Source organism: Aptenodytes patagonicus, unplaced genomic scaffold (assembly GCF_965638725.1).
Source record: "Aptenodytes patagonicus unplaced genomic scaffold, bAptPat1.pri.cur scaffold_244, whole genome shotgun sequence".
In the NCBI taxonomy this organism is placed as follows: domain Eukaryota; kingdom Metazoa; phylum Chordata; class Aves; order Sphenisciformes; family Spheniscidae; genus Aptenodytes; species Aptenodytes patagonicus.
Genome location: NW_027472172.1, coordinates 277 through 70314, shown reverse-complemented (window position 1 = coordinate 70314; position 70038 = coordinate 277). Strand labels below are relative to the sequence as shown.

Genomic DNA, 70038 nt, shown 5'->3' with positions numbered 1-70038 from the left:
AGGCAACAAGAGGCCACAAGAGGAGGAGGACAAGGAGAGAGTAGGCAACAGGAAGGAATTGAGGATACAGGAGGAGGAGGAGAGAGGAGGCAAGAGGACGGAATCGATGATACCGGAGGATGTGGAGGAAGAGGAGGAGAAAGCAACAGGAGGCCACTGGAATTCAGGAGGAGGAGGAGGAGGAGGAGGAGCAGTCGACAGAAGGAAACAGGAGGTAAGACAAGGAGTACAAGATGGAGAAGAAGAAGGAGGCAACAGAAGGAGGAGAAGGAGACATTAGGGAACAGGAGGAAGAGGCAAGACGAGGCAGCAGGAGACAATAGGAGGCAACAAGAGGCAAGAGGAGCAGAAGGACAGAGAAGGCAAGAGAAGGTGGAGGCCAAATGAGGCAAGAGGAGGAGAAGGCAACAGGAGGACCAGGAGGAAACAGGAGGTAACAGGAGGAGGAGGAAGAGGAGGAGAAGAAGGTGGAAACAGGAGAAAAGAGGATGCAAGCGGAGGAAGAGGAAGGAAGAAGAGGACCAGGAGGTAAATGGAGGCAACAGGAGGAGGAGGGGGAGGCAACAGGTGGCAGCAGGAGCAGGAGGAGAAGAACGCAACAGGAGGCAGCAGGACGAGGAGGAAGAGGCAAATGGAGGCAACAAGAGGCTCAAGGAGGAAAAAATGGAGGAGGCAAGAGGAAGCCGCAGGAGGCAGCAGGAGGGGGAAAAAGCGGAGGCAAGAGGAGGACACAGTAGGGCACAAGAGGTAACGGAGGAGGAGGCAACAGGACGTCACAGGAAGCAACAGAGGGGCAAAGGAAGAGAGGGAGGAGGAAACAGTAGGCAACAGGAGGCAGTATGAGAAGGAGGAGGCAACCAGAGGTGACAGGAGGCAATAGGAAGCAAGTTGAGGATGAGAAGGAGAAGGAGGAGGGAAGAGCAGGCAACGGGAGGAGCGGATGGTACCAGGAGGCAAGAGGAGGAGGCAAAACCAGGAAGCAAGAGGAAGGAACAGGAGGAGAAGACAACAGGAGGTATCAGGCGGAGGAGGAGGCAATAGGAGGAAACAGGAGCAGGAGGCAACAGGAGGCGGTAGGAGCAGGGGAAGGAGAGTCCTCCTCCTCCTTTCCTAATCCTCCTCTTCCTCCTTTTCATGCTCTGTTCTTCTGCTGTTTCTGCCTTCCTCCACCTTGCCATTCTGTCATCTCCTGCTCCCCCTCCTCCTCCTCCTCCTCCTCATGCTGTGGTCTCCTGCTGCCTCCTCACTATCATCAGCATCATGGTGTAGTCTTCTTCTCCCTCCTGCATTCCTCCTCCTCCTTGTCCTTGTCCTCCTTGTCATGCTTTCTTCTGCTGCTCCTTCTTACTCCTCTTCTCCTCCTCCTCCTCCTCCTCACGCTGTTCTCTCCTGCTACTGCCTTTTCCTTCTCCTCTTTTTCCTTGTCATGCTGCTTTCTCCTGCTGCCTCCTCCTCCCCTCCTCTTCCTCTTTCACCACCTCCTCATCAGGCTTTAATATTGCTGCCTCCTCCTTCTCCTCCTCATCATGCTGTTGTTGCCTGCTGCCTCCTCCTCCTTCTTACACTGCTCTCTCCTCCTGCTTCTTCCTCCTCCTCCTCCTCCTCCTCCTTCTCCTCCTCCTTTCTTTTTCTCCTGCTGCCTCCTCCTCCTCGTCATGCTGTTGTCTCCTTCTGCCTTCTCGTACTCCTTCCCCTTCCCTTCCTCCTCCTCATCCTCATGCTCCTTCTCATCCTCGACATTCTCCTCATCATCATCATCATCTGTTTTCTCTTGATACCTCCTCGTCATCCTTTTCATGCTGTTCTCTTCTTCTGCCTCTTCTTCCTCCTCATCTTCCTCCTCCTCCTCGTCATAATGTTTACTCCGTCTGTCTTCCCCTGCTCCCCCTCCTCATCCTCCTCATCCTCTTCATGCTCTTCTCTTCTTCGGCTTCTTCTGCATCCTCATTTTCCTCCTCCCCCTAGTCATAATGTTGTCTCTGGCTGTCTTCCCCTCCTCCTCCTCCTCGGCATTCAGGTGTCCCCTGCTGTATCCTCCTCCTCCTCTTTTTTCTTGTCACAGAGTTTTCTTCTGCTTCCTCCTCCTTCTTGTCCTCCTCCTTCTGGTCCTCCTCCTCTTCCTACTCCTCCGCTTCCTCTTCCTCCTCCTCCTCCTCATCCTATTTTCTCCTGCTGCCTCCTTCACCTCCTGCCTTTAATCCTACTCCTCGTCATGCACTTTTCTGTTGCTGATGCCTCCTCCTCCTGCTGCTCCGCCTGCTCCTCAATATCATCATGCCGTGGTCTCCTGCTGCCTCCTTCTCTTCCTCTTTATCATGCAGTTTTCTCTTTCGGCATCTTTCTCCTCATCCTCATCCATGTCACGCTCTTGTCTCCCTCGGCCTCCTCCTCCTCCTCCTTCTCATCATGCTTTTGTTGACTGCTGTTGCGTCCTCCTCCACTTTCTACTCCTCCTCCTCCTCCTTGTCATGCTGTTGTCTCCTGCTGCCTCATCCTCCTCCTCTTCTTCCTCATCACGCAGTTTTCTTCCGCTACCTCCTCATTATCCTCCTCCTCCTCCGCTTCTTCTTCCTCCTCCTTCTCAACCTGTTTTACCCTGATGCCTCCTCCTCCTCCTGCTCCTCCTGCTCCTCCTCATCATCATACTGATGGTCTCTGGCTGCATCCTCCGCCTCCTCTTCATCATGCAGTTTTCTCTTTCCAACTTCTCCTCATCCTACACCTCGTCATGCTGTTGTCTCTTGCTGCCTCGTCCTCATCCTACTTACCCTACTCTTTCCTCCTGCTGCCTTGTCCTCTTCATCATCCTCCTTCTCCACTTCCGCCTCCTCCTCCTTCTCCTTCTGCTCCTCCTGTTGTTGTCTCCTGCTGCCTCCTCATCCTCCTCATCATCATCATGCTTTTCTTACCTACTGCCTCCTTTTCACCATGCTGTGGTCTCCAGTTGCTTTCCCATGCTGCCTCCTCTTCCTACTTCTCCTCCTCCTCCTCTTCCTCCTCCTCATCTTGCTCTTGTGTCTTGCTGCCTCCTTCTCCTTGTCCTATGTGGTCTTCTGATGTGGTCTCTCCTCTGCCTCCACCTCCTGGTCATGCTGTCGCATCTTGGTTCCTCCTCCTCTTCCTCCTCCTCCTTCTATTTGGTTATGTTATCTGCTGCTGCTCCCTCCTCCTCCTCCTAATCCTCCTCCTAATCCTCCTCCTTCTCCTCCTTGTCATGCTCGAGAGGGCTTTAAACTAGGTTCGAAGGGGGAAGGGGATAAAACCAGGCTCACTGGAGTTGAGCCTAGGGGTAGCATGCCGATGCTGGGGGCGAAATCGATAGCCCAGCTCAAGTGCATCTACACCAATGCACGCAGCATGGGCGGCAAACAGGAGGAGCTGGAAGCCATTGTGCAGCAGGATAGCTATGACTTAGTTGCCATCACAGAAACACGGTGGGGTGACTCCCACGATTGGAGTGCTGCAATGGATGGCTATAAACTCCATTTTAGGAGTGGTGGGTGATGTGGTGGTCGGAGGCCGTCTTGGGCTTAGCGACCATGAAATGATAGAATTCGTGGTGAAGTAAGGAGGCGGGCCAGCAAAACTGCAACCATGGACTTCCAGAGGGCGGACTTTGGCCTGTTCAGGACACTGGTTGAGAGAGTCCCTTGGGAGACAGTCCTGAAGGGCAAAGGGGTCCAGGAAGGCTGGACATTCTTCAAGAAGGAAGTCTTAAAGGCAGAGGAGCAGGCTGTCCCCATACGCCATAAGAACGGGTGGGGAAGACGACCGGCCTGGCTGAACGGGGAGCTCTTGCTGGGACTCAGGAAAAAACTCACAAGACATGTACGGGACAACCAAGGGATCAGGCCCAGCCAGCACGGGTTCATGAGAGGCAGGTCCTGCTTGACCAACCTGATCTCCTTCTATGACCAGGTGACCCACCTAGTGGATGAGGGAAAGGCTGTGGATGTGGTCTACCTGGACTTCAGTAAGGCCTCTGACACCGTCTCCCACAGCATTCTCCTCGAGAAGCTGGCGGCTCATGGCTTAGACAGGTGTACTCTGCGCTGGGTAAAAAACTGTCTGGACAGCCGGGCCCAGAGAGTTGTGGTGAATGGAGTTCAATCCAGTTGGCAGCCGGTCACGAGCGGTGTTCCCCAGGGCTCAGTTTTGGGGCCGGTCTTGTTCAATATCTTTATCAAGGATCTGGATGAGGGGATCGAGTGCACCCTCAGTCAGTTTGCAGACGACACCAAGTTCGACGGGAGTGTTGCTCTGCTTGAGGGTAGGAAGGCTCTGCAGAGGGACCTGGACAGGCTGGATCGATGGGCCCAGGGCAACTGTATGAGCTTCCGCAAGGCCAAGTGCTGGGTCCCGCACTTCGGCCACAACAACCCCATGCAGCGCTACAGGCTTGGGGAAGAGTGGCTGGAAAGCTGCCTGCCGGAAAAGGACCTGGGGGTGCTGGTTGACAGCCGGCTGAACATGAGCCGGCAGTGTGCCCAGGTGGCCAAGAAGGCCAATGGCATCCTGGCCTGTATCAGAAAGAGTGTGGCCAGCAGGAGCAGGGAAGTGATCTTGCCCCTGTACTCGGAACTGGTGAGGCCGCACCTCGAATACTGTGTTCAGTTTTGGGCCCCTCACTACAAGAAGGACATTGAGGTGCTGGAGCGTGTCCAGAGAAGGGCAACGAAGCTGGTGAAGGGTCTGGAGAACAAGTCTTATGAGGAACGGCTGAGGGAACTGGGACTGTTTAGTCTGGAGAAGAGGAGGCTTGGGGGAGACCTTATCGCACTCTACAACTACCTGAAAGGAGGTTGTAGCGAGGTGGGTGTCGGTCTCTTCTCTCAAGTAACTAGCGATAGGACGAGAGGAAATGGCCTCAGGTTGCACCAGGGGAGGTTTAGATTGGATGTGAGGAAAAATTTCTTTACTGAAAGAGTGGTTAAACATTGGAACAGGCTGCCCAGGGAAGTGGTTGAGTCACCATCCCTGGAAGTATTTAAAAGACGCGTAGATGTGGCGCGTAGGGACATGGTTTAGGGGGCATGGTGGTGTTGGGTTGACAGTTGGACTCGATGATCTTAGAGGTCTTTTCCAACCTTAGTGATTCTATGATTCTTTGATTCTAAGGTCAGGTTGGACGGGGCTCTGAGCAACCTGATCTAGTTGAAGATGTCCCTGCTCACTTCAGGGGGGTTGGACCAGATGACCTTCAAAGGTCCCTTCCAACCCAAACTATTCTATGATTCTACGAGTCTATCGTTTGAAAAAATCATTTGCTGCTTCTCTCCTTCTAAAATGTTAAGCTGTGAAGAATTCATAGCACAGACCTGTGGAATTAATTTCTCCGAGGTCTCCCACAAATACCTAGGTGCCAGTTTGATTCAGGTACTAAAGTGACAATTGACATGGGAGGGATTTAACTTTTCATACATGAAAACACCTTTAGGAAATGCAGCAAAATAGACAGCTTACTCATAAGCTCTGCAGCATTGTTCATATGTACTTGCTCTGCTTTTTTTTTTTTTTGTCTACTACTCTTGCTTGTTTGATACGTGTTTTCCTTTGCACGGTTCTGAATAAACTGTCCCTTTCAACTTAAATTGTTTGACCGTATGTTTTCAAGTGAAACATTTATTTTACCCATTTTCAGATGGTTTTTAATCTAGCTTATTATCTAGACTTAAATATTCAAGACAAATAAAAATGGCACTCAGAATATATTGAGGTCGAATTGGAAATAAGTAGCCCATAAGCCTTTTCTGTGTTAACTGTAGAAGTTGACATGCTACATTGCTAGAGAGCTGTATTCACAAACTACCAAAGTGGAATTGTATTTCCCTAATGCATCATGAAAATTATAGCTACCATTGTGAAAATTGTTAATGTTAGGATGTGTATGTATTGGGAAGAAAAAATGTTGACATTCGTACGGCTTCTTAACAGCCCACCTATAAATACTAGCGTGGTAAAAGTGGACACAGCAGTTCAAGGAAAGCGGTGTCCTTCCCTGGCTGCTAACAATTTTGAAGTGTCCTTTTCGATCATTGCCAGCCATTTAAACAGTGAAATACATATTAGCATTCTCACTAGATGGTTGTAATATTGTGGATACTGTGACATATTCAGGTATGAAAAAGATACTCTAGAGTTGGCGTTTTATTAGTTGCATGGTTAAATAATTTTTATGGCTCAGCAAAACCTGTTTGAAGTCTAAAAAAATTCTAATGTTGTCTTTAGGTGTGACGTAAGAAGAATGTAGATCAGTATATCTCTACTTGTGAGTCCTGTTTGAAACTCACATCAACAAAAGAATTCCTTTTTTTTGTGGGTGTTTCCGTCAAACTCTCCATAGAGAACTGATGGAACTGGGCTGTGAAGACGCAAGTTTGGTCTTGACCAGTTCTTTCCGGCTGGGACACATCTTCTCAAGCTAGCACACTCATTCGTCAGGTCTTTGGAGGACTTCTAAGATCCAGAGGTACTTTTTACAAATATTACCGTCCTTAGAATGATCTGTGGCTCTTTGTCTGTTTGTGGTAAACAGCTTCTGGTATGCGGCAGTATGTCCAGCGTGCCTAAAGTAGTATGTCTTGGTCATTGAAATGGGCAGAGTTAGTCTCCTTCCCAACCTGAGAAGCACGTCTCTTTGCCTTCCAGTAACGTGCTTGAGCTGCAACGCCGTTTCCAACACCTACGAGGCATTCCTTGATATTCCTTTGGATATCAAGGTACAATGTTTTGAAATTGTGGTGCAAAATGGTTCAAGGCCCCTGCAGGGGGCCCAGTTTATCTCCAGTAAACTCCGTTGACTTCAGACTGTGGGCTGTTGCCACGCAAGAGCTTGGTGGTGGATGGGAAGGGAACTGGCCTTGTGTGCTCCTTCTGTGGAAGCCCTGTAAACGGTCTCCCTGTGCTGTGTGCTGGGCATCAGCTAGGCAAAAAGGATGGTATCTACAGCCATGATGACACTGTCATACCACCCTGCTTTGGACTACCTCAATACGCGTCTGATTGCTGTGCGGATGGCTTTGATTGCTTTTCCTATTTTTGACCATGCGTACCACAAGCAACTCTGGTCCTACCGCCCAGGGGTTGCCGTTTATTGGGATAGCGCTGGGACCACACGCGTAGCTATTCTTGGGAGTCTGAGTTTCCAGGAGCTTAGTGCTCCCCTTTCTTTCTCATCCCGGCAGCCTCATCGGTCACTGGAGCTCTGGAAGACTTTGTCAAACCTGAGCAGCTGGATGGCGACAATGGCTATAAATGTAGCAAGTAAGATCATTCCCAATGACATCTTCACAGCAGATACCGGGTTACGGTATTGCATGTCTGGGAGCACTAGTTCTGTTTGGACTTAATTGAGAAACCCCGTCATGAGACAGCTTGGGTTTTTTTCTTTTTTGTTCCTTCCCCGTACAACTAATCCACCCGAATCATCCAGAACTTGGAAAATAAAGCATTTGTTTCTAAGACGGGTAATGTTTTTTCCCTTCTCCCTGTATATTTGGAAAGCTTTGATGAGAATGTTACTCCTGGCCTTGTCTGCCCTGGAGATGGTCAACCTTCCTAGCTATGAAGTTGCCCACTGAACTACCCCTATGGCCAGAAGGGAAAAGACATGTCCCATATGTAGTGGTGAGCCGAAGCAAGGAGGAGCTCTGGACACTGATTTGGCAACAGCCGCTTCCTCAAGAAAGCAGTCAACAGTTTCGTTTCCAAGGCTTTTTGGATGCTTGCGTCGTGTCGAGGAGACCGCAGTCCTCGGAACAGTAGCAGCCCCTGCTGGCTCTCTCAACAGTGTCATCCCTAGTTCTTCTGTCGCAAAGACTGCAGACTGCTGCTCTCCAAAGTGAGCCACCCTAGACCGAAGCTACCTTCAGTGAGAGCGTATGGACTTAAGGGGTCTGAAATGCAAACATGCGCCTATGATAGTTGGACAAAACAAGCCTTAACTCAACCATACATGGGTGGGGGTAGAGTAGGGAGAAGATAGGTGTCGTGGCTTAATCTCAGTTGGCAACTAAGCACCACGCAGCCGCTCGCTCACTCCCCCCACCACCCCGGTGGGATGGGGGAGAGAATTGGAAGAGCACAAGTGAGAAAAACTCGTGGGTTGAGATAAAAACAGTTTAATAACTGAAATAAAATGATAATAATAATAATGATGTGATAATAATAATACTACACAAAGCAAGTGATGCACAGTACAATTGCTCACCACCCGCCGACCGATGCCCAGCCAGTCCCCAAGCAGCGGCCCCCCCAGCCAGCTTTCCCCAGTTTATGTACTGAGCATGACGTCACATGGTATGGAATGTCCCTCTGGCCAGTTTGGCTGTGCCCCCTCCCAGCTTCTTATGCACCTGCAGCCTTCTCAGTCGGTAGAGCATGGGAAACTAAAAAGTCCTTGGCTAGTGCAAGCTTTACCTAGCAACAGCTAAAACGTGGGTGTGTCATCAACTTTGTTCTCATCCTAAATCCAAAACACTGTACCAGCTACGAGGAAGGAAATTAACTCTATCCCTGCCGAAACCAGGACAATATGTTGCAACAGTTGGGGCTGTGCTTGTTTTCAAGGTGTGAACAGCTGCATCCAAGAGGCTTACAATACATCATTCCTCCAATGTCCTGACAGTGTGCTTGAAGAGATTTCGTGCTTTCTCTGGCAGAAAGATTAGCAAGGTGTGTATACAAGTGCGCTGCAACCTTGTCTGCTTGGAAGGAGACCTTTCCTGAAGACGAATCCTTTTTTTGGAAGTTGCTAATGTCTGCACACGATGGCTATCGAGTGCAGCTGTCTAAGAACAATCAATGCAACAGCTATGCCTTGCTCTTTCCCTCGTGGTAAGAGGAAAGTTCCAATGCGAAGATAAGCACCTACGGTGCGCGTGAAGAACTGGTTTGGCCAAGAACAGTTTTCTGCCGCTTAAATGATGAAATGGCAACACCTGGTTCGGATGAACCAAGAAGATCTATTTCTATACCTCTAGCCTGTGCTTGGTGACAAGGTTTTCTCAGGCTGCTTCCTGAAGACTCTCGGGATAATTTTGGAGTCGTCTCGGTCTCTCTTTAGGTTGTGCAGTATCCGGAATATTTGGACCTTGGTGCATATGTGTCTCAGGCGGCTGGAGAACCACTCCTCTATTCCTTGTATGCCGTCCTGGTACATGAAGGTTCCGGCTGTCAGACAGGACACTATCACTGCTTCATAAAGGTAAAAGTCAACTTTGTGATTTGCGTTGGTGTATTGTGTCCTGCAGGGGTGTCCTGCCTGTGTTTTTGTTTTAAAAACCCTGCAGTTCATCTGAAGATAGCGCTGCCTTTCTTTGCAGGCCAGCGATGGACGGCGGGACAAGATGAATGAGGCCTCTGTGGTTCTTTGTGACATCGAGACGGTCCTCTGCCAGCATGCATATTTACTGTTCTATGCCAGGTAAGAACAAGTGTGAAAGGGTGTTCAGAATACACTCCCTCTCCTGTTACTGATCTCGTTGGTGCTGTTCTCCTCCGGTGGGTTTTGCTTTCTCTCCCAGGAGAGAATGGCTGTTGGTCCAGTTGAGTTCTGTCTGTTCTGCAGTTCGCCAGGTCCTTTCTTCTCCTTCCTTGTCTGGCACTAAACTGTTGCGCTTGTATAAATTGCTAGCTGTCTGCTCTCTGAGACTGGCTAGCTGCGAGAGGAGGCGGAATGGAGCTCCGAGAGGGTGTAAAGATGAGTTACTGCTCTAAAAGGGACAGGCATGGCTGGAAGACCATGATCGCATTTCCAGCTTCTAGTGCCAGTTCAGTCTTCTGCGTGTCTTATCAAGTGCTGCCAGAAGGTGGCAGGATGAGACTGGAGCCACGAGGAGGCTGCAAGAACAACCCTTGACTAGGATCACTGTTGTTTCTCCAGGCACCGTGATTTGACCCCTGGAGCAGGCGCTGAATGCCAAGGGACAAAGAGCACTTGCGTGGCAAAGCTGGGCCACGTGCTGAAGAGTCCATTTGCTGGAGGCATCGTGGGACTGAGAAATCAAGGAGGTGGAGAAAATATGCAGAGGGTCCAAGGGAAGAGAAAAACACGGGACTCTGCAGGAACTCCCCCGCAGCACTGTGGCAGGAAGAAAGCGCGCTCTGACACTGAGGAGGGGGAGAAGCTGAACAGAAGCCAACCAGACTGTCTGCCTCCCAGGCGGAGGCACACGCGCCGCACGGAAACGCAGAAGCGCACTCACCATCGGCTGGCGTGTGGCAGTGGGAACCTGCACAGCTCTTCCCACAGGGAGAGAAACAGCCCTGGTGATGGCAGAAGCTCCGGAAGAGAAGATGTGCACGGCTTGAGCGGCCACAGGGCGGACTCGCATCCTGGTTCGGTAGGCGAGCAGCAGCCAGGGAAATACTCGCTTGAACAACGTGCGCTCCCACCAGTGCCAGTTCACCCAGAGGCTGCAGGCTCTTGCCAGGCAAATGAAAAAGAAACATGCAGAAAGAGGAAACAGTCCTGCGCAGAGGGGGGCGACAGTGCACCCAAAAGGTGGCGGCGAAAGACAGAAGCATTCTGGTGATCCACAATTGAAAAAGAAATGCAAGAAAGTGAAGAAGAAAAAGAAATCCAAAGAAAACTCTGGAGAGGAGGACTGAAAATCACCAGGAAATGTTGCCTCACTCTTTGCCAGGTGTTTCAGGTGCGTGGCTTACGGACAGAAGCGTTCGGTACTTGTGACTGAGCTTGCCATCACAACCTGCAACTGACCATCAAAGGCTGCAGACAAACGTTCTCAAAAGCATGCTAACCACCAAACTTGACATTTATGATCGAAACAACAAAATTGCCGTCATAACCAAACCCAGTCCTAAGTGGCGCTTGTGATTTCTGTAGAAAGTTTGACCGTGCAACAAAGAACAGAAGGGTTTGGGGCTTTTTTGAAATTGTTTAACTTGCGACTTCCTTTATGAAAGCACCCTTGTGATCCTGAACGGTGGAAGCTTTCTACACCTGCTGAGCATATTAAATTAGCATGTAGAGATCTCAGAGAAAATAATGCCCGGGAACAGAGCATCTCCAGAGGCTCAGGTCACTTGTGTGTGGTTCATGGTGTCTTCTCCCAGGCGCGACATTTGGTACAAGAGAGACAACAGAAACAAGGCATTACAAACATTGCCACTGACGGTCCCCATCAACAGGGTCATCGTGTTAAGAAAACGGCTTTCCACTCTTCCTTCTTCCTTGTTTCGGTGAAGAACCTCGTTTCCTGGCAAACTTGGGCAGTGGAGTTTGAGTAAAGAAGACAACACTTCACCTTGAAGATGCTTTTGCTGTGTCCCGCAAGAGCTGCAGTTCATGCACCTTCTGGCCCATTTCTGAGCCTGTCGCAAGGCATCCTAGATAGGAAATCGGTTTCTGAGGTAAAACTGAGGCAGAAACATGTAGGCATTTCTTCCTCACAGAAAGTATAAACACCCAGCTCCCAAGCCTACCGTGAGACTCGCTGCAAAATGAGCGAAGGTGCTTCTCCATCGGCATCCTCTTTCATCTCCAAATGCCGGTGCTTGGGACTCCCCTGCCCTCTAGAAATCGTATCCAGTGAGAGAGAGGCATTGAGAACGGGGACGCGAGCAGGAACGGGGTCCAGGTGAGTAGCCAAGCGCAGGGATCTTTCTTGGCAGCAGTCATGCTCTGGTGACCTGTGTAAAAGCCAGTTCCTCGCCGGCCTAGGAGAGAGGCAAGGACACTTCAGCACAGAATTACCAAGGGAATTTATTCTTTTTATTTAGCTATGCGTACAGCACCTGCATAACACAGTTCTCTATGCCTGCCCTATCATCTTCTCAAGCACATATGACATCAAAAAACACCTTCACAAATCACATAGCAACTCCTGCCCTATCAGCTACTCAGCCACCAGTAACGTCACAAGCACCTGAGAAAGCAATGGGCTAGTTCCTGCCACGAAAGACAATCACAGACACCTAGGCAGGCCATGCGTCTTTTCCTACCTATCTGCTGCTCAGTCACAAGTGATATCACTAGCATCTTGTCCTGGTTTCGGCAGGGATAGAGTTAATTTCCTTCCTCGTAGCTGGTACAGTGTTTTGGATTTAGGATGAGAACAAAGTTGATGACACACCCACGTTTTAGTTGTTGCTAGGTAAAGCTTACACTAGCCAAGGACTTTTCAGCTTCCCATGCTCTACCGACTGAGAAGGCTGCAGGTGCACAAGAAGCTGGGAGGGGGCACAGCCAAACTGGCCAACGAAACATTCCATACCATGTGACGTCATGCTCAGTACATAAACTGGGGAAACCTGGCCGGGGGGGGCCGCTGCTCGGGGACTGGCTGGGCATCGGTCGGCGGGTGGTGAGCAATTGTACTGTGCATCACTTGCTTTGTGTAGTAGTATTATCTTATTATTATTATCATTTTATTTCAGTTATTAAACTGTTTTTATCTCAACCCACGAGTTTTTCTCACTTGTGCTCTTCCAATTCTCTCCCCCATCCCACCAGGGTGGGGGTGGGGCGGGGAAGTGAGCGAGCGGCTGTGTGGTGCTCAGTTCCCGACTGAGGTTAAACCACGACACATCTGCACAAGTGATTTAAAAACTCCTGCCCTATCAGTTACTCAGCAGCAGGTGACACCACAAGCACCTGCAGCAGAAGCCAGGTCCCCGCTCCTTCCCCATCAGCTGCTCAGCCACCAGTGCCTTCACAAGACCCTGCACAGTATGAGCATCCTCAGTTTCAACAGGCCATCTTTTCCACCTCCATCTCTGTCTTGCCTCCTGTCTCTCCGGGCTCTTCTCTCGGCCAGGCACTTTTCTCAGTCACTCCGTAACCTCCCGATGCCTTTTACGATCATCGTGTTTCTGTGGCAGATGGTACCTTGAAAGCACTGTCCCAGCCATGTGACCTGCACCTATTTCTCTTCTCCCTCTGCTTTGTGCTCTGGGCGTTTGATGCTTTTTTTGACCTCATAGGCCCTTTTGCCCTGGCTCCCTCCTGCTGTTAAACCCTGTTCCTGCAAGAGAAGTGGCAATCAGTCGGTGTCCCCTCTGTGGCATCTTATCTGCATCTCTCTGACCTGGACAGCTGGCGGGAACTGTCACCATCAGCCCCAGCTGTACCTGAAGTTTTCTCCTCGCACAGGCTCAGCTCTGGCTGTGCTTCGTGTGGAACGTGGTTCCTGAAGGAAAACAGCAAAACTCAACGTAACTCCTGGGCAATGTCCTGCTGGGAGAGCTGAGTTGAAGGCAGGTTGGCAGCAAGCCCCAAGGCTGGTCCAGGGGTGCTCCCTGTCCCCCGGCTCAGCCACAGGTCCCACATCTGGCTCTCTTGTTACCAAAAGGGATTTGCCTGCATTTTTCTTCCCTTCTAGTTCATGCACAGGTATCGGGAAAAAAGGCAGCAAAAGTATGCACTAGCTAAAACCCGTTCCTATTGCCAGTACTAAAGGTGCTCTCGGCTGGGAGCATGAGAAGGACGCCATGTTACAACTCTTGATTCCTGATATGCAATCCTAAGACTAGTCACATACTCATTTTTACAATTTACAGAACCTATTGGCTTTAGCCACAACAGTGCCTGTTACCGTGCGCTTTTGAGTATTTGTACATGCGAACCCCCGCTGGGCAAGTCCGCTTAATGCATATTTATTAGCTGAGTTTGCAAGACTTTGTTGCAACTTGGCTGCTTTCAGCCAGTTTGGTCTGGTTCCTGCTAGCAGCAAACCCGCTTACACAGCTGAGATCACTGTCGGTCAAGTTCAATTGTGCATGTCTTGGGAGCCATCTTTACATTGTAGCTTTTTCTTAGGTAACATTCCCTCCTTTTGTTTTGTGCATACCTGCACACCTTCAATTGGAGCAGAATAGTATTCGTAACCACTAATTTGAGCAAGACAGGCTGGGCATGCTTGAGTAAACCAGCACACCGTAATCCCTAAAATAAGCAAAACTCCTAATATCGTTAATACTAAACTGATAAATTGTTTCAATATTGGGGTAGTAGAAGGAAATACATTTGACATCCAGTTCCACCGTTCTATTTCTTCTGGGTCCTGTCTTACATTTTGTGCCAAAGTTTGAAAGTTTTACGGTTGGGCTTCTACAGGTTTACTGTTATCTGTGAGATCGAAACAACAAAGTCCTTCACAATCTTCACACCCGTGGTTGGCCCTCAGTAACAAGTAGTCTATGGCTGCTCTGTTTTGTAAGATTGCTTCCCTGTTCGACTGCTGCTCCTCCTCTACTAATGCAATCAAAGCGGAGGGGGCATTCCAAGTTTTTGCTGGCGTACAGACCACCTTTGTCAGCTGGAGGTTGGCTCCTAGTGCTAGTGCAGGGACTCCCACCAATGAGATGCTTAAGGCTACTGCTTCCGCTTTCCTTAACAGGCTTGTATTTGAGTCACAATCCAACGGTAGAGCCTGAGGTAGGCTCCTTCTGCTTCTTTTTGCCTAATATTTGGACGAGGTATTTCTTGTTAGTAGGGACACTTTGAGTCTTCCAAGCGTGCACGGTCCGCCGGTTGCATTTTTGGGTACGTAAATACAGGCCTGGTGTCCACGTCACAGAAATCATCCTTTTGGCAGATAGATCTACCAGCAGAATAATAGGAAGCCTTTGTTGTTGTGTTACAGATTAAATCATTGGGGTTCAAGTTTACTGATGGTGCAGTAGCGTTAACCAGATCCATGCAAAATTCTGCTGGAGTAACACTGAGAAGTTGGCATCACATAGCACGTTGAGCTCTCCATGCGGCCAGCATTGAGACTTTTCCTATGCTGGGAAGCTGACTATAGGTTAGGTTCACCTCAAAGCTGGACAAGTTTGAGTCGTTATGTATTAGCGACCGGGGCTGCGCTCACGCCTACAAAACGTAGTTGCAACTTTTGTGATACCCGACCCATTCTATAGACAAAAGTCGTCTGATTTATTTAAGGCAGTCTTTGCTAGTAACAGCCACCAGTTTGAACTCGGAGTTACGTGTTGTAGTGGAATTCCTCCGATTGTGTTCAACAGCAGCAAAAGGAGGATCATGGCTGGGAGTTCGGTGCGGCTTTCACCTGAGAGTGGTGGATCCCTGCGTCTTTACCTGCAACTTTAAGAGCAGAATAAGTACATAGCAATACTTGCACAGGGCTCTCCCACTTGGGTTGTGATGCATCTTTAGTTTTATAGACCTTTATCATGCCAGAATCTCCGGCTCGATACAGATGCAAACAGTTTCCTAAAGGTAAAGTCTGCGTAATTACAGCTTCCTAGCATTTCGCCCTAAAACTGTCTTGTAGATATAAGACATATTGGGTAACCGCTTCATCCCCTGCCAGAAGGCCTGTGCGTGCTGGAGCAAAGGTTCCTAGAATTCTATCCAGTCTTCCAAAGAGAGCCTCAAAAGGAGTGAATTTATGACCGGGGTTTGGGCATCGCCCTCATTCCCATAGTGCTAATGGTAAAGCTTCTGTCAATTTTAATTGAGTGTCTCTACAAAGTTTTGCCAGCTTACTCTTTAGAGTTCATTCCCTCTGCCTGTCCCGAGGATTGGGGGTGGTAAGGTGTATGCAGTCTTTGTCAAATTCCTAAAGCTTTATACACGTTTTTGAATGTTTCAGCTGCAAAATGTGATCCTTTATTGGAGTCTGTTTCTTCAGGCATGCCAAAACGTGGTATGATATCTTTCAGGAAAGCTTTCACCACCATTTGAACAGTTGCTTTTCAGGCAGGGAATGCCTCTACCCAATGGGATAATTGATCTATTATAACCAGGAGGTGGTTTTGCCCATCTTTTGGAGGCATATCTGCAAAGTCAATTGGTAGCGTCTGGAACGGCATCCAGGCCCAAGGGTACCCTCCTTTTGCTTTTGCCTCTCTTTTGGAGTCTGTGTTACATTCTGCACATCTCAAACATCCTTTTGTGACGTGTAATAGCACCTGGGTCAATCCAGGTGCCACCCATGAGTGAGAGACCTGATTTTCTAGATAAGATGCTCCTCCGTGTGTCCAATGCTGGAGTTCTCTGACCAAAGGTATCAACATAATCCCAGAGAGAAAAGGTTTTCCTTCTAATGTCCAGATTCCATTTACTCGTTTTGCTCCTAAATGTTTCCACTTTTCAATTTCTTCTGCGGGTAAGGTTTCATGTTCTCTTTTTAAGTCTTCTTCAGTTATGGTCAATAGCATTTCTCCTTGTATTCTTGGTTGGACCTGTAAGGGTTGCAAGGTGTGCCTTAGCTGCACCATCGGCAAGATTGTTTCCTTCAGTCAGATCAGAAGTAGCTCGCTCGTGGGCTTTATGGTACAATACTGCTACTTGGTTTGGTTTTTCTAGAGCACGTAGAAGGTCCACACTTTGTTCTCGATGTGCTATTTTGTGTTGCGCTGATGTTAGAAACTCTCTTTCCAGATCAGTCCTGCTGCAAACACTACTCCCAGAGCATATTTGGAGTCCACGCAGATGTTAGCGGTTTGATTTTCTGCTAAAACACACGCTTGAGCTAATGCTATTAATTATGCAGCTTGTGTCCCAGAAGAGCTCTTGCTTCCAGGACCACAAATTGCGTGGTGACAGTGTATCCTGTAACTTCTTGTCCCTTTTGTAGTAGGATGATCCATCGCAGAATAACACCAAATCTGGGTTGTCGAGGGGCTGTTCCTTTACATTTGGCAACACTGTTGGTTTCAATTCCAGAGTCTCTAGGCAGTCGTGAAGAGATCCCTGTTCCGGCTGTAATGTTTCTGGCAGTAGGGTTGCTGGGTTCAATATGTCACATGGTTCTAAGCTAATATTTGTTTCCGTTAGTAGTATCAATTCGTAACAGTTCCAACATTGATGGGTAAATAAGGAATGACCCTTCTCAGTTAACACAGCTTTCACTGCATGGAGCACCATTAGCGTTAGGAGGTGCCCCAGCACCATATTTCTTGCTTTCTCAATCATCACAGCTGCTGCTGCAACAGCCCTAGCGCATGAAATCATGCCTTGAATTACGAGGTCTAGTTCTGCTGAGTAATACGCTACGGCTTGCAGACGTTTCTGGGCCAACTGGCTATTCCTTTCTGTTCATGTAATTATAATAAAAAAGGCTTGTCCTAGTCTGGCAGGGCTAATGAGGGAGCTTCCACGACTACTTGTTTTAGATCTTTAAATGCCTTTTGGGTTTCCGGAGTCAGGAAGCCCTCTGGATTTCAGTGCTGTCCTCTGTATCCAAGGGATAGTTGTTTTTGCTATTTATGTTTGTTTGTTTGGAAGCCTAGGTTTTAACAGGGTAGCCTTGCTTGTAAGCCTGTGGTGGAATATGGATTAGACATACTCGTTCCATAAGTCGGACGTAGCCACAGTCCAAACCACAGCAGCAGAGGCAAACAAGCCCGACTGTTGGATATGCACTAAAAGCCCATCCTCTACCAGAAATCAACTCTCCTGGTTAGCTGTCCCATTGAGTTCTCAGTGGTACAAGGACGGGCATCGACGTTGCGAATTTTCACTGAAGAAAGGAAGGATACCACCCTCCCGCCAAGAAGGGTTTGTCACTACGCTGAAAGGAGACCCCTGGGTATGCTTGGAGAGCAAAGCTTACTCACTCTGTAGGGGCTGGGAACTGGAAAGGCCAAAAGAGCCTTAAAATTAAGAGAATGCATGGACATGGACAATGCAGATCTTAGGACCATACAGATGAAAAGGGGAGTCTTATGCCTGGAATGTTCCATAGATCTGTCCCTAGGCCTAAAGGCAATTGGTATTCCTCCACAGATTCTTCCAAAGCCTTACTATACACCATGTCCATGGAGAGTGGAAGGGAGAGTCTCCAGAAGCCCTTACATAAAACCTACTGTAATAAGCCATCACACTGTGGAGTTTTTCCTGGATGGAGTTTATCAGGCCCTGCAGACTCTGAGACAATGTGGATATTTGCAGATGGATTAACTTGGTATTCTGCAGGAAGCCATAATCAAACTAAAGATAATGATACCATTTTCATTGCCACTCCAGGACTACAGGATCCTGATTGCTCTGAGTCATCTGCTCCGGGTCCGAACCTTACTGGTTTACCCAAACAACCAAATCCGGTACATGCTAACTCTTTTACAGGAAATAATTCACATGACTCAGATTTCTTTGAAGATTATACTACCCTATTTGCACAACTACCAGGGCAAGAGTGGAGAGGCAGAGAAAGGGCATTCGAGGATTTAGAATCACAGAATCATAGAATAGTTTGGGTTGGAAGGGACCTTTGAAGGTCAGCTAGTCCAACCCCCCTGAAGTAAGCAGGGACATCTTCAACTAGATCAGGTTGCTCAGAGCCCCGTCCAACCTGACCTTGAATGTTTCCAGGCATGGGGCATCTACCACCTCTCTGGGCAACCTGTGCCAGTCTTTCACTGCCCTCACTGTAAAAAGATTTCTCCCTTATATCTAGTCTGAATCTACCCTCCTTTAGTTGAAAACCATTACCCCTTGTCCTATTGCAACAGGCCCTGATAAAAAGTTTGTCCCCATCTTTCTTATAAGCCCCCTTTAAGTATTGAAAGGCCGCAATAAGGTCTCCCTGGAGCCTTCTCTTCTCCAGGCTGAACAACCCCAACTCTCTCAGCCCTTCCTCACAGGAGAGGAGTTCCATCCCTCTGATCATTTGTGTGGCTCTCCTCTGCGCCCGTTCCAACAGGTCCGTGTCTTTCCTGCGCTGAGGGCTCCAGAGCTAGATGCAGTACTCCAGGTAGGGTCTCACCAGAGCAGAGTAGAGGGGCAGAATCACCTCCCTCGACCTGCTGGCCACACTTCTTTTGATGCAGCCCAGGAGACGGCTGGCTTTCTGGGCTGCAAGCACCCATTGCCGGCTCACGTCCAGCTTTTCATCCACCAGTACCCCCCAAGTCCTTCTCTACAGGGCTGCTCTCAATCCCTTCATCCCCCAGCCTGTATTGATATCGGGGGTTGCCCCGACCCACGTGCAGGACCTTGCACTTGGCCGCCTTCAACCTCATGAGGTTCACACGGGCCCACTTCAAGAGCTTGTCCAGGTCCCTCTGGATGGCATCCCGTCCCTCGGGAGTCTCAACCACACCACTCAACTGGGTGTTATCTGCAAACTTGCTGAGGGTGCACTCGATCCCACTGTCTATGTCGTTGATGAAGATATTAAACAGTACTGGTCCCAATACGGACCCCTGAGGGACACCACTCGTCACCAATCTCAATCTGGACATCGAGCCGTTGACCACTACTCTCTGGATGCGACCATCCAACCAATTCCTCATCCACCAAACAGTCTCCAGTTTAGAGAGGAGGAAGTTGTGGGGGACCAGGTCAAAAGCCTTACAGAAGTCCAGACAGACGTCATCCGTAGCTCTTCCCTTGTCCACTGATGTAGTCGCTCCCTCACAGAAGGCCACCAGGTTGGTGAGGCAGGACTTGCCCTTGGTGAAGCCATGCTGGCCATCTCAAATCACCTCCCTGTCCTCCAAGTGCCTTAGCATAGCTTCTAGGAGGATCTGTTCCATGATCTTCCCAGGCACAGAGGTGAGGCTGACAGGTCGCTAGTTCCCAGGGTCCTCCTTTCTACCCTTTTGAAAAACGCGTGCAATGCTTCCCTTTTTCCAGTCACCAGGGACTTCACCTGACTGCCATGACTTTTCAAATATCACGGAGAGTGGCCTGGCAACTTCATCAGCCAACTCCCTCAGGACTCTCAGATGCATCTTGTCAGGTCCCATAGACTTAGGCATATTCAGGTTCCTCAGGTGGCCACGAACCTGATCTTCTCTTAACAGTGGGAGAGACTTTGCTCCCCCCATCCCCGTCTTGCAGTCCATCAACTCGAGAGGTGCGGGAAGAGAGGTTGCCAGTGAAGACCGAGGCAAAATGGTGCTGAGTACCTCAGCCTTCTCCTCATTTGTTGTTACCGGGGGGGGTATGCTTTCTTTGACCTTCCTTTTCTGGCTGACATACCTGCAGAAGCCCTTCTTAATATTCTTTGCGTCCCTTGCCAAGTTCAGCTCCAGCTGCGCCTTGGCCTCCCCGACCCCATCCCTACACAACCAGGCAACATCCCTATACTCTTCCCAGGATACCTGTCCCTGCTTCCACTGCCTGTGCATTTCCTTCTCGACCTTTCATTTGACCAGCAACTCTCGATTCATCCATGCTGGTCTCTTGCCTTCCTTTCCTGATATTTACCCTCAATCTGAGCTGAAAAGTGTATTTTAAGTGCACTAATAACATCCACACAGTTTAGAGCCAGTATCGCTTCTGCCTCTGTAGCTCCTAGCTACTGATAGCTACGGGAAAAAGTGTTACAGCCCTCTGATAGAACGCGGCACTAAGTTCCACCTGGCTCTAAGAGCTTTCATCCCACGGTTAGGGGTTGCAAAACTAGAACGAGCTATTGCAAATGTGTCAGGAGAATTAGAAAAAGCCATTAATGAAAGCGCAGATAGTATTACAGCCCTACAGGAAGAAATCAAATTATTATCAGAAATGGTAATATGGAATCAATTAGCCCTACACCACCTTTTAGAAGCACAGGACAGAGTATGTGCATTACTGAATAACAGCTGTTATGGGGTTTCTATGTAAATCAAGACCACAAAAATGAAGCCAACAGAAACAAGAAAAAGACTCATTTGGAAATATTACATGAAGTAAGGCAGGGATCTCCCCTAAATCTGTTTGGGTGCTTAACCTCTTGGCTCCCAGACCTAGGTAGAGGACTGTGAACTAAAAGGATTTGGGTGGTTGTATTCACTACCTTGTTTCTCTTTGTAACTATATATATGTGTCTTTACAGTGTTGTATTACCTTAGGTGCTCGACTTAGGACTAAACTAATGAATAGTACAGAGTGACCCTGATGGTCAAAAGAAAAGGAGGGACTGTTAGGGAAATCTCATTCCCTAACTATTGTACCAATTAGTCCTTAGAGTATGAAATGGTATGAACTTGCTTAAGAGAGAGATATATAGTTTACACTGTATACTGCATAGCCATGGTTCAGTCAGCATGACTAAAGGGCCCCAACTCATTGCAGGCAGGAGAAGGACAGCCCCCACCCTGGAGAAGAAAGGATACCCCTGGACTACCCAGACCACGCCAGCATCCCAGCCCCTCCAACTCCTCTGTGAAACCCTCCCATGATCTGGCACCAGAGATAAGGAACCAGCAGCAAGCCTGACTCCAGGGACGTCTGGATCCAGAAAGAAGCAGATGGATGATGACGCCATAGAATTAGAGTTGCTTTGCAGAACAGCAGTATATGTGTGGGTTAAGTAGCAATTGGTCAAAACATGTTGTACCTGAACGCTTGAAAGGCATAAGAACCATGTGTAAAACCACATTCGGGGTGCCCCAGCTTGACTGGGACACCTCATGCCCATGAATAGAGAACGACTCTTGCAATTCTATACTTTGCATCCTAGCCCCTCTCCTCGGACAGCATGGGCCAGTTGCAAAATTTTCATGACAACACCCCTCTCCCCACTCTGAAAGTCATTCTCAAAGGCCGAGAATTGCCCCTAGGGGTGGCCCAGAAGCCTACCATTCAGCGGTGGACACTTTTACCTCCATCATCGCGCTGTCCTCCCAGGAAATGATCGTTCAGGAAGGACTTCCACTGAAACCATAACTCCAACAGGGCTGCCGCAAGAATATGAGAGCGATGCGCCATCCTCTCCTATGCAAGATGCTCCCCCTTTCGACCCCAGTAGTACTTCCCGAGTATGGTTTACAGATGGAAGTGCCCACTTGAAAAATGGTGTTTGGTTCGGAAAATCCACAGCCATTTCTGCAGACGGAAAAGCAGAGTTAACTGAGGAAATAAAAGGTTCCGACCAGTGACCTGAGTCCCGGGCCATCACCTGAACCTTTGAAGCTGGAACCAGAACAGTTTATACCAACTCCGGTGCCGTATGGGCTGGAGTCACCCAGTGCCTTGGGAATTGGCAAGAGCTGCTGCACTCCCTTCAGAGAAGCTGCAGGCAGGCATTCATCTCCGCTTGTGTTTTGCCTGGGAGAACCAGGATAACAGCAGTGGCCTCCAGCCTAGTCCGGTATTTGGGCCCTGCATTGCTGCCATCCCAGCACTTAAGAAAAGCAATTAACAATTGCACCTGTGACCGGTACCACCTGCTCCTGACCCCTGGTAATATGGTTAGCATAACGAATGCCATTTATAAGGCAAACGGACAGGATCTGTGACCGAGCTGGTCACGTATCAGTCCCCTTTCCCCTCCTCATCAGGCCCTGAAGGTCCTGGGCACCAGGCAGACTTCTTCTACCCCTCCCTATCAGCCTCAAGGTTCCTGGGCGCCAGGCTGGCTTCTTCCCTTCTTACGGGCCTTGAAGGTCCCAGGCACTCGGCCAACCAGGTTGTGATGACCCTGTCACAGAACACGGAAGCACAGCAGCACGCAGAGCACTGTCTATAAAATGAAACAGTATGTTTTCCCTCTTCTCCTCTGAGGCCTAATTTGTGGAGGCAACGACAAATGACACCTTCCCCTCCTGCGGGGCAGACGTTTTCCGCCTAGATATAACACATAAAATTGGATGGGAATGGCGTGAACCTCACGGAGTCACCTGGGTTCTACACCTGCCCTATAGCCCCACAAATAACAGCACTTAAATAACGATGCTTTAATAATGGGCAGGTACTCACCAGGTGCCCAGTGGAATGAGCACATTTTCCTGCTCTCTCCAACCCACAAACCCTTTAAAACTCCCACTCTCAGCCTGTCGTTTTTCTCACACTGACACGAGAAAAGGGCATACGGAAACCCATTTCTAAATGGGGAATCAAATCCCTTTATCTACCACTGAGTCCCAGGCACCCAACCAACCAGGCTGTGATGACCCCCTCACAGAGAATTAACAGGAGGACAAACAGGAGGAGGAGAAAAAGAAGACAAACAGGATGAACTGGTGGATGGCAGGAGGAGGAGGAAGGGGATGAAGAGGACGAGGAACATAGAAAGAGAACGAGAGGAAGGAGGAAGAAGAGAAAGAAAAGGAGGAAGAGGAGGAGAAAGAAGAGATGGAGGAGGAAGACAAGGAACAGTCAGAAGAGCAACAGGTGGCACAGCACTAGAAGCAGGAGGGGAAGAAGGAAGAGAAGAAGGATGAGCAGGAGGAGGAACAGAAGACAGAGGAACGAGATACAGAACAGGAGGAGGAGGAGGACGAACATGAGAAAGAAGAGAAAAAAAGAGGAGGAAGAGGAGTAGGATGAGAAGTCTTATGAGGAGCGGCTGAGGGAACTGGGACTGTTTACTCTGGAGAAAAGGAGGCTCAGGGGAGACCTCATCGCTCTCTACAACTACCTGAAAGGAGGTTGTAGCGAGGTGGGTGTCGGTCCCTTCTCCCAAGTAACTAGCAATAGGACAAGAGGAAATGGCCTCAAGTTGCGCCAGGGGAGGTTTAGATTGGATGTAAGGAAAAATTTTGTTAGTGAAAGAGTGGTTAAACATTGGAACAGGCTGCCCAGGGAAGTGGTTGAGTCCGCATCCCTGGAGGTATTTAAAAGATGAGTAGATGAGGCACTTAGGGACATGGTTTAGTGGGTGGTGGTGTTGGGTCGACGGTTGGACTCGATGATCTTAGAGGTCTTTTCCAACCTCAATGATTCTATGATTCTATGATTCTATGAGAAGGAGGAGGAGGAGCTAGAGGGGCAGGAGGAGGAGAAGGAGGAAGGAAAAGGAGAATGAAGAGGACTGGGAATATGAGGAGGAGGAAGACGAAGAGAAGGAAGAGGAGGATGCCATACAGGATGAAGAGGAACAGAACAAAGAGGAGGCGGTGGAGGAGGCAGGGGAGAAAGAGGAGAAGAAGGAGGAAAGAAACAAGAAGAGGATGAGCAAGAGGATGAACAGGAGAATAAGGACGATTAACAGGAGAAGGAGGATTAGGATGAAGTTGTAGGGGAGGATGGGAGGAAGGGGGAGGAAGAAGAGGAGGATGAGGACAACTACAGCAACGACAAACAGGAGGACAGACAGAAGGGGGAGAAGAAGGGGAGAAGAATGACAGTGAAGAGGAGTAGGAACAGGAGGTGGAGGAAGGCGATCAGGCGGAGGAAGAGGGGGAGGAGAGGAGGAAGCATTGCGAGCTAAATGTTCCAAGGCACACATACAGCAATGTACAATGAGAAATCACAAATAAACATACTTGGGAACGAGTCCCCACAGTCACCTTTTTCTCCTTTTCCCCTTCCAGGTGACACTGGTCAAGCCCCAGGCACCTGCAGCCGCTCGCTGTACACAACTCCCCTGACGCTGGCTATCTGACACACGTTTAATAAAACAACGCAGCCCCAGAGATTTTGTCTGTTCACCTTGAGCTGGGGGAAGGTGTGTACGTGGGTGAGGACAATCTGCTTTATCCCTTTAATTTTTATGCCTCAGCAAAACCACTGCAAGTTTCGGACGAGAGGACAGCACTGAAAATCAAAGGGTAAGCGACCAAGAAGGCTCCAACCACACATTTTCACCTGGTTGCCTTAAAGAAAAACAGAGTTTGGATCCTGATTGCTCACTTCAGCCTGGATTAGTCCCGTCTCTCATCTGAAAGCTACTGCGTGCCTGGCTGAGGACAGACACAGTCCACTCAGAGAGCAAGGAGAGCTCAACCCTGCACTTTCCTTGGTCATGTTTCCTTGGACAACTTATTTGCTGGGTTGCTTGAAAACCTGTAACTGCAAGAATCAGGAAGAAAACCTCCCTGATGAACTTCCCGGCTGCGGTAAAACCATCCGCTCTCGGTACCCCCATTTCCCAAGAGCCGGCAGCACAGCTTGGGTGGGAGGAAGGCACGAATCAGACCTCGGGGCTGAGAGACGAGCACAAGCATCTGCCAAGGGAGCTGCATCCAGCCAGGAGCACTCCCCACTGGCTTCTCTGACAACAAAGCCCTGGTGCGTGCTCCCACCAGGAGGAAGAAACAACTTCCACTTCCACTTCTGCAAACCCCCATTTATGAAAGACTGTCAACAGAGATGGGGCTGTCCGTGAGCATGAGAACCACATGAAGGCCAGAAGACAGCAAAGGCACCTGGTCTGACTCCACCAGAGCATGCCTGCTCCAAAGCGTGGCAGCCTCCTTTCAGAGAGGAGGCAACTCTACCTCCCCCTGCCCTGCTAGCGTGAAACATCGGTCTCCAGATGTCAGGGCTCGGGCTGGCGACACTTGGGGTAGCAGCAGGAACACTTTGGCGTATATGCAAAGTGTTCCCAGAGCTTTCTGCTGGCATTTGCACAGCTCACAGCCCAGGACAGAAGTGTCTGTGAACACCACGTGCTTTTCAGTTTGCCTTCCCAGACCAAGCCAAGCTGTGATACAAGAGCTTTGGTCCTCCCTGTCTCCCAAGGAAAGCTAGAAATGGCATTATCACCATCGAGCTCCTGTGGGATATAAAGAAAACCTGTCAGGCAGCAGCTGCATCCTGTTGCGTAGGCCTTGAACTAGCCCTGGGAAAAAGCTGACCAGCAGATTGTGCTACATAAGAAAAAGCTGCTCTGTAAAGATGCCTTCAAAGACTTGCGCAAGCGAACTTGACCGACAGTGACCTCGCCTATACAAGTGAGTCTATTGTTCGAAGAAACCAGACGGTTTCTAATGAATTTTCTAACCAGCTAATGAATATGCATTAAGTGTGCTTCCACGGGGGGGGGGGCAGCAGGGAGGGTGGGGGTTGTGTGTACAAATACTCAAAAGTGAATGGTAACAGGCGATGTCATGGCCAAAGCCAATAGGTTTTTTAGACTGTAAAAATGAATATGTGAGTTGCCTTAAGATTGCATATAAGGAATCAAGAACTGTAACGCGGGGGTCCTTCTCGGGCTCCCAGCCGAGAGGCACCTTTATGGCCAGCAATAAAAAGGGGGTTTAGTTAGTGTGTACATCTGCTGCCTTCTTTCCCGTACCCACGCATGAACTAGAAGTGCAAGCAAACCCATTTCGGTAGAAGTTCAGGTCAACATTTAAACAGCCAAAATTCTGAATAGTTACGCTGACCCTTACTTAGATATTTATTTTATCTTCCTTTGATACGTAACTAATCACATTCCCTCCTACCCACAGTCTTTCCTCCCAGCCACACAGCTCTCCTACATAAGAAACATAAGCTACATAAGCCACAAAAGAAAAAAAAAAACCTGCTTTGGTGAACACCAAAACACCCTTTCTCAAACTCTTCATTGCCCCATCTGAGAGTCAAGGGACAGGATCTCCTAAAGGCTCTTTCACAGGCACTGCCCTGACAACCCCCCACTGCTGCTCTACTAGTGCACAAAGAGGTTAGGAAGAGGTTCATTTTTAAGTCTACATAGACAGTTTCTGAAACTAGACGAGTCGTTTTTAACGAGGATAAGCCCTTTGCCTTGCATCTGGCAACCAACAGGGATGTGGACCCAGCAGCACAGACCCCTGCCATACACAAAGCACCACCCTACGCACAGGGAAAGCACGACAAGTCAGACGTGGTACCCAGTAACAACAAAAAACGGCTCTTCACATCAGTGCTCTGGATGATCAGGTTAGTTCTTTTAGTCAGACACAGAAATCGGAAGTGATTTCTTCTTCTTTTGCTGAAGTAGTCCCAATACCGACCCCTGAGGAACACCACTCGTCACTGGTCTCTACTTGGGCATCGAGCCGTTGACCACAACTCTTTGAGTGTGACCATCCAGCCAATTCCTTATCCACCGAGTGGGCCACCCATCAAATCCATGTCTCTCCAATTTAGAGAGAAGGATGTCGTGCGGGTCAAAGGCTTTGCACAAGTCCAGGTAGATGACGTCAGTTGCTCTTCCCTTATGCACCAACACTGTAACCCCGTCGCAGAAGGCCACCAAATTTGTCAGGCAGGATTTGCCCTTAGTGAAGCCATGTTGGCTGTCACCAATCACCTCCTTATTTTCCATGTGCCTTAGTATAGTTTCCAGGAGGATCTGCTCCATGATCTTGCCAGGCACAGAGGTGAGACTGACTGGCCTCACATTCTCTTCTCTACTCTAAAGGGTCCCCACTTAAGATGCGTTTGAGTTACATTACCGTTAAACATACACCACCACCAGACACTTCTCTAGACTGAAGGCTGACAGCAGTGTGCAAGGACAGTCCTTTCTGCACATCTCACTCCGGGGTAGAAATCCTAGAGACTTCCTTTAAGGACAGAAATCCAAAGAGCTACAATAAGCTTTTTAAATCAAGCACAGCAAATAAAAAGCAAGCAAACAAACAAAAAACAACAGGTAAACCTCTGAGGCACCAAGGAGGAACAAAAGGTCTCCCGTTAAGTCCACTACCCCTCACAAAACGGACAAGTGGTTTAAAGAGATGCCTGCAAAGAAGCCGCGGACGGAAGATAACCCTGATAACTCCAGTACAAGCGACCAACGTGCAAACAGCAGCACTGACCCTTCTGCTCCTCCTACAAGCTCTTTGCCAGCCATGTGAAGAGGCAAATGCAAGGATGATTGAATCAGATCTGACAAGAATTGCCCCCCAAAACCCAAAACGATCAAGAAATCTATTTGAAATACGGATTCACATCCACTATCGTGGATGATGAACCTCACCCTAAGCACATGTTGTGCCTTGAGATACGAGCTAAGGACTGCATGAAGTCACCACCACGAGCAGACGTTCAAACCCAAAGCATCCAGAACACGCAGACAAACCTCCACCATTTTTTCAGCAATGTTTCAAGTCACGCATTACTCAGTCCAGCACTTTATGAAATGTCACTAAACTTAACGATAGCAGCCTCTTGGCAGGTTTCTTACTCAAAAGCAAAAACCAAAAAGCCACGTACCCTTGGGGAAACCCTTGTCCTTCCGTGTGGCTGGTGTCTTCCCATGGCTCTTCCTCAAGGCAGGAGAAATGACCATGACTTTGGAAGTCCACATAAATTCAGAAGTACACTTAGTCTTCTGGCAGTCATTACCTATGGGCCAGAAGCCCTCTCACCCCTCCCCAGAAGTGCTCGTCAGTCATCTGGCAGTCATTCTCCATGAACCGCAAGTCCTCCATACCTACCTACCTACAGACCTACCTACCTACTGACTCTCCAGAAATGAGTCGGACCGCACCACAAGTGACACTGCCCGACCTGCTGCAGACATATTAGACCAGAAATGATGGTTTCAAGACAGACAACACAACACAATCCACCAGCACAGCAAAAAATCAACCAGAAGAAACACTGTACACAAACCAAAGGTCCCTATCCAAACCCTTAAAAGGCAAACAAGCCAAAAAAGGACTCTCCACTAAAGCAGACCACGCAGAACACAAGAGAAGGTAAAAATAACCTAACCCCAGGAACCCATGGCCAACAAACCCACATTCTGTCCACAACAATGACATGCTTTAATCCTAACTCGCTTAAACTCTGGCATACCATAACCCTGCCACCCCTGTCGTGGTTTAATCTCAGTCGGCAACTAAGCACCACGCAGCCGCTCGCTCACTCCCTCCCACCCGGTGGGATGGGGGAGAGAATTGGAAGAGCACAAGTGAGAAAAACTCGTGGGTTGAGATAAAAACAGTTTAATAATTGAAATAAAATGATAATAATAATATTGTAATAATATGATAATACTACTACTACACAAAACAAGTGATGCACAGTACAATTGCTCACCACCCACCGACCGATGCCCAGCCAGTCCTCAAGCAGCGGCCCCCCCCGCCAGCTTTCCCCAGTTTATGTACTGAGCATGACGTCACATGGTATGGAATGTCCCTCTGGCCAGTTTGGCTGTGCCCCCTCCCAGCTTCTTGTGCACCTGCAGCCTTCTCAGTCAGTAGAGCATGGAAAACTAAAAAGTCCTTGGCTAGTGTAAGCATTACCTAGCAACAACTAAAACATGGGTGCGTTATCAACTTTGTTCTCATCCTAAATCCAAAACACTGTACCAGCTACTAGGAAGGAAATTAACTCTATCTATCCCTGCCGAAACCAGGAAAACCCCATAACCCTAGCAAACCGTAACCCTAGCACATTGTAGCCCTAAGATATCAAAAAATTGAACACAAACTCCCCGGAAATCTCTGCCAGGGACTTCAGGTAGCCCGGATTTCAGACATCACAACTCTGAAGTGGGAGTGGGACAGAGCCACCAGGATGTCACCAGCATCCATCTTCACATCATCCGTCACACCCTGAAAAAGTGCCCGGGTTAAACACTCCCGGGGGAGAAAGGCTGAGGCACTCGAGAGACTTTGAACCGGCCAGCCATGACCACGGGGCTTCAGCTCATCATTTCTGTGTCAGAGCCACCAGGCAGATGACCCCGTCCTCCTTGAGACGCTCCTTGGGGCAGCCGCACCTAGTGCCGAGTGGCTGGATACAGCCTTTGCTCTATGGGGAGGTACTTCCTGGGAGCAGGATCTCTCACGGGGGCACGGGGAAACCCTCTTCAGGCCTGGATGTCTGAACAACATCTCTGCGCTGCTCCATATCTCACCAAAACCAGGGGTGGAGGAAGGCTGCTTTGGTGGCCTCCAAGAGAAACAGCTCACCTGGGCTGCTCTGCGGCCACCGGGCGCCTTTGCTGTCAGGCGGGTCTCAGTGCTGCTCTGCAATCGGCTGTCACCTCCCTGCAGGATGCTCTCCAGCGCATGGTACGTCTCCATTTGTCTACCCTGTGGACAAAGATCGAAAGGGAGGGATGGGGTTTGCTTTGCCCCCATTCCCAGGGCGCCACAAGAGAGACCTGCCACCCCCAAATCAGCTGTGTGACGTGGACACCACGTACGAGCTGCACACGTGGGTCAGGACGGCTGTGGGGAGCGGGCAAGCCATTCTGCGGTGCCCTCAGCGCTGGCAGAAAGCAGAGCTGGAGACAATGGGGGGAAGCCCAGGGCAGCTGGCAGCCGGCGGTGGGGCGCGGCAGGGTGCAGCCCCGCAGAAATTCCCCGCTTCTTGACCCTCCGCCCCAGGGCTGCAGCACAGGGCTGGCACCAGCTGGGGCTTCGCTGGGAAAAAACAGGTAGGGGTGACCCTGACACCCTGCACGTGTACCTGGCCCCACGATCGGACAACCTGTTCCTCTGCCGATCGCCACCATGGGATCCAGAAAGCAGCACTGCTGGCCATGGCATGGTCCGGAGCCATCTCTCATGGATGAGTCTTTAACCAGCAGGCCTAAAAAGAAGAAAAATTGCCCAGAAGAATTAGGCTGTTCTCAAGGTTTTGCAGGCCGTATGGTTTTTTGAGCTGCCTGCTGGTGCCGTTCCTGGGGAGTGCTCAGGAAACAGGGCAGCTGCCTGTACCTGCAGGCAGGTGGTGGAGTGCATGCAGGGGGAGCAAGCGATGGTTTGTGCGGCTGTTGAACGGCTTCGGGCTTTAAACGTGTCCAACCTGGTACGCCTGGTTCCTTTTTCCTTGCAGGTTGTATTTAGAGCTTAAACAGTACTTTTTTAAAAGCAAAATCAACAACTAACCAAACAAAAAAAACAGCTGGGAAATTTTTTTCCTCCCAGCTGGGCTTTTCTTCCCCAGTCCTGGCCACTCTGCAAGGCAACAATCGTCACCAATACTGGGGCACAGGATTGGGCCTAGGGCAGGGCTTTTGCAGGCAGCACATTTCTTGAGGCTCCCAGTAATGCAGTTCCTGGGGAATGCTCAAGAAATGGGGGCAGTTGCCCATAATTGCTAGTTTTGGTCTCCCCCCATCGCTCTCTGTCCAGCTCCCTGCCCCAGTTTTTAATTCCTCCCTCTCTGTCTTTAGCCCATCGCTATTTTTTTCTTTCTCTGTCCGGCTCTCTGTCTGTCTTTTCTAATTCCTCCCTGTCTGCCCTATAGCCTGTTGCTATTTTTCTCTTTCTCTACATATCTCTCCCCCGCTCCCACCCCTCTCTTTTTTCTATCACGGTGTCCGCCTTCCTGGCCTTATTTTCCCTCTCTGTCCTGTAGCCTCTCCCCTCTTTCCTGCCTGTCTCCCCTGCTCAGCTGGCTGGGCCTTCTCTCTTCTCTCTGGGCCTCCGTGCTGCTCCCCATCCCCTTTTGCTCTTCCTCCGTCTCCATCCTGGTGGCCTTCACTGTTCTGTCCTTCTCCGCCTCCTGGTCCTCATCCACATCCCCGTTTCTCAGTCTCTCTGCATTCTTTTGTTTCACAAATTCGTTCGAGTAGTATATTCTTTATTTGCAGCGCGCTGGATGCACAGGGGATCTCTCCGCCTATCGTGCATGCCTACGACAAAAGTCACATGATATTTATACAATTGAATAATGAATATTCTAATAATGCCTATACATATTTATTATCTGACCACGCCTACCCCCGCTTCTTATGCTAATTAGTTGCGCCTGCGCAGATCTTCTAAATAATTCGGGGCTGGGGTCGTTCCGATGAAGGCTGGTAGTCTTCCTCGTCCCCTTTCACCTAGTTGGCACCAGGTTTCTGCTGATCCTTGAATATTTTTTGTCCTTATCTTTAACTATGTTGTTGACTGTTGGGATGTTCCTCTCCCCTTGTCGGATCCTCTCATTATCTAATCTTAAGGTTGTTTTGTGGTTCCTGTGTTCTTTTGTCTTCAGAAGGACATAGTTAATGATTTACGCAAACATCTGTTCCTTATTAAACACATGTCAGAGTATATATAAGAAGCTATATGTATCACAAATTATATAGCCTTAATTAACCAAATACATTCCTTGTTTTCCATCACTTTCCTGTCCTTCTCTTGCTCTGTGTCCTGCTCTCTCTCCCAGCCTCTCTCTTCCTCTCTCCCTTTCCTTTTCCCTCTCACCCTTTCCCCTCTGTCCCTCTGTCCTGCTCCCTGTCCCATTTCTCTGTCACTCCCCTCTCCTGCTGCCTCTTCTGTCTCTCTGCCCCCCTGTCCCGCTCCCTCACCCTGCCTGTGTCTGACCGTCCCTCTGCCCTCCTTCCTGCCCTTCTCCTTCTCTCTCTCTCCCTCTCTCCGGCTGCTTATCGCTGTTTTTCTTCCTGCTCCCCGCTGTCCCCCCTCCCTCCATCTCTTTCCCTCTCTAGCCTCGTGCCGGCTCCTCACCAGTATTTCTCCTTCCTCCACTCCCTGCCCAGCTCCCCCCTGTTCTCCTCGTCCCTCTCTCCGTCTCCCGTCCCTCTCTCTGTCTCCCATCCCTCCCTGGCCACCCCACCACCCTGCCCCACCCCTCTCTGCCGCTCTCTCCCCCTCTCCTCCCCCTCCTCCCTGCTCCACCTGGGCTCCGGGGCCTGGGCCTGGGCAGCTCCGGGGCAGATGGCCGGGGCCTCGGGGGGGCGGGGCCGGGCCGGGGGGGACGGTGTCCCCGCAGGATCAGACGGCAGGAAGGAGCACCCCGCAGCATGCTGGGAGCTGTAGGCCTGGGGCACAGGGCTGCCAGGCAGCCATGTTGCTCTCGGGAGGTGCAGTCTCTGCTCCAGCTGTGGCTCGGCTGAGGTGAGGGCCAGGGCCTCTCAGGCTGCACCTGGCTCTGGTTTGCGTGGGCTGTCTCTGGCCTTGCTCTCCTGGCGGCGTGGGCGAAAAGGGACACGTGGACAACTACTGGCTTTGCAGAGGGGCTGCCACGGCTGAAGCTGAAGAAGCCAGAAAAAGGTAAAGCAGCTGGAGAATGAAGTGAAGGGGATCCCGCCAGCTGCTGCCTCCAGCTGCAGGCAAGAGGCAGCTGGCCTCTCTGGGTGAGGAAGGGTTCCTCTGAGTAGTCCTCAGCAGACCAGATCGCCAACGTGCACCGCGGGGTATAAGGAAGGAAAATTACAGTACGGCCATGTGGTGTGTGTGTGCGTGCGTGTGCATGGCTGTGTATCCAGGAAGCCTCATGTTGTAAGAGCTGTGAGACACCAATACGTTCTCTTAGGTGGAGGACAGGCAAGCAACTGGAGCTACAGAAGAGGAAGGGAGGAAAAGACAGACATGGAAAGAAGTGCCTGAACTGTAAAATTTGCCTGGCGGAGCAGGGAGTCAGAGCTCCAGTGAGTCCTGGGCCCTTGGGGCCATGTCACCCCTCTTCTGCATCTCAGTACCTCCCTGACCCCTCCCCTTTCCCTCTGTGTAATTTTTCTTGCTCCCCTGTGCCTTTCTTCCTCTCTATTATTGTGCTCTGCTCCCTGTCCCGCCTTTCTCTTTTCTCCAAGTGCCTCCCTCTCTCATCCTACCTTTCCCTTTCCCTTCCTCATCGCCCCTCTTTCCTGCCCCCTGTGCCTCTTTTTTCCTGTCTCTCTCTGTCCTGCAGGCCATCGTGGTTTTTTCCTTCTCCATCTCTTTGTCCTGATCTGCATCCCTCTCTTTTCCCCCAGAGTCTCTCTGGCCTGCTCCCCGTCTTTTGTCTCTTTCTGCCTGTATGTCCTGCTCCCTGTCCTTGTCCTCCCCTCTCCCTCATTCCTTCTGCTTCTTTCTTTCTCTCTCTCCACTGCTCTGTCCTGTTCACTGCCGCTGTTTTTTCATTCTGTATCCCACTGTCCCTGTCCTCCTTCCTGTTCACCTCCGCTCTCTCTGTCCCTCTCTGCTGCTCCCTGACCATTCCCCCCACCCTCCTCCATCTCTCTGCAGGGCTCCTGATACCCCTCTCCCTTTCTCCAGCTCTCTGGGCTGCTCACCGGCCTTGGTTTTCTCTTCCTCTTTGTCGTTATTCTTGTCTGTTGGTCTGTCCTGCTCCCTGCCCCATTGTTTCTCGCTATATCCCTCTGTCCTGCTCCCTGCCCCTATCCCTGCCTGTGTCCTTTTTTTACTCCCTCTCTGTCTTGCTGCCCGCCCCAGGCTTTTTTTGCAATCTCTATCCTGTCCCTGGCCCTTATTTTCCTTTCTCTTTCCGGCTCCCTCTCCCTGCCTCTTTTCCTCTTTCCCTGCTGCTTCTTTCTCCAGCTCTGTCCAGATCCCCGTCCCTTTTTCCCTCTTGCTGTCCTTCTGTCCTTTTTCTCTTTTCTGTCTTTCTCTCTCTGTCCCCTTCCCTGTCCCATCCTTTCTCACTATATCCCCTTGTCCAGCTGGCTGCTCCTTCTTTCATCTCTCTCTTGCTCTGTTTTTTCTTTCTCCATCTCTCTGTTCCGCTGCCCATCACAGTTGGGTTTGTCCTCCAATGCTGTCCTGCCCCCTGTTCCTTTTCTCTCTCTCTGTCACTCTCTCTTGCTCCCTGTGCCTTTAATTCCTCCATCTCAGTCCTGCAGCCCGTCACTATTTTTTTCCTCTGCCATCCCTTTGTCCTGCTCCCTGTCCTTGTCTCTCCTCCCCTTTGTCCTGCTGCCCATCGCTTTTCCCCTTTCTGCTCCATCTCTCTGTCCTGCTCCCTGCCCCTCTCATTCCCTCTCCGTTTCTCTGTCCTTCTCCCTGTCTCTCCCCCGCCCTATTTTTCTGTCCTGCTCACGCTTCAGGTTTTCCACTCTCTTTCTCACTCTGTCCTGCTCCCTGTCGCTGCTATTCCTCACTCCATCTTTGTCCTGCAGCCCAGTGCTGGTTTTTTGGTCTTCATCTCTCTCTCCTGCTGCCCAGTCCAGGCTTCTTTACCTCCATCTGTGTCCTGCTCCATGTCTCTTATTTTTGCCTGTCTTTCCCTTTGTCCTAGCTCAAGGGAGCTCATTGCTATTTGCAATAGCTCATTGCTATTTCCGCCCCCGCCTTCTTGGTCTCTTCATCCAGATCTTACCCTCTCTTTATTTCTCAGTCCCTTTGTTCTGTTCCCTGTCCTTCTTTTTCTCTCTCCATCTGTACATCCCGCTCCCTGTCCCTGTCTTTCTCTATCCCCTCTTCCTCCTTCTTGTCCTCCCCCCGCCACTGCCCCTCTGTCCTGCTCCTCGACCCTACTTTTTCTTTCTCCGTGTCTCGTCAGGGCTCCTCGTCCCTATTTGTCTTCATTTCTCCATCTCTCTAGCCTTTTCCCTGTATGTTTCTTTCTCTCTCGGCTCCTCTGTCTTCTCTCTTGTCTGATTTGTTTCTTTCTAGTCCTCTGTCCTTCTCCCCCTCAGCTTAAACTGAATGACCAGGTGTCCCCGTGCTCTGGTATTTCCTTTAGCATTGCCCTAGGGAAGATCTGTGTTTCTACGGCTGGGGATCATTTAGGAGCTGGTCTCCTTATGTAGATGGCAGAGCTAGGTGTAGTTAAAGCAGAGGTTATTCTCAGCTGCTGCTCTATGCATCTTGTTGAAAGAGCAGGCTGTGGGCCTTATTTTGAAAGAAGGTTTCTTGTTCTGCTCTTACTGCTCCTCGGGACGCTGCACAGGACTGGTGTTGGGGTCTGGAGGGACAGATGGGACCTGCTGTGCTTCCTAGTAAATGTGAACTGAAGTTGTCCTAATGTACTCAAATGAAGCCAGACTGGCTGCATATGGTTTTCTTCCCAGCTCCAATTCCAACCTACGTGCTCAGCACTAATGAACAAGAGACTGAGTGCTATTTTCCAGATGTCAGTGGCTGCAAATTAGCTGAGGACATGACTTAGGTAACGGGGTAGGTGGTCTGTGATAAGGGATGTGTACTTGCATGACTCTGCTTTCACGAACGTTTTCTGATCTTGCCACTTCAAAGCCCTTCCTTTCCCTGGAAATTGTAAGATGGCATTTCTTATTCTGGGGCTCAGACTGGAGTTGGACTTAATGTTGAACAGCTGATAGAATGGGCTCCATAAAATGTGAATAAGAACCCTGCTTTTTTGTTGTTTTCTAAGGCGCTCTCAACTTCGGTAAGCAAGTGGAAGAGTGGTTGAAAGAGTCTGTTTTCTGAGAGTAACGTATGCCTGTAGCGTACCCGTCTTTGTATGGTGAAGGTTTCCTACCTGAAGTATGATTTTGCTGGGCTGTGAGGCTGTATTGGAGTAGCAGAGGTAAGAATTGATGTCTTTAAAGGTAATGAAGCTGTAGCAAAACTAGCGGGAAAAGCTAATTTCTTCATAGAACGCTGCCTGACAAAAATAGTAGCAAGTAAAGGCACTTGAAATTGGCTTTTTTATGCAGTCTTCCCTCAGAGCTTTTGATATTGATTGATTTCTGGGAAGCAAGACCTGAGGGCCTGTGCACTGCCGTACGCAGTGCTGCCTCCCAAAATAGGTCCACCCTTCTCCACTTCTGCTCCTTCCACACTCGTGTAGAACAAGGAAATGCAATAGTGTGCAGATTCAGTAATTCACTGGCAACGGGTGTACATTGGGGAGGCCTGGCAGAGGGCGTGGCCCGATGGGGCCATGAGGTCACAGAGCCCCGCTTTGATGTGCTGTGCCACGCCAGCTGCAGGCAATGCTCCAGCAGTGGTGGCAGCAGCAGCAGCGGCAGCAGCATGGTGCGAATGTGGGGGGCCATGGTTCTCACCCACCTCCTCCTCCTCCTCCTCCTGGTGGCCCTGCAAGCCTGGGATGCCCAGGCTGCTCCAAGACGAGTGCAGGGAGCAGGTAGGCAGGCAGGGGGCCAGCACCCAGCCCCGAGCAGTGCGTCATGGCATCCACCACACCTCAGCGGGGTGGCAGTGGGGCCAGGGCTAGGGCTGGGCCCAGGAGAGCAGCTGGGCTGGGCCGGGCCGGGCGAGCCAGGCAGGCACCACGGTGTGGGCAGGGGGGGGCAGACACCCTGTGTAGAGGCGTAGAGGGGCTGGGGCTGCTTCAGGGACATTTTCAGAGTGAGCAGGGGGGGCGGGAGCGGCGGCATGGGGTAAGAAACCTGGTGCTGAGTCCCCATGGGGCCCTCCCTGTCACCCAACCCCGTGCCATGCTGCACATCCCAGACAGGCGTGCTCAGGAGATTTCCGCTCAGGAAAACAGGAGTGTTTCTGCTCTAGTCCTGCAGCCCTGCTCCCCTTGGATGAACCGCAGGTCCCCAGCCCGCAGGAATGTGCAGGGGTAGTGCTGGTGCAGCCTTTCACAGGCTCTTCTCCACGAGAAGCATGGACGATCACTTTTTCCTCCAGTTTCCTCCTTCCTCTGTGTGCATGGAAACTTCTCTGATCTGTGCTTGATTCCAGATGATGGCATTGGCAGTGCTTATCGAGCTTCTCAGCTGGATCCTGGTTATGAGCCTTGGGGGCGTCCCAGAGGTAAGTTGCCAATGTCTGTCTGCTTGAGGGAGTAAGCACTTAGGTTTTAATAGGTTATTCATGTGCAATTTTACCTAAGATCCTCTTAAGGCCTTCCAAGAGCTTTTTGTGCCTTGGGGGTGTTGCACAGATGAGTCATGAATATTTCTTTACCTGAAGAGCTGCTAGGTCTTGGCAAAAAGGTCACCCATGTTCCTTTTTAGCTGTGGGAACCTACACCTTTGTACGTGTCCCGTGTCATTTACCTCACCCGCTTCCAGTCACTGCAGGTGACTAAGGAAGAAGTAGATCACAACATGCAGTGGAAACTCTTCTCACCTGTGTTTGATTACCTGTTTGGTTCCTGCAGTCCATGTTGATCAAGCCACTCAGGGGAATCCTGTTCCTGAGCCTGGGGGGCATCCCAGAGGGCATCCCAGATAGTTCAGCCTTCCAGTGGCCAGCAGGCTCTTCTCTACAAGAATAATCATTTTTTCCTCTGGTGCTACATGCTCCCACTTTAGTGCGGGCTTCCTTTTGTGTGCGTGAGAGGTCTCCTGGTAAGAAGGCCCTGAGCGGCCCTATGTTTGTCCGTCTGGTGCTTGAGGGGTGTTGCACGTGGCCTGGAGACAGTACTTTGAAAGCTGCCAGGTCCCAGCCAAGAGGTCATCAGGCCCCTCCGCAGCTTTGGAAATGGGTCCAGCTCAGTGATGTGCCCCGGGGGGCTCTGCCTTGCGAAGCTGTCTTTGCCAGCTGCTCCACCCCTGCACTGCTTCCAGCGCCTGCTGCAAAGCCAGCAGGCACGCTGGGGTTGAGTTTAGAGCTGGTGTGAGCTCCAGGGAGTTCTTTCTCCGGACAGCTCCATGCCTGCTTAGTGGCCACTGCAGGCACCTGGTAAATGTTTGCAAGATGCTCCTGAGCGGAAGGGAGAGTGGAATGCTCTGGAGTAGTCCCGTGTTTGAACTGCGTTCACTGTCGTTCAGATCTGAAGAAGTATATTGAAATATTTCACGGGACCTGCTCTGTCCTGTGTTCGTTTACGGATGTGGTTGCAGACGATGGTTATCCAGCTTCTTGGCTGGGTTCCAGGACTGACTCGCAGGGAAGTCGTGTGGGTATGTCAAGGCTTTTTACTTCCTTTGAGAGCTGCCAGCTCAAAGTCCAAAGTCAGGCAGGTGCCTCTGCAGGTGTGAGACTACAGACCTGCATGGGTGTGCCATGTCATTACGTGACCCCCTTATGTGTTCTGCTATTCAGTTGTGACGATGTAGATCAGAACGTGTGATGGTAACTTCTCGTGGGTGTTTGGTTGCAGATGTGGCCAGAGGGAGGTCTTTTTCTTGGCTGAATCCCGTGCTGGATCCCAGCTGGCATCCCAAGGGTGAGTAGTCAGTCTTTATTGACTTCACAGAATAAGCACTCATTTTCAATATTTTATTCATGTGACATTTACCTTCATGCTTTCTGTTAGTGTCCTCAAGGGGAAAGTCTAAAGCTAAAATAGGGAAGTATTCCCAAAAGGTATCTGAAGTTCCAAGGGAAATCCTGAAAGACTTGGAGAAAGCAGCCCCTGGTTAGTATATTTCACTCTGTTAACCGTACGGCTTGGGAAGCTGAGGTTTTAGATTCATGTATGGACGTGCTGTAGCCTACACGGCAGGAAAGGATCAGTCAGAGCCTCGCTGCAGTGACACTCGATTTCACGCCTTGCATGGGCTGGTGAGCCACAGAGATGGTCCAGCACGGCATCTGCTACCAGTTGTGGTTCAAGCTGAGCCCCAGGGACAGCTGCTGCCCTAGTTGTACCACTGCTGGCCAGAGCTGCTTTGTGCAGATGCTGGTATCCAGATGTCAGGAACTGGCGTGTGCTGAATTTGTGTTCAGCTCATGCGCAGCCCATGGGCAAGTTCCAGGCAGGAATGATGTCCCAAGAAGTCTTGGCTGCCCTTTCCTAATGTTGGAAGTCAGGTGCAGATGCTGATTTCGTAGGCATTTCTGTCTGTGATTGATTTTCAGCCTGCAGACCGATAGCTGTGGTGGGACGAGTGTGACTGTTGGTGGTGCTCCCAGAGTGCGTGAGGGACTTGCGGAGGAGCTAATAGCTCGTGAGCCATGAGAGGGCCAGCACCCTGCCAGTTGCTGGAGGGGAGAGGGCCCTTGGGTGGCGGAGAGGATGCGCAGGCAGATTTGTGTCACTGGGACTGGCAGGCTTTGCCTGGCCTACAGGCAGGATCGATCCCCTGGCCAGGATCGGAGCAGCCCAGGCTTCACAGCCTGGTCCAGCCACATTGCTGTCCTTGATGTCTGCAGACTCTCGGTGACACCTCGGGGTCAGGGGTGGGTCGGAGCTGGACACCCAGCTTGATGCTGGACACCTAACTTGAAGGCGGCCTTGAGTGGTTCATTCGGTTAATTCAGTCGTGGGTGGTTTAGCTCTCTGTTTCTAGTTGCATTTCAGAAAACTTGGCTGTGGTTTTCCTCTTGTTTTGGGGGACAGTGGGCTCTTCACTGCCGCTTGTGAAATTGCCCAGAACATGGTTGCAAGAGCTTGGGGTTCCGTCCACCGTGTGTGTCTGTTACCCTTCCCGTGTGATGGAGCTGGCATGGTGGGACGTGCTTCTCAGAAGGGCTCTTTCCCCAGCTGAACTGGCTGCAGCTTTTTCCCATCCTCTTTGAAGGAAGTAATTTAGCATCATCTTGCAGTTTGCCAAAAATGCACTACATGTAATGGGAGCAAGAAGACTGCATGCAGTTTCCTGGTTTCCCAGCAGGTCAGGTTTTGCTGTCTGTGTTGGTAAAGTGAGAAGTGTCACGTGCTTAATTTTTTCTCTATGAATGACACAGTGTTTGGACGAGATGCACCCCCAAAAGCCCAGGCTTTGTTTCTAAGCTTTATTAACGTGTTTGGAGAGTATTGCCTCCTGAAGGTATCGTGCTCCTGATGAGGAACGGTTACTTCTCATTAAACTGTCCTGCTTTCTTTCTAAAGAGACGGACCGTGAGACTCTGCAGAAGCAGGCCTTTCAGAAGGGAAGCAGTCACACAGTGCCAGTCTCAGATGAAGAGAGAGAGGCAATGCAAGAAGCCGGCACGCCAGGTAATTGCTGTCCTGTGGTCACCCGCTGTCACCAGTCAGAATCACTGTGTGCCTGCAGGCTTTTCCCCCGGAGCCCACTCTTGCATGTCATGCCGGCAGCCAAACCTGGGTGTTAGTGCAGAGAAGGTGTTGTCAAAGAAGCCAGGAGTGGCTCTCTGAGGACGACTGTTGTCTCTGGTGTGTGGAGATTATTGCCAGCAGCGTGCCAGAGAGACACTCATAGACCTCTCTGGATGTGGTTAGAGATTGCTCACCTCCCACCACACCCACTTCCCAGGAATTTAGGAACTTTGCCCTTTTGGGAATGAGGCCACCTGAGAGCTACAACCCAGCCCTGCACGACGCTGTCCCGGGGCCAGCCTTCCCCCAGCGTGTGCATCGGGGCTGGGGGTGACGAGAAGGTGGCACCGCAGGAGCCAGGCAATAGCCCGTGGGCTGGATCCTGTCTTTCAGCCGCGGGGACGTCCTGGAGGGGAGTGCTCGGGAGATGTCCGCTTGGGAAAACAGGAGCATTTCTGTTGCATCCCTGCAGTGCTCTCCTTGGATGAACCGCAGGTCCCCAGCACACAGCCCTGGCCTGCAGCCCGGAGGAACAGACGGGTAGCGCTGGTGCAGCTGCTCGCTGGCACGCAGGCTCTTCTCCATGAGAAGTTTAAACGACCCTTCTTGTCCTCTGGTGCTAAGACACCAGAGCCAGAGGCACCAGCCACTGAAAAGGAGAATCTCTTGGGCATGTGAAGCACACTCTGAGATTATCCGTAGCACAGTAACGTGTGGCATTGTCTCTTCTCCTCCAGGGGCAGACGCTGGGAAAAAGGCTGAGGCTGCTGATCGTGAAGAGCTGCGCAAGTACTATATCCCAGTGACGGTGGCAGCCTTGGGTGTGCTGCTGTCTGGGATAGTGGTATCTTGCATAGTCATTTCACGGCGGAGGAAGAGAGACCCGTGAGTTGGCTTTTCCCCAGAGTTGTATATTGCTGCAGTTGTCAATGGGGTATTTGCAGTTAGAGTATCCTGGAGTGCCAAGGCAGCTGCTGGCAGTACTCTGCTGAGATTTCTGCTGTAAGATCTTTTTAACTGGCCTCTTAATGCGTATCAACGAGTAGTCTTTTCTGAAACCCATTTGTACAGAAGGACCCAGAGAGACGAAGAAGCAGCGGGACAAGCCGATACTGACTCTGCCTGGAAAAGGGAAGATCAAACTAGAGATACAGGCAAAGCAGAGTCGGGAGAAGGAACAAAAAAGGGTGAGGTAGCCCAAGCAAATGAGATTTTCAACAACAGCTCCAGCCCGTCACCGTGGATCTTTGCAGCAGAGCTCGCCCAGCTGTACAGGAGCATGAACGCAGACCCCTCACCTCTGCCCACTTGTCCCAGCTGCTCTCTCACTGATGGTGCCTCTTCACTGGACACCTGCATTTCACTGGACTCACCTCAGCCTAACCCCTTCTGGTGTCCCTGTTACCAGTACCAACAGGGATACTGTACATCAGAAGATGATGATTTTTAGGATAAATAATAAATATACTTTGGCCAAAAGCAGTGAGCCCTTGGCTGTTTTGTCTGCCTCCGTCGAGTTACAATGCGCAGAGCTGGGAGCAGTGCTGGATCTGTGAGAGAAGCTGTCAGAGACCTGCACTCCAGTGAGGGTCCCCTTCGTCCCAGCATCAGCCTGGTTTCCCAGCTGGGGCTGTCAACAAGGCTTTCATCCACCAGAATGGGGACGTGCTGGTGCGCCTTGAGGTGTGAAGGGTTGTCCTTGAGCTTGCTTGGGATGCTGCCCTCAGTCAGGATGGACTGGGCAGAGAGGGAAGGAGGTGCTGGGAAGGATGGCCGTCCAGCGCTGAGCACATCAAGGAGGGCTGACGTGGTGGCAGAGGCTGTGGGGCTGGAGCAGTGCCTCCCACCCCAGACATCGGAGATGGTAAATGAGCAGGAAGCTGGAGCAGGGCTAGGTGGGAGAGGGAGTGGAAGGAATGTGATATTAGTAACAAGGGAGGCATTAAAAATGGAACAGAATACAATGAAATAATAATAATAACAGTAATAATAATGATGATGATGATGTAAAAAGAAGGAGGTTAAGCTTTGCAGACTGTCAACAAAGGGGAGGAACACCTTTGGAATACATCTAAAGTCACGGTGGCCAAATACAGCAGATCCCGTTAAGGCTGCCGTGGAGTCTGACTTGTGAGGGTCTTCTCGGAGCATGTCAGATGACACAAAGGGCAGACCACAAAGCCAGTCTTATCACAACTCTGCTCTGCAGTTGCGACTGGAGGGTACAGGAGCCATGCAGAAAAGGCTTTATACATTGTTCTAGGCTGCCTTGCTGGGCTTTACAAGTACCTCGTCCCAGCGCTCCTCCTCCTGTGCGGAGCACCCCGTGTCACCCAATCGGCCCGGCTGCTGACCTGAGTGCCTGTGCACTCCCATACGCAGTATGTGTGTGTGCCTGCAGGCTCTTCTCCCAGTGCCCGCTATTGCACGTGGTGTCAGCAGCCAAACCTGAAGCTCTCAGTACAGAGAAAGTGTTCTAGAAGATGCCAGGAACAGCTCTCTGAGGGCGACTCTTGTCTCTGGTGTGTGGAGGTTATTGCCAGCAGTGTGTCAGAGAGACGCTCGTAACCCTCTGTGCATGCAGCGAGATATTGCTCACCTCCCACCACACCCAGTTCACAGGAACTTCAGCACTTTGCCATTTTGGGAACGAGGCCATCTGAACCGCGCTCAGCAGATGATGGGAAATGTGACTCTTGATCGAATGTGCCTCCCTCAGTACCTGCATCCCAGAGCTTGCCGTGAGTCCCTAGGGGCCCTAGGCACAACAGAGGGGGATCCCTCCTGTGAACTGAGGTCCAAAGGGATTCACTGACGGATCAGGCACGGGCTTAGAGGGAACCTGCACGGTCCTTCTGCATCCTCTGTGCCTGAGCCATGCTGAGGCTTCACCTTTCTCTGATTCTTGGCAGTGCTGTCCAACCTCGGGGAAGCCCACCACACTGGCATATATGAATTTTTTTCAAAGCAATCCAGGTACTGAGCAGTCTTGCAGGGGGCCATAAGTGGGAGACAAGTCCTGAAATCTGGAGGCATGCAAGCGGTGCCCATACTGGAGAAAAGGCGAAGGGGGAGAGCAAGGTTCAGCTGTCTCCTGAGAGGGCCTGACTCCATCCACTCGGGGTGTGGGTGCTAAATACAGAGCAATAGCACAATTGTCCAGGTTGTTACAGCAGCAAACCCAGGAAGTCACAAATTCTGGGCTGAACTTCGTATTGGGGCACACGTGGGAACTACCGACCATAAAAATGAGGCTTTGGACCATAAAAAGGAAATTTTGAACTTTACAATCAAAGCTTTGCACCCTAAAAATGAAGCTTTGAGCCCTAAAAGAGGGATTTGGACCATAAAAATGAGGGCTTGGAAACTCAGGATGCGGCTTGGACCCTGAAAACGACTGGCTGGGTCCTAAAAATGCCGCTTTGGAGACTGAAAATGAGGCTTCAGAGATGAAAAATGCAGCTTTGGACTCTAAAAGTGAGACTTTGTCAACTGAAATGGAGCCTTTGGACCATAGAAATGAGGCTTTGGAGCCTAAAATGAGGTTTTCTGCCATAGAAGTGAGGGCTTAGACACTAAAAATGAAAGTGTGTGTCCTAAAAAAAGGCTATTGATCCTTAAAGACAGGTTTGGGCCCTATAAGTAAGGCTTTGGACTCTAAAACCGAGGCTTTGGACCTTCAAAATCAGACTTCGGTGCTTCAAAATGATGCTCTGGGCACTGGAAATGAGTCTCTGGACCTTATAAGTGGGGTTTGGAACTTGTAAATGGGGGTTTGTACACTAAAAGTGAGGCTGTGGGATGTAAAATGAAGCTTTCAACTCTAGAATCAAAGCTTTGGACCCTGAAAATATGGCATTGGGCCCAGCAGAAGGGTTTGGAGCATAAAAATGAGGGTTTGGACACTCCAGATGTGGCTTGGACCCTGAAAACGACTGGCTGGATCCTAAAACCGAGCCTTTGGAGCCTGAAAATGAGGCTTTGGAAACACAGAAAGCGGCTTTGGACTCTAAAAGGAGACTTTGCAAACTGAAACTGAGCCTTTGGACCATAGAAATGAAGTTTTGGAGCCTAAAAAGAGACTTTGGACCCTAAAACGAGGCTTTGATCCCTAAAAGTGAGGCTTTGGGCCGTAAAAATGAGGCTTTGGGTCTTAAAATGAGCATTTGGACCATAAAATGAGGTGTTGGATCCTAAATATGAGGCTTTAGTCCCAGAAAAGGCAGCTTTGGAAGCTACAGATGAGGCTTTGGGCCCGAAAATGAGCCTTTGGACCCGATAAACAGGGCTTTGGTCTCTAAAAAGGCGGCTTTGGAAGCTAAAAATGAGGGTTTGGGGCTGAAAATAGCCCTTGGACCCTATAAATAAGGCTTTGGACTCTCAAAATGAGGCTTTGGACCTTCAAAATCAGACTTGGGGCCTTAAAAATTACACTGTGGGCACTCAACATGAGCCTTTGAGCCTGAAGCACGGGGCTTGGAACTTATCAATGAGAGTTTGGACCCTTTAAAATTAGGGTTTGGACGATAAAAACGAGGATTTCACTGTGGAATCAAAGCTTTTGACTATAACAATGTGGCATTGGGCCCTAAAACAGGGGTTTGGACCCTAAAAATGAGGGTTTGGACACTCCAGATGTGGCTTGGACCCTGAAAATGACTGGCTGGATCCTAAAACCGAGCCCTTGGAGCCTGAAAATGAGGCTTTAGAAACACAGAAAGCGGCTTTGGACTCTAAAAGGAGACTTTGCAAACTAAAACTGAGCCTTTGGACCGTAGAAATGAAGCTTTGGAGCCTAAAATATTGCTTTGGAAGGCAAAGCTAAGACTTTGGAAAGCAAACATGAGGATTTGGACACTCTAAATGTAGCTTTGGAGCCTAAAAAGAAGCCTTCTGCCTGAAAAAATGAGGGTTTGGACCCTCAAAATGAAACTGTGGGCCCTAAAAAAAGGCTATGGGCAATAAGACAGGTTTGGACCCTAAAAAATGAGGCTTTTGGCCCTAAAAATGGCGCTTTGGGCACAAAAAAGGATGGGCCAGATGGTACAAAGGACACTTTGGACCCTGCAACAGGGGGGAACCTATTGGTTCCTCTCTGGCCCCCAGAAATGAAGCTTTGGTCCTGAATGTAGGGCTTTGGGCACTCCAATGGAGGCTTCGAGCTGTAAAAGAGGGCTTTGTACCCTCAAAAGGAGGGTTTGGGCCTTAGGAATGGGGCTTTGGGCCCTAAAAATGGGGCTTTGGAAATGAAAGTGAGGCTTTGAACCCTGAAAGTAGGTTTTGTGCCTTAAAATGATGCTTTGGTGCCAAAAACTAAGGCTTTGCACCTGTCCTGGTTTCGGCAGGGATAGATAGAGTTAATTTCCTTCCTCGTAGCTGGTACAGTGTTTTGGATTTAGGATGAGAACAAAGTTGATGACGCACCCACGTTTTAGCTGTTGCTAGGTAAAGCTTACACTAGCCAAGGACTTTTTAGTTTCCCATGCTCTACCGACTGAGAAGGCTGGAGGTGCACAAGAAGCTGGGAGGGGGCACAGCCAAACTGGCCAACGAAACATTCCATACCATGTGACGTCATGCTCAGTACATAAACTGGGGAAACCTGGCCGGGGGGGCCGCTGCTCGGGGACTGGCTGGGCATCGGTCGGCGGGTGGTGAGTGATTGTACTGTGCATCACTTGCTTTGTGTAGTATTATTATTATCACATCATTATTATTATTATCATTTTATTTCAATTATTAAACTGTTTTTATCTCAACCCACGAGTTTTTCTCACTTGTGCTCTTCCAATTCTCTCCCCCATCCCACCGGGGTGGGGGTGGGGCGGGGAAGTGAGCGAGCAGCTGTGTGGTGCTCAGTTGCCGACTGAGGTTAAACCACGACAGCGGCCTAAAAATGGGTCTTTGGAGGCTCAAAAGGAGGCTTTGGGCCCTCAAAAAAGGAGGCTTTGGAAGCTGAAAATGAGGGATGGGGCCCAAAAATGAGCCTTTGGACCCTATAAATAAGGCTTTGGCCTCTCAAATGGAGGCTTTGGACCTTCAAAATCAGACTTTGGGCCTTAAAAACAATGCTATGGGCCCTTACAATGAGTCTTTGGACCTTAAAAGCAAGGCTTGGAACTTATAAATGAAGGTTAGACCCTAAAAATGAGGCTTTGGGGACCTAGAAAGGAGGCTTTGGGACCTAAAGGAGGGGTTTGGACCCTAAAAATGAGGGTTTGGACACTCAAGATGCAGCTTGGACAATAAAAACGACTGGCTGGATCCTAAAAATGCTGCTTTGGAGCCTGAAAATGAGGCTTTGGAAAGTAAAACTGAGGCTTTGGACCATAAAAATGAGACTTTTGAATCTAAAAGGAGACTTTGGAACCAAAAATGAGGCTTTGATCCCTCAAGTTGAGGCTTTGGGCCAGAACAATGTGGGTTTGGGTCCTAAAAATGAGGGTTTGGCTCCTAAGATGAAGGTTTGGACCCTAAAAATGAGGCTTTGGGCCCCAAAAAAGAGAATTTGGGCTCTGTAGTCAGTTTTGGACCTTAAGGCTGAGACTTTGGACCCTAGAATGTACGAGTTGTACCCTAAAGGTACAGGTTTAGAACCTAAAAATGAGGCTTTCTACCCTAAAAGAGGCATTAAAACCCTACCAGTGAGTCACTGGACCATAAAAATCCAGCTAGGGGCCCTAAAAGTGGGGGTTTGGACCCTCAACAGGAGGCTTTCAAACCCTAGAATCAAAGCTTTGGACTCTTTGGGGGTTTGGACCACAAAAATGAGGGTTTGGACACTCAAGAAGTGGCTTGGACTCTAAAAGCGACTGGCTGGATCCTAAAAATGACGCTGCTCTCTAAAATGAGATACCTGCTCCTGTGCCTGCAGCACCCCTGGTCCTGGCCCGGCCTGGCCCTGGCCCTGCTCCCTGCCTCGCCCCAGCTGCCCCCAGCCCACCTCTCACCTGTTTCTCCTCAGGCCCCTTGGCCTCTGCCCCCTCCGGCCTCACCCCAGGCCAGCTGTGACTGTCAGGCCACCTCCGGCTCCGCTGATTGGCTCAGCCGTGGCCAATGGCGCAGCTGTTGCCAGGCGGGCAGGGGCAGCCTGGGCCTCTCCTCGCAGAGCCGCCCTGTGCCCACCCTGCCCTCTGCCACCGCAGCTCACTCCGCAGCCAGCCGGGACACTGGGCCTGTGGAGAGACGGCCTTCAAGAAGGGCCATTGCGCCTGGAGCTGTTCTCTCAGCAGCACAAGGTGTGTGCACAGCTCTGCCGTCCCTCGGTCCGCTCATGGGGTCTGGGCCTGCTCAGGGAAGGAGGGGAGAGGAGCGGGGGGAAGGGGAGGAGATATGACAGGAGGGGAAGGGACAGGAGAGGAGCTGCCCTGGATTTGCTCTGGATCAGCAGGTCTTTCTGAAAATGCGGGTCTGTCTGTGCTCCAGCCACAGCCCTGGGCAGGGGGGAGCTGTGTGACGGGAGCCGCTGGCGTCGGCCAGGCACCTGGGCTCTGCCCTCGGTCACACCGCCTGTGCTAAGCCCCGCACCCAGGGCCTTGCTCAGTGTTGTGGTTTAACCTCAGCCGGCAACTAAGCACCATACAGCCGCTCACTCCCCCCTGGTGGGATGGGGGAGAGAATTGGAAGGGTAAAAGTGAGAAAACTCGTGGGTTGAGTTTGGGTTGCTTGGACATGATTTGGGGTTAAAAGTCGAGTTCCTTCTTCTAAGATATATCTTCAATATTCCACTGGTGATTTACAAAATTGGAGTTTATTAGGAGAAACTTTATGACCTTTATCAGCCAACGCAGTCAATAATGCTGGAGTATTGACTTTGCACGTATGGGAGTCAGGACTAGGTATTAGGAAATCATCAACATATTATACTAGTACAGATTGCCCTGCAAGTTTTCTCTCTTGTAAATCTTTGAGCCATATCTGAGAAAAATAGTGGGTGACCCTGCAAATCCTTGAGGTGATCGGGTCCCAGGAACTTGCCCTGACATCCAAGTAAAGCAAAAATATATTGGGAATCCAGGTGAATGGGGATGCTAAAAAAAGCTGCGCATAAATCAGAGTCCAAAATTTCGAGTTTGGGGGGATTAAGGTGATAATACTTGATGGATGAGGCACTATTGGCTGGGTTATTTCTACCCAGTCGCTGATGTTTCTTAGATCCTGTACAAATCGGTAGCCAGGCCTAGGCCTGGTTTAGGTTTTTGTTAATGGGTAGAATAGGGGTCTTACATGGTGGTTGGCATTCTTTTAATATCCCTTGATATAAAACGCTTTGGGATAGGGGTGATACCCCTTCAATGGCTTCATGAGATAACGGCTATTGTTTGAGTGAAGGTGGGGGACCCTCTTTAGTTCATAGGATAACGGGTTTTGTGGATTTTAGGAGTCCCACTTCAGTGGGATCCCACCCAGGAATATGGGGTGGGAGTTTTTGCAGCTCTTTTGGTAGGGCAAAGTCTCTAGGGCCTTCCTGTAATGCGGCAACTAATTTAGATAAATTCTTGAAAGGTATCCAGAGCTGGGTGCCCTGGGGGGAGAGTTTAAATTTGCCTGCAATTTGCGGAGTAAATCTCTCCCTAACAAATTGGTTGGGCTGTTTTCAAGTAGTATAAAAGAATGTGTAATTGATAAGGGCCTGTGGTGGGTTGACCCTGGCTGGATGCCAGGTGCCCACCAAAGCCGCTCTATCCCTCCCCTCCTCAGCTGGACAGGGGAGAGAAAATATAACGGAAGGCTCCTGGGTTGAGATAAGGACAGGGAGAGATCACTCACCAATTACCGTCACGGGCAAAACAGGCTCGACTTGGGGAAATTAGTTTAATTTATTGCCAATCAAATCAGAGTAGGGTAATGAGAAATAAAAACTAACTCTTAAAACGCCTTCCCCTCACCCCTCCCTTCTTCCCGGGCTTAACTTCACTCCCGTTTTTCGCTACCTCCTCCCCTCTCAGCGGCGCAGGGGGATGGGGAATGGGGGTTGTGGTCTGTTGGTCACACGTTGTTTCTGCTGCTCCTTCCTCCTCAGGGGGAGGACGCCTCACACTCTTCCCCTGCTCCAGCGTGGGGTCCCTCCCACAGGAGATAGTTCTCCACAGACTTCTCCAATATGAGTCCTTCCCACGGGCTGCAGTTCTTCGCAAACTGCTCCAGCATGGGTCCTTTCCATGGGGTGCAGTCCTTCAGGAACAGACTGCTCCAGCGTGGGCTCCTCTCTCCACAGGCCCACAGGTCCTACCAGGAGCCTGCTCCAGTGTGGGCTTCCCACGGGGTCACAGCCTCCTTCGGGAATCCAGCTGCTCCGGCGTGGGGTCCTCCTCCTCCGGCTGCAGGTGGATATCTGCTCCACCGTTAACCTCCATGGGCTGCAGGGGGACAACCTGCCTCACCAGGGTCTTCACCATGGTGAAGACCATGATTCCCCTTCACCATGGGCTGCAGGGGAATCTCTGCTGCGGCACCTGGAGCACCTCCTCCCCCTCCTTCTTCTCTGGCCTTGGTGTCTGCATAGCTGTTTCTCTCACGTATTCTCACTCCTCTCTCTGGCTGCAGCTACCGCAGCAGCAGATGGCGGCGTTGCAGATGCAAGTACAGTTTGAGATGGAACTGCCAATGGAGATGCCCTTGAAGATGCTGATGCCCTTGCAGATACCAGTGCTGATGCCAATACTCCCTGTATCTTCAACAGCATGTGCATCGCTACCTGGATGTGTAACGGCTCCTCTCACTGCAATGGTACCCCTATCAGGAATGAGATCAGCGTCTGTATTTATAGGTGTAACGGAATGTGTACTCGTGTCTGTGGCTCGTCTTGTGTCTCTTAATTGTCTGTGTAATTCTCTCTGTGACTGTGCTTGTATCGCTAACGGTGGGTGTATTGTGTCTGCATCTGCCATTGCATCTGCCATTGCATCTGCAATTGAATGGGTATTTTTCTAATGGTATTCTATCTGTGGGTGTTATCTGCCATGGCATTGTCAATGAAATCTGCAATGGCCTCTGCATCTGCAATGCTGTCTGCGGCTGCAAAGGTGTCTGCATCTGCAGTGGCATTGGTAATGCTGTGAGTGTCTCCCACGGCCTCTGCATCTTCAGTGATACTGCATCGGCAATGGCATCTGCGTCTGCAAAGGTCTCTGCACCTGACTTTGCCTCAGCAATGGTCTCTGCAGTGGTTCCTGCAACGGTATCTGCAGCTGCAGCAGAATCTGCATCTGCAGTGTCTGAAATGGCGTCTGTATCTGCACTTGTATTGGTTTGGTGTCTGCATCTTCAACATTGTCAGGAATGGCAGGCACATGCCGTTTCCGATGCAGTTGCCGTTGCAGATGCCACTGCAGACGCAAACACAATTTCCGATGCAGCTGCCGATGGAGATGCTTGTGAAGATGCACGTGCCATTGCCGATACCATTGCAGATGCAGATAGCATTAGAGACACCGCTGGAGAAATGACATCTGAAATGGTAGCTACATCTACAATGGTAGTTGCAAGAGTATCTGCCTCTGCATCTTTCTACAGGTTACAAAAACTTGGAACAGAAGCTGTTCTGCATAATAGACTTGGCTTCTTTTTCTTTTTCCTTTTTATTCCGCCCCATATGAACAAAGCAAACACGGTCAGGGTCTTTGTGGATTAGGGCAGGAGGTGTCATTTTAACTAGAACTCCAGGTTCCCCAAGATTTTTTTCTTTTTACTTTTCCTTTTTTCCATCAGGTACACCCGTATGCTGGGGCTGCTGCATTTGCTAGACCCTGGGGCAGGCAGAGTCAGGCAAGGGGGCGCTGGGGTGGAAGGTGGCATCGCTGGCGTGTGGTGAGCTCACTGGTGTGGCAAGAAGCTGATTGGTCAGGAGCAGCAGCTGGCACTGAGGTGCTCAGTGCCTGCCAGCGACAGCGCAGAGAGGCGAGAGCTGGAGGGGCAGAGGGGAGGCAGGTTGGGGGGATGGCAAGGGGCCAGCAACGAGGTGACGGCTGGGGCGGGGGCTGGTGAGGTCTCTTCTGCCGGAGATGCTGATAGGGTAAGAGCAGGCATGTGGCTTGGCTATTCCTTGTGAGGTCACTTCTGTCCCTGCAGGTGATAGGCCAGCAGCATGCAAATGGCTTGGAAGTTCCTTGTGAGGTCATTTCTTCCTCAGACCCTGATAGGCCAGCAGCAGGCTGGTGGCTGGGCAGGTGTTGGTAAGGTTCCTTCAGCCGGAGCTGCTGCTAGGCCAGCAGCAGGCTGGAGGGGTGTTGCCAGGTCTGTCCTCTCCACTGTGGCCCCCCACCTTGCTCCTTCTCCCCCCAGCTTTCAGTGCTGAGCACGACGTCCTATGGTATGGAATATCCCTTTGGTCTGTTGGGGTCAGCTGTCCCAGCTGTGTCCCCTCGCAACTTCTTGCCCACCCCCAGCCTACTCGCTGGTGGGTCAGAGTGAGGAGCAGAGAAGCCCTTGACGCTGTGCAAGCACTGTTCAGCAATAGCTGAAACATCCGTGCTTTATCAGGACTGTTTTGGTCACAAATCCAAAACACAGCACCATATGGGCTGCTATGAAGAAAATTCACTCCATCCCAGCCAAAACGAGGACAGTGAAGCACGTCCTACCCCTACCATGAGAGCAAGACAAAGCAGAGAGTGTTTGGTAACATGGGAGGGGCTGTTCTACCCCCCAGGCTTTCGATCCCATCTCTTGAAAACAGCCCAACCGCAGGCAACTGCCAAAGCCCACCTGCCTGGACGGGCTCCCAGTAGCAGAGACATGTTGGTGCAGGGGGCAGAGGGGATTTTTGGAAAAGGACTGGGGAGAAAGGGGGGTGACTGTTTCCCAGGAGAAGAGGGTAAATCTCTCGCCTCTCTCCCCAGCTGTGCCATTTCCCTGCTGGTGTCATAATGGACCTCCAAATGACATGGGCTGATGTCACAGGGGATGCACTGCATCACAGGGAGGTCTCCCCAGCACTGCAGCAGTGCTGGCACTTCCCGGCGAGGCCTGGGCGCTGCTGGCCACTGCTCAGGGGCTCCCCACTGCTGCCCTTTGAAGCTGCTGCACAGCCAGGAGCAGGGTCGGGAGGCAGCAGGGCTGCCCTGGGGGACCCGCGCTGATAGGCAGGACCCTTGCTGACAGCAGCGGCACGTCGGAGAGGAGTTTTGGGCGAGGAGCTGTGAAGAGCATCCCTTTCGCTGAGGTGAGGGCAAGCTGCAAGCACGATGGAGGGCTGCTGCACCGTGGCCATCAACTTGGAGCTGAGCTGCTTGTACCCGACGCTCCTGCAGCTCTCCACCAAGGGTGAAGGTTTCAGGAGCTTCTTCCTGAGGGGTCTCACTGGGGCTGTCAGCTGTCAAAAGCTGTAATTGCTGAGCTGTGGGGGTGGCTGGACATGGCTGGGGCTGCCACAAGAGCTCTGCCTGAGGGTCCCACTGGGCTCGGGGGACAACGTGGCTGCCAGGACTGCCAGGTCCTGGTGCTGGGGCTGCCCTGAGCACCTAGTCTCCTGTGGGCATGGCTCGGTCTCCTCAAAAGGGGGCACCATTCAGGGCCAGCTTTCTCGGGGAGCTGGCAGTGTGAAATGGGGGCACAGCCCAGCTCCCCAGCCATGGCAATGTTCTTCTGGGCTGTTGGTGTCCACCAGCATCTGTCATGCCCAGCGCAAGGAGCTTGTCGAGAGTCTGTGAGCTGGCTGGCTCGGAGCCTGAGACCTCTTTGCCTTGCTTTCCAAAGATCGTGGCTATGTGGGGAGCTGTGTCTGATTACACCCTGGGAGAGCTGAAGCTGGACAAGGTGGGCTGGTGTCCTGGTCGCCGTCGCCCTGCAGGGATTCAGTCCTCCTGAGAGCTCCCTCCCTGAGCACTGCAGCAGCACGCTGAGACCACCCTGTGTGCCCAGAGCAGCTTCTTGGCCAACCAGGAGAGAAACCAAGTCCAGATCCCATCTGAGAAAGCATTCGGCACCCCCGAGGGCTTCACTCTTCCCTGTGGTCAGAGTGGAGAGACCAAGCAGAGAGACAGGGGATGATGCTGGGTCTGTGCCAAGGATGCCTTTTTGTCTTTTCCCTGGGCAGGGTGTCCTGGTTGCAGGACTCGGGACCTTCGCTACGGTCCAAGAGCTACTCCATGGCAAATGAGAGGTGCTTGTGGTTCACACACCCATCTTCCAGCTGGACATTGATGAGTTATGGCTGCGGGAGCTTGCGTTCCCCACAGTGATTATCCCCAGTGAGAAGGCAGCGGCCACCCTCTGCTTTCCCTCTCCACGTCCAGGGGGTCGCGTGCTCCCTGCTTCTTGGAAAGGGCTGGGAGAAGTAGACAATTGCCACCAAAGGTTTTGGGGACAGCTTGAGCTCCCCCAGAACAAGCGACTTCCCAAGAGCTGTTTCTATAAATGACCTTTTCTCCAGAATTTTGTTATGTATCTTGCATGGAAATTTGGCCTGCTGTGGCAGTGACGATGTTCCTCCTCCTTACAGACGATGTCACGATCGAGGCGCTGAAGCACAAGCAGCTATCGAGAGCCACCTTCTTCTGTGGCACGTGGTGGAGAACTGTGTGCAAGCGTGTCACCCAACACTAAGGGGACAGACAGGTTCTTTTAGGGACCCTTGGTAGAATGATAACGACACTAAATTGTAGTTACAATTAAGCTTTATTTCTTAACAGGATACTATGGTTAGTAGAGCACCGAATTGATGATTAGAACAGCATGGGATTTCTACAAGCAGAATGAATGTAGTGCAATTGATAAGAATTTATAAGGTGACTTCCAATTTCTAATGACCTGGATGCTAATTTAACTTAGGATTTCTAATCACCTAGACCCTCGGCAGATCAGGTCAAATCTTAAGACATGGTTTCCTGTATCAATATAACAATCATAATCTAGACTCAGAAATCACATAAAAGAATAGGAGTCACTCACTCAATCCTCAGAGGAAGCAGATGATGGTGGAGGCGTCCCTGGTCCCCAGAGGGTCACGGCGCTCACTTTCCCGCTGCAGCAGTTGGGGTCCAAGTTCCCCACTTAGGACTTGTAACGGCTTGATTTTAGAGACACTGCTCTGTGTGCTGTTGCGCTTCCCTGTTCTGTGACGAGGTCCTTAACACCACCTGCTTGGCCGGGTGCCTGGGACCTTAAGTCTGCTAAGGGAGGGAGGAATTGGCCTGCAGGCCAGGAACCCTGAGGCTGGTAGGGACAGCAAGAAGGAATGTGTTTGGTTTGTCTACTCAGTGCACAGGACCGTCAGGGTCTGATAATGAGGGGAAGGGAACCAATATGTGACCTGCTCGATCAGAGAGAATGGCTGCCTGCATCATAAAATGGCGCTAGTGATGCTAAGTGCGTTACCAGGGGATGAAAGCAGGGGGTACTGGCCAGAGAAGGCAAAAGTGATAAGAAGCAATAGGAGGCAACAGCAGGAAACGGGATGAAAAAACAGGAAGAGGAGGCAAGTAGATGATGAGGAGGAAGAGACAACATGAGGCAAGAGGAGAGACGAGGAGGAGGAGAAGGAGGAGGCAGCAAGAGACAAGAGCATAATGATGAGCAAGGGGAGGCAGCAGTAGATAAGCATAATGAGGAGGAGGAAGAGGCAGAAAGAGACATCAGCATGATGAGGGGGAGGAGGAAAAGGAGAAGACAGGAGACAACGGTATGAAGATGAGGAATAGAAAACAGAGGAGGAGGAGGAGGAGGAGGAGGAGGAGGAGGAGGAGGAGGACTAGGAGGCAGTAGGAAACAAGAGCATGGCAAGGAGGAGAAGGCACAGGAGGAGAAAAAGGAAGAGAAGGAGGCAGAAGGAGTCAGCTGCATGAGGAGGAGGAGGAGGAGGAGGAGGAGGAGGAGGAGGAAGCCAAAAGAGACAACAGCATGAGGCAGAGAAGAAGGGGAAGGAGGACGAGGAAGCTGCAGGAGACAAGACGATGAGAAAGTGAAGTGGGAGGAGGGAGAGGAGGAGGAAGCTGCAGGAGAAAACAGGGACAAGGAGAATGAGAAGGAGGAAGAGGATGAGGAGGAATAGGAGTTAAAGGAAGAGGAGGAGGAGGAGGAGGCAACAGGAGACTACAGCTTGACAATGAAGAGTAGGACTAGGAGGAAGACAAGGAGGAGGAGAAGGAGGTGGAGTAGGTGGAGAAAGAGGAGGAGGAGGAGTAGGCAGCAGGAGTCAACAGCATGATGAGGAGAGGGATGAAAAGGAGGAAGCAGAAGACAACAACTGGGTGACAAGGAATAGAAAACAGGAGGAGGAGAAGAAGGAAGAGGAAAGGGGAAGATGAGGAAGAGGAGGAGGAGTATAAGGTGGAGGCAGTAGGAGACAATAGCATGAGAGAGGAGGAGGAGGAGGAGGAGGAAGAGGTGGCAGCAGGAGACAATAGCATGGGAAGGAGGAGGAGGTGGAGGTGGAAGCGAAAGAGCATGAGATGGAGGAGGCAGCAGGAGACAACCTCATACGGAGGGGGAGGAGTCGGAGGAGGAGGAGTCGGAGGAGGAGCAGGCAGCAGGAGACAACAGCATGATGCTGAGGAGGTGGAGGAGGAGAAGATGGAGGAAGATAAGGAGGAGGAGGTAGCAGGAAACAAGAGTATGACAAGAGGGACGAGGCAGAAAAGGATAAGGAGGAGGCAGGAGATAAAAGCATGACAAGAGGGATGATGACAAAGATGACAAGCAAGAGGGCGAGGAGCGGGAGGGTGACGAGGAGGAGGAGGACGAGGATGAGAACAAGGGTGAGGAGGAGAACATTGAGGAAAGAGCAGGACAGAACACCATGATAGAGAGGAGGAGGAAGAGTATAAGGAGGAGGAGGAGGAAAAGGAGGAGGAGGTAGTAGGAGACAACATCATGAGAAGGAGGAGAAGGCGTAGGAGGAGGAAGAATCGGAGGAGGAGGCAGCAATGTAGAACAGTATGACAAAGAGGAGAAGGAAGAGGTGGGAGCAGTAGACAATAGCATGGCAAGGAGGAGGAGCTGGAGGTGGAGGAGGAAGAGCATGAGATGGAGGAGGCAGCAGGAAACAAGAGTATAGGGAGGAGGAGGAGGAGGAAGAGGAGGAGAGAGCATCAGGAGAGAACAGCATGACAATGTTGACAAGGAGAAGAAAGGAGGAGGAGGAGGAAGCAGGACGCAGCAGTATGATGAGGAGGAGGAGGAGTAATCAGCAGGAGACAACAGCATGAAGATGAGGAGGAGGAGGCAGGTGAAAACAATGGTAGGAAGAGGAGGAGGAGGAGGAGGAGAAGACTGAGACGAGGAGGAGGAAGAGGCAGGAGACAACAGTATGAAGAGGAAGACAAGGAGTAGGAGAAGGCGGCGGAGGAGGAGGAGGCAGGAGAGAACAGCATGATGATGATGAGGAGGAGGAGGATGTGGAAGAGGGAGTAGAGGGGGAGACGGAGGAGGACAAGGTAGCCAGGGACAACAGCATGACAAGGAGAAGGAAGAGGAGGAGGAGGAGGGGGAAGCAACAGGAGTCTACAGGATGAAGGAGGAGGCAACTGGAGGCAGTAGGAGGTAATCGGACGCAACCGGAAGTGGAGGAAGGTGCAAATGGATGCAACAAGAGGCCACAGGAGGAGGAGGAGGAGGAGGCAACAGGAGGGAATCGAGTATACAGGAGGATGTGGAGGAAGAGGAGGAGAAGGGAACAGGAGGCCACTGGAATTCAGGAGGAGGAGGAGGAGGAGGAGCAGTCGACAGAAGGAAACAGGAGGTAAGACAAGGAGTGCAAGATGGAGAAGAAGAAGGAGGCAACAGAAGGAGGAGAAGGAGAGATTAGGGAACAGGAGGAAGAGACAACACGAGGCAGCAGGAGACAATAGGAGGCAACAAGAGGCAAGAGGAGCAGAAGGACAGAGGAGGCAAGAGAAGGTGGAGGCCAAATGAGGGAAGAGGAGGAGGAGAAGGCAACAGGAGGACCAGGAGGAAACAGGATGCAACAGGAGGAAGGGAAAGGAAGAAGAGGACGAGGAGGTAAATGGAGGCAACAGGAGGAGGAGGATTAGGCAACAGGTGGCAGCAGGAGCAGGAGGTAAAGGAGGAGGAGGCAACAGGATACCACAGGAAGAATAGGAGGCAACAAGAAGGGGAGGAGGAGGAGGAGGAGGAGGAGGCAGTAATAGGGGGAAACAGGAGCAGGAGGCAGCAGGAGGCAGTAGGAAGGGGAGACGAAGAAGGAAAAGGAAGAGCAGGAGGAGGGAAAGGGGGTGTAAAAGGAGAAAGAACCTGAGGAGGAGGAAGAAGAGGAAGAAAGTGAGGAGGAGGGGGAGGAAAGAAAAGGAGGAGAAAGAGGAGGAGGAACAGGAGGAGGAGGAGGAATAGAAGAGGAAGGAGGAATATTTTGAGGACCCGGAAGAGAAAGAGGAATAGGAGGAGGAGAATGAACAGCAGGAAGAGGAAGAAGATGGAGAGGAGGAATGGGAGGAAAAGGACGAGGAGATTAAGGAGAAACCGGAGGGAAAGGTGGAGGAGGAAGAGAAGGCATAGGAGGAAGAGGAGGAGCAGGCAGATCATGAAGAAGAGCAGGAGGCACAGGAGGAAGAAGAAGAAAACAGGATGAGGAGGGTGAGAAGAAAGAGGAAGAGGCAGGAAGGGAGAGGAAGAGGAAGAAGAGGAAGAGGATGAGGGGGAAGAGGAAGAAGAGGAAAAAAGGAGAAGAAGGTTGAGAAAAAAGCATTGGAAGAAGAGGAGGAGGAGGAGGAAGAGTTGGAAAATGAGGAGGAAAAGCAAGAGGGTGAGGAAGAACAGGAGGAGGAGGAAGATGAAGAGGAAGAACATCGGGAGGAGGAGGCATAATAGGAGGATGAGGAGTAAGAACAAGAGGAAGAAGGAGCAGAGGAGGAAGACCAGAAGGAAGACAAAGAGTTGGTAGCAGTGGAAGAAGAGGAGGAAGAAGAGGAGAAAGAAGAAAATAGAGGAGATTGGGGAGGAGCAGGAGGAGGAGGAGGAGGAGGAAAAGCAGGAGAAGGAGGATGCAGAGAAGGATTAGCAGTAAAAGAGGAGGAGGAAAAAGCAGAAGAAGAGGAATATGAAGAGGAGAGGGAAGAGGAGGAGAAGGAAAAGGAGGGACAGGAGGACAAGAAGAAGAGGCAGAGGAGGAGTCGGAGGAAAAGGAGGAGGAGGAGGAGAAAAGAAGAGGAGGAGAAGAAGGAAAAAGGAGATCAGAGGCGGAATAGGAGGTGGAGAAGGAGGAAGATAAAGACGGCGAGCTGGAGGAGGAGGAGGAGGAGGATGAACAGAAGAACAGGCGGAAGAGTAGTTGGAGGAAAAGCAGGAGGAGGAAGAGAAAGAGAAGGAGGAGAAAAACGAAGAGGACGAAGGAGAATGAAGAGGAGGAGGAGGAGGAGGAAGAAGACAAAGAAGAAGAACTGGAGAAGGAACAAAATACATAGGAGTAGTAAGAGACAGAAGACAGAAAGAACAAGAGGAGGGACAGGAAGAGCAGGAGAACAAGTACTAACATGAGGACAAAAAGGAGGAAGGGGGGAGAACACAAAGAACAGGGGGAGTTCTTCAAGAAGAAGAAGAGGGGGAGGAGGATAGGATAGACGAAGAGGAGAAAGATTGGGGAAGGAAGACAAGGAGGAGGAAGAATAGGAGGAAGGAGAGGAGGAAGACGAGGAGGAGGAGGAAGAGTGGGATCAGGAAGAAACAGGAGGAGGAACTAGCTTAACATGAGGAGGAGGAGTTGGAGGGGACTGAAGAAGGGAAGGAGAAAGAGGACGAGGAGGAAGAGGAGAAGCAAAAAGAAAGAGATGGAGGAGGAACAGGAGCTGGAGAAAGAGGAAGAAGAGGAGGAGGAGGAACAGGAAGAAGGAAAAGAGGAGGAGGGATTGTCAGAGGAGAAGAGGGAGGCGTAGAAGGAGTGGGAGGAGAATCATAAGGAAGAGAACGGTGAGGAAGAAGAGGGAGGAGGATGAAGAAGAGAAGGAGCAGGAGGACTAAGCACAGGAAGAGGAGCAGGATGAAGAGGAAGAGCAGGAGGAGGGGGAGTAAAAAGAGGAGGAGTAAAAGCAAGAGGAGGAGGACAGGGAGACCAAACAGGAGCAAAAAAAGAAGGAGGAGCAGGAGGAAGAAGAAGAAGATTAGGGGGAAGAAGAGGAGGAAGAAGAAGAAATGAAGGAGGATGAAGAGCTAGAGGAAGAATAGATCAGAGAGAATGGCTGCTTGCATCATGAAATGGCATTAGTGGTGCTAAGTGCTTTCCCAGGGGATGAAAGCAGGGGGTACTGCCAACAGAAGGCAAAAATGGCAGAAACAATAGGAGGCAACAGCAGGTAACAGGACCAAAACCAGGAAGAGGAGGCAAGAAATTATGAGGAGGAAGAGACAACATGAGGCAAGAGGAGAGACGAGGAGGAGGAGAAGGAGGAGGCAGCAAGAGGCAACAGTATGAAGATGAGGAATAGAAAACAGAGGAGGAGGAGAAGGAGGAGGCAGTAGGAAACAAGATCATGACTAGGCGGAGGATGAAGAGGAGGCAGGTGATAATAGCATGACGATGAGGAATAGAGAACAGAGGAGGGGGAGAAGGAGGAAGAGGAGGAGAAAGATGAGGAGAAGGAATAGGTGGAGGAGGAGTATAGGGAGGAGGAGGAAGAAGAGGAGGATTTTAAGGAGGAGGCGGCAGAGGAGGAGGAGGAGGAGGAGGAGGCAGTAGGAGACGAGCATGACAAGGAGGAGTAGGCATATGAGGAGAAAAAGGGGGAGAAGGAGGCAGAAGGAGAGAACTGGAGGAGGAGGAGGAGGAGGAGGAGGAGGAGGAGAAAGCCAAAAGAGACAATAGCATGAGGCAGAGGAGAAGGGGAAGGAGGACAAGGAAGCCGCAGGAGACAACAGGATGACAAAGTGGAAGAGCAGGAGGAGGAGGAGGGGGAGTTGGCGTCATGAAACAACAGCATGACAAGGAGAAGGCGGCGTAGGATGCGAAAAACAAGGAAGAGGAGGCAGCATGAAACAACAGCTTAGGGAGCAGGAGGTGGAGGAGGCAGCAGGAGATAATAGAAGTATGTGGAGGAGACAGGAGACACCAGCATGTGGAAGAAGAGGAGGAGGAGAAGAGGAAGATAAGGAGGAGGAGGCAGCAGGGAACAACAGCATGACAAGATGGAGGAGGCGGAGGAGGATGAGGAGGAGGCAGGAGATAAAAGGATGACGAGAGGGGTGAGGGGAATGATGGCTAGGAAGAGGAGGAGTAAGAGGAGGAGGAGGAGGAGGAGAAGGAGGATGAGGAGAAGGAGGAGAACGTTGAGGAAGAAGCAGGAGACAATGCCATGATGAAGAGGAGGAGTAAGAGGAGAGGGAGGAGGAAGAGGAGGAACAAGAAGCAGCAGGAGAGAACAGCATGAGGCGGAGGAGGAGGAGGAGGAATTGTCGGCGGAGGAGGAGGACGAAAGATACCACAGCATGCCGAGGAGGAGGAGGAGGTGGAGGAGTTGGCAGCAGGAGGCAATCGCATGGAAAGGATTAGGAGGCAGAGGAGGAAGAGGAAGAGGAGGAGGATGAGGAGGAGGCAGCAGCGGACAATATCAGGGGAGCAGAACAAGGAGGAGAAGGAGGATGAAGAGGAGGCAGTAGTAGAAAAGAGAAGGATGAAGAAGAGGTAGGAGGTAACCGTATGTCAATGCAGAGAAAGAGGAGGAGGAGCAGAAGGAAGAGGAGGAGGAGGAAATGAAGGAGTATAAGGAGGAGAAAGAAGAGAAGGAAAAGGAAGTATGAGGAGAAGGAGGAGAAAGAGGATGAGGTGGCAGCAGGAGACATGAGCATGAGGAGGAGAAGCAGGAGGAGGAGGAGGAAGAGGAAGATGAGGAGGAAGAGGAGAAGAACATGGAGGAGGAGGATGACGACGATGACCAGGAGGAGGAGGAGGAGGAAGAGACAGTCAGAGACAATAGCGTGAAGAGAAGGGGAAGGCAGAGGAGGAGGAGGAAGAGTAGGAGGAGGGGGATGCAGCAGGAGGCAACAGCATGATGAGCAGGAGGAGGAGGAGGAGGAGGAGGAGGAGAAAAGGAAGAGGTGGGAGCGGGATACAACAGCATGAGGAGGAGCAGGAGGAGTAAATGTAGGAACGGGCAGGAAGAAACAACAGCATGAGCAGTTGGAGGATGAGTAAGAGGAAGAGGGAGAGGAGAAGGAGGAGTAAATTGGGGTAAGGGAAGATGAGGTGATGGAGGGAACAGGAGACTCTTGCTTGACAAGGAAGAGAAGGACTAGAAGGAGGAGGATAAGGAGGTGGAGGAGGAGGAGGAGGAGAAGAAGGAGGCATCAGGACACAACAGCATGAGGAGGAGAAGGCGTAGGAGGAGAAAGAGGAAGAGGAGCAGGCAGCAGGAGACGAGAGCATGATGATGATGGGGAGAAGGAAACCACGGGAGGCAAGAGCATGAGTAAGAGGAGAAGTGGCAGGAGGACAAGGAAGCCACAGGACACAGCAGCATGACAATGGGGAGGAGGAGGAGATGACAGGAAGAGCAGGAGAACGAGTACTAACATTAGGAAGAAAAGGAGGAAGCGGGGAGAACAGGAGGAAGAGGAAGAAGAAGAAGAAGAAGAAGAAGAAGAAGAAGAAGAAGAAGAAGAAGAAGAAGAAGGTAAAAGGAGGGGGAGTATAAGAATAAGGAAGAGAAAGGTGAGGAAGAAGAGGGAAGAGGGAAGAGGATGAAGAAGAGAAGAAGCAGGAGGACTAAGCACAGGAAGAGGAGCAGGATGAAGAGGAAGAGCAGGAGGAGTAAAAAGAGGAGGAGTAAAAGCAGGAGGAGGAGGACAGGGAGACCAAACAGGAGCAAAAAAAGAAGGAGGAGCAGGAGGAAGAAGAAGAAATGACGGAGGATGAAGAGCTAGAGGAAGAATAGGAGAAGGAGGAAGAAGACCATGAGGAGAAGAAGAGGAGAAGGAGGAGGGGAAAAACCGGAGGCAGAAGAGGAGGAGGAGGAAAGACGAGGAGGAAGCAGAGGAGGAGGAGGAGAAAGATGAGAAGGAGGAGGAAGAGGAGGAAAAAGGGGAGGAGGAGGATGGGGAGGAGGAGGAGGAACTGGAGGAAAAGGAGGCAGCGCTAGGTGAACAGGAGGAGGAGCAAGGCAAGGGGGATGATATGAAATCGAAGAAGGAGGATTAACCAGAAAAGGAGGAGGAGAAGGACGAACATAATGAGGAAAATAAGAAAAGGAAGAAAAGCATGACGAGGAGGATGAGGAGGAAGAGCAGAAGAAAGGAGGACTAGGAGGAACGGGAGGATTAAGGAAGAGGCAGAACCAGAAGAGGATGAAGAAATGAAAAGGAGCAGGAACTTGAGGAACCATTGGAGAAAGAGGGAAAGGAGGAGGAGAAGGAAGAGGAGGAATGACAGGAAGAGGAGGAGAAAGGAAGTAAGGAGGAAGAGGAGGAGGAGGCAACAGAGGAGGGAGAGGGGGAGGATGAAGAAAAGAAGGAACAGGAAGAACGGGAGGAAAAGGAGGAGCAGGAAGAACAGAAAGGGCAGGCAGAAGAAAAGGAATAAGACTAAGAGCAGGGAGAGATGGAGGAGGAGGAACAGAAGGAAGAGGAAGAAAAGAAGGAAGCTGAGGAACAGAAGGATGAGGAGGAAGGAAAGGAGGAGGAAGAGCAGGAGGAGGTAGAGGACAAGGAGGAGGAGGAACAACAGAAATCCTCCTTGTCATGCTGTTGTCTCCTGCTGCCTTCTCTTCCTCCTCCTCCACCTCTTCCACAAACTGCTCCCCATCTTGCTGTTTTGTCCTGCTCCATACTCCTCCTCCTCCTCCTCATTGTCCTCCTTCTATTCCTCCTCCTTTTCTTCCTACACCTCATCATGCTTTTGCCCCCTCTTGCCTCCGCCTCTTCCTCCTCCTCTTCCTCGCCATGATGTTCTCTCCTGCTGCCTCCTCTTCCTCTTCCTCTTCCTCCTTCTCCTCATCATCATGCTCTTGTCTCTTAATGACTGCTCCTCCTCTTCCTCCTCCTCCTTGCCATGGTGTTGGCCCCTGCTGCCTTCACCTCCTCCTCCTCCTCCTCTACCTCCACATCCTCCTTGTCATGCTGATGTTTCCTGCTGCCAGCCTCCTCCTTCTCTTCCACCACCCCCTCCTCATAACGTTGTTGTCCCCTGCTCCCTTCTCCTCCTCCTCCTCCTCCTCCTTCTCTTCCTCCTCCTCCTCATGATGTTCTTTCTTGCTGCCTCCTCCTCCTCTTCTTCCTCCTACTCCTCGTCATGCAGTTTTCTATTTCGGCCTCATCATCATCTTCCTCCTCTTCCTTGTCATGATCTTGTCTCCTGCTGTCTCCTCCTTCCTCCTCCTCCTCCTCCTCCTGTTCTTTCGTACAGCCTCCACCTCCTCCATGTCATGCTCCTCTCTACTCCTGCCTGTCTTGCTGCCTCCTTCTTCTTGTCCTATTTGGTCTCCTGATGCCTCCCTCTCCTCTGCCTCCAACTCCTTGTCATGCTGTTGCATTCTGCTTCCTCCTCCTCTTCCTCCTCCTCCTCCTTCTCCTTCTACCTGGTTATGTTATCTGTTGCGGCTCCTCCTAATCCTCCTCCTTCTCCTCCTTCTCCTCCTTCTCGTGCTGTTCTGCCCTACTTCCTCTTCCTCCTGCCTCTCCTCCTCTTCCTCCTCGTCATGCTCTTGTCTCTTCCTGCCTCCTCTTCCTCCTCCTCCCCTCTACCTCCTCCTCTTCATGTTGTTATCTCCTGCTGCCTCCTCCTCCTCCTAAGCGACGTGCTGTTCTCTTCTTATACCTCTTCCTCCTATTCCTCATCTTTCTATTCCTTCTCCTCATACTCTTGTTTCCTGATTTCTCCTCTTCCTCTAGCTCCTCCTCCTCCTTCTCCTCATACTGTTTTCTTCTCCTGCCTTGTTCTCCTCCTCGTCCTCCTCCTCATGCCGTTCTCTCTTGTTACCTCCTCCTCCTCCTTCTCCTAGCACTGCTCTTTGCTCCTGCTGCCATCTCACTTAATTGTCCTCATCCTCCTCTGCCGCCTCCTCCTCTACCTCCTCCTCCTCCACATCATCCTGTTTACTCCTGCTGTCCTTCTCCACCTCTTCCTCTTCACGATTTTGTCTACTCTACGTCCTCCTCTTTTTACTTCTCCTCCTCCTCCTTTTCATACTCTGTTCATCTGCTGTTTCAGCCACCTCCTCCAACTCCTCCACGACATGCTCTTTTCTTCTTCTGCCTCCTCCTCCTCCTCCTCCTCATGCGGTTGTCTCCTGCTGCCTCCTCAATTTTCTCCTCTTCCTCATCATGATGCTTTCTTCCCCTCTATCCCAAACCTCCTCCTCCTTCTCCTCCTCCTCGCCATGCTATTGTTTCCTCCTGTCGCCTCCTCATCATCATGGTGTAGTCTCCTTCTGCCTCCTGCCCTCCTCCTCCTCCTCTTCCTCATCCTCCTTGTTGTGCTTTTGTCTGCTGCTGCTTCCTCCTCACTTTCCCGCTGCAGCAGTTGGGGTCCAAGTTCCCCACTTAGGACTTGTGACTGCTTGATTTTAGAGACACTACTCTGTGTGCTGTTGCGCTTCCCTGTTCCGTGATGGGGTCATCAACACCACCTGCTTGGCCGGGTGCCTGGGACCTTAAGTCTGCTAAGGGAGGGAGTAATTGGCCTGCAGGCCAGGAACCCTGAGAAAACAGGAGGCAACAGCATGGGGAGGAGGCAAAAGAGACAACATCATGAGGCAGAGGAGAAGGGGAAGGAGGACGAGGGAGCCGCAGGAGAAAACAGGATGACAAAGTGGAGGTGGAGGAGGGGGAGGAGGAGGAGTAGGAAGCTACAGTAGACAAGAGATGATGATGAGGAGGAAGGAGACAACATCATGATCAGGAAGAGAAGGAGGAAGAGGACGAGGAGGAAGAGGAGATAAGGGAAGAGGAGGAGGAGGAGGCAGCAGGAATCAACAGCATGAGGAGGAGGAGGATGAAAAGCAGGAGGCAGGAGACACCACCATGGTGACAGGTCTAGAAAACAGAGGAGGAGGAGACGGCGGCAGAGGAAGGGGAAGACGAGAAGGAGAAAGAGGAGGAGGAGTATGAGGAGGAGGAGGTGGAGAAGGAAGCATTAAGAGACAATAGCATGACAGAGGAGGAGGAGGAGGCAGCAGGAGGTCAGAGAAGGTTATGGAGGAGAGAGGAGGCACCAGGATGTTGAGGAAGTGGAGGAGGGGGAGGAGGATGCAGGAGGCAAAAGCGTGGGGAGGAGGAGCAGGAGGGGAAGTAGGATGGGGAAGCAGCAGGAGACAACAGGATGATGAGCAGGAGGAGGAGAAGGAGGAGGGGAAAGAGGAAGAGGTGGGAGCAGGGTAGAACAGCATGAGGAGGAGCAGGAGGAGTAAAAGTAGGAACAGGCAGGAAGAGAGAGCAGCATGAGCAATAGGAGGATGAGGAAGAGGAAGAGGGGGAGGAGAAGGAGGTGTAAAAGACGATGTGGAGAAGGAGGCAACAGGAGACTCTTGCTTGACAAGGAAGAGAAGGACTGTAAAGAGGAGGAGGAGGAGGGTAAGGAGGCGGAGGATGAGGAGAAGGAGGCATCAGGAGACAACAGCATGACAAGGAGGAGAAGGCGTAGGAAGAGAAAGAGGAGGAGAAGCAGACAGCAGGAGACAACAGCATGAGATAGAGGAAGAGCAGGAGGAGGAGGCAGCAGGAGGCAACAGCATGGGGAGGAGGAAGAGAATGAGGAGGAGGAGGAGGAAGAAGGGAAGGAGGAGGAGGCAGTATGAGACAACAGCATGATATGGAGTAGAAGGCGTAGGAGAAGAAAGAAGGGAAGGAGGAGGTAGCAGGATACAACAGCATGAGAAAGAGGAGGAGGAGGAGGAGGAGACGGAAGAGGTGACAGCAGGAGACAATAGCATGGCAAGGATGAGGAGCTGGAGGTGGAGGAGGAAGAGCATGAGATGGAGGAGGCAGCATGAGAGAACAGCATAGGGGGGGAGGAGGACGAGGAGGAAGCAGGAGATAAGAGAAGGATGTGGAGGAGAGAGGAGACACCAGCATGTGGAGGAAGAGGAGGAGGAGAGGGAGGAAGATAAGGAGGTGGAGGCAGCTGGAGAGAATAGCGTGACCCAGAGGAGGAGGAGGAGGAGGAAGCGGAGGAGGAGAAGGACGAGGAGGAGGAGGCTAAAGGAGGCAAAAGCACGGCGAGGAGGAGCAGGAAGAGAGGTAGGCGGAGGAGGCAGCAGGAGACAACAGCATGACTATTTGGATGCGGGGGACAAAGAGGAGGAGGTGGCGGAGGCAGTAGACAAGCACATAACGGGGTGGAGGAGGAGGAGGAGGAGGAAGAGACAGGAGAAAATAGCATGAAGTGAAGGAGAAGGCTGAGGATGAAGAGGAGGAGGAGGAGGAAGAGGGGGAGGCAGCAGTATACAACAGCATGACAAGGAGGAGAAGGAACAGGTGGCAGCCCGATACAACAGCATAGGGGGGAGGAGGAGGAGGAGGAGGAGGAGGAGGAGGAGGAGACAACAGCATGACCAGGAGGAGGAGCGGGAGGAGGGGGAGGTTAAGGAAGTGGAGGAGCATGACACAGTTGAGGATGCAGGAGCCAAAAGCACGGTGAGGAGGAGCAGGAGGAGAAGGAGGATGAGGAGACAGCAGGAGAGAAGAGCATGACTAGGAGGATGAGGGGAATGAAGAGGAGGAGGAGGAGGCAGCAGTAGAAAACGACATGATGGGGAGGAGGAGGCGAAGGTAGTATGAGATAACATCATGACAAGGAGGAGAAGGAGGAGGAGGAGGACAAGACAGCAGGAGACTGTCGCGTGAAGAGAAAGAGAAGGCAGAGGAGGGGGAGAAACAGTAGGAGGATGGGGACGACGCAGGAGAGAACACAATGTGAATGATGCGGGTGAGGAGGAAGCAGCCATAGGAGACAACACCATGAGGGAGAGGAGAAGGCAGACAACGAAGCCACAGGAGACAAGAGCATGATGAGGATGAGGGCAAGGAGGAGGACTAGGAGGAAGTGGAGCTTAAGAGAAGAGGAGGAGAAGGAGGGAACAGGAGACTAGAGCTTGACTACGAAGCGTAGGACCAGGAGGAGGAGAAGGAGGCCGAGGAGGGGGAGGAGGAGAAAGAGGCATCAGGAGACAGTAACATGACAAGGACGAGAAGGCATAGGAGGAGAAAGAGGAGGAGAAGGAGGCAGCAGGAGACAACAGAATGAGGAGGAGGAGCACAAGGAGGAGGAAGGCATAGGAGAGAAAAGCATGATGCAGAGGAGGAGAACATCATCGAGGAAGCTGCAGGAGACAACAGCATCACAAAGTGGAGGAGGAGGAAGAGGAGGAGGAGATTGAGGGAGTAGGCTACAACGGCATGGTGATGAGGGGGAGGAGGAGGAGGAGAAGGCAAAGGAGGAGGAGGAGAAGGCAAAGGAGGAGGAGGAGAAGGAGGAGGATAAGGAGGAGGAGGACGGGTTGAAGGAGGAGGTAGAGGGGGATCTAAAAGGCGATAAGGCAGAGAAGGAGGACAAGAGGGATATAGGAGACAGGGATGATGATGAGGAGCAGTAGAAGGAGGAGGAAGAGGAGGAGAAAGAGAAGGAGGAGGTAGCATGAGAAAAGAACATTATAAGGAAGAGGAGGAAGAGGCAGGAGACACAATTATGATTAGGAGGTGGAGAAGGAGGAGGAGGAGCATGTATCAGGAGACAACAGCATGATCAGGTTGAGGAGGAGGAGGAGGAAAAGACAGCAGATGAAGAGGGGGAGGAGGAAGAAGAGGAGGACGGGTCAGGAGACAACAGCAAGAAACAGTTGAGGAGTACGACAAGGAGCAGCAGGCAGCAGGAGAGAACACCAGGACAAGAAGGAGGAAGAGGAATAGGAGGAGGAGAAGGAGGAGGAAAGGAGGAGGAAGAGGAGTAGAATAATGCAGCAGGTGTCCAAAGCACAGCGAGGAAGAATAGGACTCAGAGGAGGACGATGCGGAGGATAAGGAAGTGGAGTAGGAGGAGTAGGAGGAGTATTAGGCATGAAGAGACAACAGGATGGGGAGGAGGAGGAGGCAGCAGGAGACAACAGCATAAGGGGGAGGAGGAGGAGGAGGAAAAGGAGGAGGAGGAGGAGGAGGAGTCAGGAAAGAACAGCATGCCAAGGAGGGCAAGGAGAAGGAGGAGGAGTAAGAAGAAAGAGGAGGAGGCAGAAGGAGACAACAGAATGACGAGAAGGAAGAGGAGGTGCTGGAGGAGGTAGAGAGGAGGAGGAGGAGGCAATGTAGGATGAGGTGGCAGGACACAACCTTATGTTGAGGAGGAGGAAGAGGATGTGGAGGAGGAGAAGGAGGAGGAGGAAGTGACAGCAGGATACAACAGCATGATGATGATGATGCGGAGGAGGCAGCAGGAGACAACAGCATGAGGAGGAGGAGGAGGAGGAGGAGGAGGAGGAGGAAGAGTACAACGCAGCAGGAGAAAACATTATGATGATGAAGGTGAGGAGGAGGCGGCAGGAGACCATAGCATGATGAGGAGGAGGAGGTGGAGTAAGAAGAGGAAGAGGAGGAGGAGGCAGAGGAGGAAGAAGGAGAGAAAAGCATGAAGATTTTCCGAAGGAGGGGGAGTAGAAGGATGAAGTGGGGGTAGAAGGAGTCACGAGCATGACAAAGAGGAGGAGCAGGTGGCAGAAAGAGACAATAGCATGTTGAGGGTGAGGAGGAGGATGAGGCAGCAGGAGACAAAATCCTGATGATGAGGAGGATGAGGAGAACAAGGAAGAGGAGGAGAAGGAAGAGGAGGAGGAGGATAATGAGTTGGATAAGGAGGAGGAGGAGTTGAAGGAGGAGGAAGAGGGGGATATAAAAGAGATAGGAGGAGGAGGAGAAGGAGGAGGAGGAGGAGGAGAAAAATTAGGAGGATGACAAGGCACCAGTAGACAACATTCTGACAAGGAGGAGGAGGAATACAAGGATGAGGAGAGGAGGAACAAAAGGTAGCAGGAGAGAGCAGCATGAGGCAGAGGAAGAGAGGAGGAGGAGGAGGCAGCAGGAGATAACAGTATGGAGAGGAGGAGGAGAAGGAGGAGGAGGAGTCATCAGGAGACAAGAGCATGACGAAGCGGAGGATGAAAAGGAGGAGGCAGGAGACAACAGCATGACGATGAGGAATGGAGAAGAGAGGAGGGGGAGAAGGAGGAACAGGAGGAGGAAGACAAGGAGAAGGAAGAGGAGGAGGAGGAGTAAAAGGAGGAGTAGGCGTAGGCAGAGGAGGACGAGGCAGTAGGAGATAAGAGAAGGATGTGGAGGGGACAGGAGAGACCAGCATGTCGAGGAAGAGGAGGAATAGAAGGGGGACAATAATGAGGAGGAGGCAGTAGGAAACAACAGCATGACGAGATGGAGGAGGCGGAGGAGGATGAGGAGGAATCAGGAGGTAAGTGCATGACGAGAGGGATTAGGAGAAAGATGACTAGGAAGAGAGAGCAAGGAGGGGGAGGATAATGAGACGGAGAAGGAGGAGGATGTGAAGGAGGATGAGGAGAAGAAGGAGGACTATGAGGAAGCAGCAGGAGACAACTCCAGGATGAAGAGAAGAAGGAAGAGGAGGAAGAGGAGGAATAAGAAGCAGCAGGACAGAACAGCTGGAGGCGGTGGAGGAGGAGGAGGAGGAGGAGGAGGAGGAGGAGGAAGAAAGAGACCACATATGATGATGATGATGAGCAGGTGGAGGAGGAGGAGTTGGCAGCAGGAGGCAGCAGCCGGGGGTTCAAAAGAAGGAAGAGAGAGAGGATGAGGAGGAAGTAATAGTAGAAAACAGAAGGATGATAAAGAGGTAGGAGGTAACCGTATGTCAATGCAGAGAAAGAGGAGGAGCAGAAGGAAGAGGAGGAGGAGGAAATGAAGGAGTATAAGGAGGAGAAAGAAGGAAAAGGAAGTATGAGGAGAAGCAGAAGGAAGAGGATGAGGTGGCAGCAGGAGACATGAGCACGAGGAGGAGGAGCAGGAGGAGGAGGAGAAGGAGGACAAGGAGGAGGAGGAGGAGGAAAAGGAAGAGGAGGAGGAGGAGGAGA

General features: G+C 51.1%; 1 protein-coding gene across 1 annotated transcript; it reads left to right on the top strand.

Moving 5' to 3' along the window:
- Positions 1 to 36152: 36152 nt before the first annotated feature.
- LOC143173767 (uncharacterized) lies at positions 36153 to 41528 on the top strand. Its single transcript, XM_076363919.1, has 6 exons — positions 36153 to 36195; positions 36871 to 36942; positions 38237 to 38302; positions 39911 to 40018; positions 40816 to 40963; positions 41150 to 41528. Exons 1-6 carry the CDS (start codon positions 36153 to 36155, stop codon positions 41526 to 41528), a joined length of 816 nt encoding a protein of 271 aa, XP_076220034.1.
- The last annotated feature ends 28510 nt before the right edge of the window (positions 41529 to 70038 follow it).

Coding starts and splice junctions, on each gene's coding strand:
- LOC143173767 (XM_076363919.1), top strand. CDS start 36,153: ATGCTCCAGCAGTGGTGGCAGCAGCAGCAGCGGCAGCAGCATG. Junction 36,196..36,870: donor GCAGCAGCGGCAGCAGCATG/GTGCGAATGTGG, acceptor GCTTGATTCCAG/ATGATGGCATTGGCAGTGCT. Junction 40,019..40,815: donor GCAAGAAGCCGGCACGCCAG/GTAATTGCTGTC, acceptor CTTCTCCTCCAG/GGGCAGACGCTGGGAAAAAG.